Source organism: Spinacia oleracea, chromosome 3 (assembly GCF_020520425.1).
Source record: "Spinacia oleracea cultivar Varoflay chromosome 3, BTI_SOV_V1, whole genome shotgun sequence".
NCBI lineage: Eukaryota > Viridiplantae > Streptophyta > Magnoliopsida > Caryophyllales > Amaranthaceae > Spinacia > Spinacia oleracea.
In genome coordinates this window covers 129,361,491-129,433,579 of record NC_079489.1, presented here as the reverse complement: position 1 = coordinate 129,433,579, position 72,089 = coordinate 129,361,491, and the positions used below count along the sequence as shown (strand labels likewise).

At 37.2% G+C, this 72,089-nt stretch overlaps 4 protein-coding genes across 7 annotated transcripts; 2 read left to right on the top strand and 2 right to left on the bottom strand.

Annotated features, from left to right (window-relative positions):
* Nucleotides 1-31,606: 31,606 nt before the first annotated feature.
* LOC110779173 (protein ALP1-like) lies at nucleotides 31,607-32,941 on the top strand. The gene has a single exon (XM_021983707.2). It carries the CDS (start codon nucleotides 31,607-31,609, stop codon nucleotides 32,939-32,941), a length of 1,335 nt encoding a protein of 444 aa, XP_021839399.2.
* A 1,109-nt stretch (nucleotides 32,942-34,050) lies between these two features.
* Nucleotides 34,051-42,617, top strand: LOC110779171 (MLO-like protein 10). 2 transcript variants are annotated; one of them, XM_021983705.2, is made up of 15 exons: nucleotides 34,051-34,492; nucleotides 34,905-34,962; nucleotides 35,150-35,349; nucleotides 36,756-36,872; nucleotides 38,195-38,255; nucleotides 38,388-38,476; nucleotides 39,438-39,512; nucleotides 39,615-39,703; nucleotides 39,808-39,857; nucleotides 40,720-40,760; nucleotides 40,847-41,020; nucleotides 41,429-41,464; nucleotides 41,559-41,626; nucleotides 41,776-41,836; nucleotides 41,949-42,617. In XM_021983705.2, exons 1-15 carry the CDS (start codon nucleotides 34,334-34,336, stop codon nucleotides 42,324-42,326), a joined length of 1,656 nt encoding a protein of 551 aa, XP_021839397.1. In that variant the 5' UTR covers nucleotides 34,051-34,333; the 3' UTR covers nucleotides 42,327-42,617. The 2 variants fall into 2 exon arrangements, with proteins under 2 accessions (XP_021839397.1, XP_056696763.1); XM_056840785.1 differs by lacking the exon at nucleotides 34,905-34,962 and having other exon boundaries at nucleotides 34,352-34,492.
* Nucleotides 42,618-47,868: 5,251 nt separating this feature from the next.
* On the bottom strand, nucleotides 47,869-57,895 carry LOC110778666 (transcription factor BPE-like). 3 transcript variants are annotated; one of them, XR_008931017.1, is made up of 7 exons: nucleotides 56,611-57,895; nucleotides 56,134-56,199; nucleotides 55,694-55,869; nucleotides 54,891-54,971; nucleotides 54,685-54,735; nucleotides 51,309-51,367; nucleotides 47,869-48,203 (listed from the first exon to the last, which is right to left on the bottom strand). XR_008931017.1 is itself a non-coding variant. In XM_056840784.1 (5 exons), the coding sequence occupies exons 1-4, from the start codon at nucleotides 56,674-56,676 to the stop codon at nucleotides 54,939-54,941; spliced, it is 237 nt and encodes a 78-aa protein (XP_056696762.1). In that variant the 5' UTR covers nucleotides 56,677-57,895; the 3' UTR covers nucleotides 54,431-54,735; nucleotides 54,891-54,938. The 3 variants fall into 3 exon arrangements, 1 of the variants encoding a protein (XP_056696762.1); XR_008931016.1 differs by having other exon boundaries at nucleotides 55,694-55,863; XM_056840784.1 differs by lacking the exons at nucleotides 47,869-48,203; nucleotides 51,309-51,367 and having other exon boundaries at nucleotides 54,431-54,735; nucleotides 55,694-55,765.
* A 5,734-nt stretch (nucleotides 57,896-63,629) lies between these two features.
* LOC110778665 (splicing factor-like protein 1) lies at nucleotides 63,630-67,539 on the bottom strand. The gene is made up of 2 exons (XM_021983220.2): nucleotides 64,881-67,539; nucleotides 63,630-64,000 (listed from the first exon to the last, which is right to left on the bottom strand). Exon 1 carries the CDS (start codon nucleotides 67,203-67,205, stop codon nucleotides 64,914-64,916), a length of 2,292 nt encoding a protein of 763 aa, XP_021838912.1. The 5' UTR covers nucleotides 67,206-67,539; the 3' UTR covers nucleotides 63,630-64,000; nucleotides 64,881-64,913.
* Nucleotides 67,540-72,089: the final 4,550 nt, after the last annotated feature.

Genomic DNA, 72,089 nt, shown 5'->3' with positions numbered 1-72,089 from the left:
TCTTCGTCCTCATGGCGCCGCCTCGATCAAGGTCTGTAAACTTTTTGGGTCTAGATCTGTTGATTTTAATTGATTTAGCTATTTTTATGATCTGGGATTTGTTTGTTCTTCACTTTTGTTAAGTGGGTATTGGTTTTTTGGATCTGGGTTTGTTGTTATTGACCTGGTTTTGTTTTATTGTGTTTTTTGTTGGTAAAGTTTTGAACTTTTTGTGTTTTGAATGGTGGATTTTTATGGTGAATACTTTTGAATGGTGAATGAAAACCCTAGTGTTTTCTTTCAAGCTAAAAAGGGTCTTAGACATGGGGATCCCTTTTCTGTCTGCTCTTGGAATTGATTTTCTATCCAGATTCAAGATTGAAATGAGTGAGAATCCTGATTTTTTATTTTCATACTATGCGTGAAAAACTGCAGATTACTATTTTCAACCAGATTACTAATTTATTTGTTTATGGATAATCGGATAATTTTCTGTAGTGGTAATACTGTTTTCGTGATGAGGTAATTTTCAGCTTCATGAAGTTCTCTAAACTCTAAAGCATAAAAGGGACTTGAATTGGACGGACAAAAGCAGTATTTACATATGTGGCTTCTATAAACTGTAAGCCTACCATTAGATATGAGGGCCAGATCTTTCTACTCCTAAGGTGCTAAAAGTAGTTCAGAGATTTTGTCGGACTTGGCTCACTACTGATCAGTCCAAGAGAGCTTTGGTGGCTAGGGATCAACATTGTCTTCCTAAGTCTAAAGAAGTCCAGGAGGTTGGGATCTGTTAGATCTATCTGTTTGGAATGAAGCAGCTATAGGTTGTGGCAATTAAACAAGATAAGGTTTGGATAGGGTGACATCATTCTTATAATATCAGGTTTGATGACATTTGGACAATGCCAGTATGGCTGTACCAAATGGTTTGATTTGTTTTCCAAGGTTGTGTTCAGGACGACAAGTTCTCCATCAGGAAGCTATAAAAAAGTTGCATGTTCCTGTTACTTTTTTTCCATACAAAAAATGTTCTGTAATAAACTGGCTAGCCCAAAAGGAATTTTTGTCAAATCGATGACTATCCTGCACAACTTTTCTACCAAAGATAGAATGATGTAGTGGAGTATTCAAACTCATGGAGAATATAGAGGATATATTCCTTCGTTGTTCTTTTTCTGGCCTAATATTTTGCAGGTTCTTAAGCTTGTAAGAGATTACCTTCCTCATGATCTTGAAGTGCAGCAAGATGCCAAAGCTTATAGGAGAAAAGTAAAAAATAACGAGTGTAGAATGTGTTTGCATAGACTCTATAGTGGCTTGGGGATGTTTTCAGAATTATTATATTTAGACTCTATAGTGGCTTGTCGTACCTCTGAATTTACTTAAATGTTGTTACATTTCTGTAATTAGCTTTACTCACGAGGTTTCCTTTCTCTCAACCCTTCCTATAAGGTGGGATGTTAGGTTCAAGTTTTATGGTTCTAGTTAGTTGTTCTGGTGTTTTTGAATTTGCTTAATGTGTGTTCACTCTTTTCTAGATCAGTAATAATACGTCGAAGGTTCCCCACTGCTTCCCCTAGTGGGAATGTGGGATTCCGAGCTGTATCTCAGTCCCGGCGTAGCTGATCATCTGTATCAGGACCCTTAATTTACTTAAATGTGGGATTCCGAGCTGTATCTCAGTCCCGCAATTAGCTTAAGACCTGGTGGTGGTGGAAGCAATTAAGGCCCTCGATTTCTCGTACCCCGATTCGATTCTTCTTCTTCATCGACTTATGCTGTTGCTGTCTCTGACAATCTTCGTCCTCATGGCGCCGCCTCGGTCAAGGTCTGTAAAATTTTTGGGTCTAGATCTGTTGATTTTAATTGATTTAGTTGTTTTTATGATCTGGGATTTGTTTGTTCTTCACTTTTGTTAAGTGGGTATTTGTTTTTTAGATCTGGGTTTGTTGTTATTGATCTGGTTTTGTTTTATTGTGTTTTTTGTTGGTAAAGTTTTGAACTTTTTGTGTTTTGAATGGTGGATTTTTATGCCTTTTATTTTCATGTTAATGTCATAGTGTGTTCGTGTAGGGAAGAATTAAAAAATTTCGTTTAATAAGGTTGGTGTAGTGTATTGAGCTGGATTTTCTTGGCTGTAACTTGTATTTTGATAATGGAATTCTGAACTTGGTTAATTTTGGTAATGGAGAGATACATGATAAAGGGAATCCAATTCCAACCTGGGTTTGCTTCCTCAAACTCACACCTGCTTGCAGATTTAATAAATTCAATGTAGCACTAGCAACCATGGAAATTGGAATGAACAACTCAATTCTTGATTTTTCCGATTCCGGATTGTTTTCTGGAGGAGACAGAAAAGGTTCCCTGTTCTTCTTTCCAGTTCTAATCTTCTCTTCAAAATGTAAACTTGTTATCAAAATTAAATCTAATTAAGAAGCGCCTTTCTTCTAAATTCTAAATTTTTTGTTGCATGTCTGCTTTATAAGAAAAACAAAATGTATGATAAAATCACGCGTCTTTCAGTGTTTATTTGAACTCATATTTAGGTGAGCTATGAATGAGTCGTGTCTCACTCATAAAGAATCCTACAGGCATTTATGTATACTGTATTGCGCTCATAAGGGAACTTACAAGACATTAATGTTGTTATGTATGTCGAATTGGCTGAGAGAATAATTGGAGCTTTGTTGATTAACATTACACTGGTGTGCTATGCCGTGACTAGCTTAGCACATGTGTTAGGCACGTACACTCCCCTAATGAAGTGGGTTCGTTTCATTTTATTCTTTGGTTGGTGAATTGTTGAACTATTGTCTGTTCTTTTTGCTGCTGCTGTTGGTGAAGAGTCTTCTTGCTTCTTAATTTCAGTTAGCTCTCTCTTAATATCCTGTTGTTGCTGAGGTAGATTGTTTCTCATCTTGTTAGACAAGATTATGTTCAATCTAACCATGAATTGAGTTTCCTTATGCCAATCAGATTATGTTCTGTTCTGACATTATTAGCAAACATGAACTTTTTGGGAACATTATCCTTAAAAAACAATAAGGGGTTGTCTTGGTGAATCTTTCTGATGCTTAAATTCCTTGTTCTGTGTTTCCTTTGTTACAAGCCATGTTTAGAAAGGGTTTATTTTTTGTTATTTTCCACATTTGGAGGGGGTGGGGGGATAATGTTCTTGAGGTTGTGGCGATTGGCAAATTACTGTATATGGCTTTAGAGGATAGTTTATACATAATCAAAGTTGAAGGAAACAGATTTAAAAGGTTTCAGAAGTAGGAGTTTCTCTCAAATGTCTTTAAGTCATAGTCTCTATCCACAGGAAATACATCCTTCGAACTAGGCAAAGAGGAGAGAAGCCATGAGGAAGAATTTTCCCTACCAAGAGTTCTAGAGTACAGTTGTGATTTCTTCATTTTCTAAGAAGTTAACCAGGTAGAGAAATTGAATTTGGGGACTAGGCTGGGTAGATATCTTTCAAGTGTAAGATAAATTGGAATTAGTTAACACATCCTTGAGATCTTGACCAAATCCCTTCTTTGTAAAATTAGAATCACTAGTCTGCGAAGTTTGAACCCTCTTGTGCTATTTCAAGTTATTTGCAGACTTGGGGATATTAGATGCATTTAGAAACTAGAAATTGTGCATGAAAGGAAGCTTGTATTTAAAGTAGGGTAGAATTTATTTTGTTGCTTCCTTTATCATAGTTAACATTCAGAACATCCCACATTTCTATTCACTACACTTTTCTTTTTTGGTAAGCAAGTAATCATAATAAACAACCAAATACAAAGCAGATCAAACATACAAGATTTTACCTGATTTAAATTCAAGTTGGTAGCAGGACATCCTATCAGGAACAAGATGATGACAATTCTATCAATGGCTCATGGGTTAAAGCTTACGGTCTCTAGGTGTTCTTAGTTACATAACATCAGTAGTGACACAAGTGCATAGTTTAGTCTTTGGCCTGTTGTTTGCTTCATCGGCCATAGGCCATAGGCTATAGGTATTTTCTTTCTGCTTGCTAAGCCATTTATATCTGCTATTCCTGGAATTGAAAGTTATGTTTACTGGGATGCATGTTTTTGTTATAGTTCTAGTAACTACATAGTGATAACTAGGTCATTTATGTATTTTATATTTTTATACGGATGATCCTCTTTTACTTTCGCATTTCTTTCTATCAAGGAAATCTGAAACCACCCTTGCACTTTGCAGCTGAAAAAAGAAGGCAACTGGTAGCGGAAGAAATAACAACCAAGAGTGGGCAATTTACTTTCCTGAATTGATTCAATCTAAGCACAAGTACAGGAGCTGCCGTGTTAAGGAGAATGTGAAGCTCTATGCTAACAGCTTTTAATTTACTCAGTTAGCCAGGAGCCGAGATGCAACTCCATAGAGACCGTAAGCCAAATTAAAGTTGCAGGGAAGTAGGGAATTCATAGTAGTTGTTGAAGACTTTATATGTTTTCACAGCAGTTGAAGACCTTAGTTAAAGACCTTAGTTGAAGACCTTATCTGTTCTGTTTGAGCTCAGGCATTTTTTTTTACCATAGTTGACTATGGTTAACTTTGCTAAGAGTTGTATTACCTTTATGGCTTTCAAAGTGTTGTTCGCTAGGTGTTTGTTTGTTTTCGCTTGTACAAACGGCATTTTCTTTGAGTTTAATACAATGATTTTTTACAACAAAAAATAACTCATTGGGTTATATAGAGTAATATATATTGCAAATATTATTATCTTAACAATTCTTCGTCACCAATAAATTAAGAAAGTGGCTAATTTGCAATTGACTGTTTTAGTTGCCACATAGGAACTAATACATTTAGTACCAATTTAGCGACTAAAATCACTTAGTCACTAAACTACGACGGAATTATCCAGTACCAATAAGTACCAATTTAGCGACTGCTTAAATGTTTGTTGTTAATTTGTCACAATATGATACAGTTACTAAATTGTCACGATACCGTTGGTTGTTAATTTGTGACCACATGATACGGTCATTAAATTGCCGCGAAATTCGTGGTCGTTAATTTGTGACTGCGTAATACCGTCACTACATTGTCGCGAAATAACCATCACAAGTTAGGCACTAATAAAGTGTCGGTCGCTACATAGTAACTAGAAAATTCGGTCACAAAATAGTGATGATTACTAATCAGTCATCAAATAAACACAGACTTAGTGGTTACCATATGGTGACTGATAATATTTTCGGTCGCAAAATTGAGACAGTTAAAATTTTGCGACCAGGTCTTTAGCGACGGATCAAATCAGTCACAAATCCGTCGCTAAAGACGTTTTGCGACTGAATTTTGATGTTTAGCGACTGATTTTTCCGTCGCTAAATGGTTATTTTCTTGTAGTGCCATCAGCAGAACACAGCGTCGAATCAGAGAACAACGGAATACCCAACCGATAGCAAAGAACCGAACGATAAGTCTTACCATTCATAGTCTGGCCTAAACCGAGATGGGGACTGCCCGCAACCAAGCTGAGGAGTGATCCCCCTGCTGTGATTTCCATAGGGCAACAAGACGTGAAGATAAGGAGTAGGCGGATTCCGCATCAGCAGTAACCTTCGTGAAATATATGTCTGCCAATTTCTTCATGAGTGTGGGGGCAGCGATCTCACTAGGGCTACTCATAAGGTCGGTCTCCACGGTCCTATTGAAAAGACCAAGAGCATCATCAAAGCCCGGTCCCGGACCATCAACACCTGGAAGCCGAAGAAGCGAATCCTGCAAACCAGAAGACTGCAAACGGGATGCAAGAAAAGCATAATGCCGAACATCACCAGCCGAATAAACACCCAATTCTCCATAAGAATAAGGCAAGCTGGAAAGACGCCATTTCCAGTCACCGAACCCAGGTCCCGAAGCAGTCACGATACGCTCTAAAGAAGCCCGAAGAGCCACATCAAAAGATAATTGGGCTGCTTCGAAAAGATGAGGCGGACAAGTGTGCATAGCAAAGTAGAGTTTAGAAACCCCAGTACACGCACGAAGAAGCAATAACTCACACTGGGGATCATTAAGCTTAGCTACAGCATCCATCAACACAACAGTCTTCGACACACGCTGTGAAACCAACTCCTTACAAAAAGAGGAATCCGTACTGACTGGACCACCAAGCAACTTAACACCAAGCGCAGGACGAGCAATATCCGTAGGAAAGACACCCTCTAGACGACTGCGTGGGTCCTCCGAAGGCCAGAATACCTCTGTCTTCTCAACATTAACATGGAGACCTAAATGAGGACCCTCCTCCAAAATCAACTCCAAGACCTTTCCAACCACCAAAGTGTCACCAACGATAGTGCCATCGTCCAAGTACCAAGCCTGAAGAGATAGATCAAAAGAGTCTCTAATTCGACACACCAATGGATGTAGAACCAGAGAAAAAAGCAAAGAGCCGAGAGGATCCCGTTGCTGCACACCTTGACAAGACCACAAGGTATGCTCCCCATAATACAACCGCGCTGGAGAAGAGTAGCAGAATTCCACCCAACGCGAAAGAGCAGGACAATGTAGCCGAACCTCACGCAACAAAGCCGATCGATCAACTAAATTGAACGCATTCTGAAAATCAACCAATAACATAGAGAGGCCAACATCAGCCCCTCGAGCCTCAACCAAACGATTGACAACATGGAGAATGGCCTCACCACCTGCTGGAACCCCAACTCCAAACTGAAGCCCTCCTAAGTAGTTTCCTAAACGCGGACCAATCAAAGCAGCCCCGACCTTAGAAACAAGGTGAAGGAAATAATGCCCTTGGTCCAAGTATGCATTCTATGATAAGTCTAATAAATGCGGTTCAGTATTAATTAAACAAGTTAATAATTCAGTGAGATCAAGTGAGCTGAATGCCTAGCTAGAGGCCGCTTCAGTTCAAGTGGAATTAATGATATTAATCCACAGCTTACTCTTGACTGAACCCGTAGGGTCACACAAATAGTACGTAAACGGAACAAGTATTTAATGGCATTAAATACTCCATCTATGAATATTCGGAATCGACGGATCTTGGTTTCAGTGGGAGCTGAGATCGTCACAAGCAAGAAATGAATACTCCGGAAACGATGATATTGCCGGAAACGGAAATATGGATCGTATCGGAAATATGAATATTCTCCAAGTCGTAGATGTTGCCGGAAACGGAAACATGGTACGTATCGGAAAATATTATCGGAAATGGAAATATTGCCAGAATCGGAAATATTGCCGGAAACGGAAATATTGTCAGAATCGGAAATATTATCGGAATCGGAAAATAATTCCGGAAACGGAAATATTAAATATTTGTTCGAAACGGAAATTAATTCCGGAATCGGAAATGTTAAATATTGTTCGTATCGGAAATGAATTCCGGAATCGGAAATTTAATCGGAAGCGTATCGTACGAATAAGCATCGGACGAGGCCTGCCGGACGAGGGCCCAGCACGAAGCCAGGCCATCGCCCAGCAAGCCAAGCGCGCCACACGAACAGCCAAGGCCACGCCAGGCCCAGCGCAAGGCCAGGCCCAGCAGGCCGTGGCAGCGCGCACAGCGCGCGCAGGAGCTGCGTGGGCTTGTAGCTCGCGTAGGCCTCGCTGCGTGGGCTGCTGCTCGCACGCACGGGCATGGGCGGCCCATTGTGGCTGCCGTGTGTGTGTGCGTGAGTGTTTGTGTTCATGCACGATTCCTAGAACATGCAGAGTTCGGTTAATGATTAAATTCCTAATTCTATTTGATAAATTAATTAATTAGAGTTCTTGTAGGATTCTAGGTTTAATTAATTTGTATCTGAATAGGATTCCAATTCCCTTTCCATACCCCTATAAATATGTGGCTTGGGCTCACAATTTATAACGAGTTTCAAAGTATTCAAAGTGAGTTTTTGAGAGAAAAATTCAATCACACATCTTGCTCAAAAGTGCCGAAAATTCTAGTACCTTAAGGGCGATTCTAGTTGGTCAATCTTAAGGCGGATCCGGACGTGCTGTGGACTATCTACGGAGGGACGACACTTGGAGTCCTAAAGATTTGTTATTGTTCGGTTCGGGCGCAGCTAGGGAAGGCACGCAACAAAGAGTATGCATCTAAATTATGCTATATGATTATGTGTAAATAATATGTATTCCTGGGTTAATGGTTGTTTCCGCATGATTTATGTAATATCATATGTATCATAACCTAACAGTGGTATCACGAGCCCCTTATTATTTTCATAATCTAATTGCATGAACATGGTTAAATATTACAAATTTGCAAGAATTAAAAGGGGTGATTAATTTTCGTAATTGTTAATTAGTTGCAAATTGCGTTTATTTAATTATACGTACGCAGTTTTTCGGCAGTTTCTTCGTTACTCATCCAAATCGAGTGATTTTTGTGTCAATTCCGCATGTAAAAGGCATTCTAAAATTTTGACAAAAATAATTTTTTTCTGCCGAACCCAGAATTCTCAAATTCGAAGCCTAACTATGACTTTTCGAAGGTTTTAGTTTTTCGAATGCAAAATTTCGTAAATTTAAGATGTTAAATTAAATATTTGCGATTCTTGTTGATAAATCTTGAATTTTTGATTGACCTACTGTATATGTTTAACAAGTTTGAATGCCTAGCCTTGTTAATTATGCAATCTAATTTGTAATTATGATTAATTTGTTGAAAATTAGAATAATTTAGAATTAATTTAATTTTCATAATTAATTATAATTTAATTAGAAACCTATGATTAAAAACCACCATAAAATTTGTAAATTTATGATAAATTTTAAATTTTTATGACCTAGACTTGAATCCATGTAAATCGGAAATCAATTGAATAATAAATTTTCGATTTTTCGCCCTAAAATTATGAAATTAATATTATTTATTAATTTTTCATTAATTTTAAATATAAATTTTAAATTTTTATGCGATTCGTTCATATAACTTGCACGCACAAAGCAATGGACGCTTCGTGTTACCCTTAAGGTGAAGGAAATAATGCCCTTGGTCCAAGTATGCATTCTATGTTAAGTCTAATAAATGCAGTTCAGTATTAATTAACAAGTTAATAATTCAGTGAGATCAAGTGAGCTGAATGCCTAGCTAGAGGCCGCTTCAGTTCAAGTGGAATTAATGATATTAATCCACAGCTTACTCTTGACTGAACCCGTAGGGTCACACAAATAGTACGTAAACGGATCAAGTATTTAATGGCATTAAATACTCTATCTATGGATATTCGGAATCGACGGATCTTGTTTTCAGTGGGAGCTGAGATCGTCACAGGCAAGAAATGAATACTCCGGAAACGATGATATTACCGGAAACGGAAATATGGATCGTATCGGAAATATAAATATTATCCAAGTCGTAGATGTTGCCGGAAACGGAAACATGGTACGTATCGGAAAATATTATCGGAAATGGAAATATTACCAGAATCGGAAATATTGCCGGAAACGGAAATATTGTCAGAATCGGAAATATTACCGGAATCGGAAAATAATTCCGGAAACGGAAATATTAAATATTTGTTCGAAACGGAAATTAATTCCGGAATCGGAAATGTTAAATATTGTTCGTATCGGAAATGAATTCCGGAATCGGAAATTTAATCGGAAGCGTATCGTACGAATAAGCATCGGACGAAGCCTGCCGGACGAGGGCCCAGCACGAAGCCAGGCCATCGCCCAGCAAGCCAAGCGCGCCGCACAAAGCGCAAGGCCAGGCCCAGCAGGCCGTGGCAGCGCGCACAGCGCGCGCAGCGCGCGCGGGAGCTGCGTGGGCTTGCAGCTCGCGCAGGCCTCGCTGCGTGGGCTGCTGCTCGTGCGCACGCATGGGCGGCCCATCGTGGCTGCCGTGTGTGCGTGTGTAAGTGTTTGTGTTCGTGCACGTTTCCTAAAATGTGCAGAGTTCGGTTAATGATTAAATTCCTAATTCTATTTGATAAATTAATTAAATTAGAGTTCTTGTAGGATTCTAGGTTTAATCAATTTGTATCTGTATAGGATTCCGATTCCCTTTCCATACCCCTATAAATATGTGGCCTGGGTTCACAATTTATAACGAGTTTTCAAAGTATTCAAATTGAGTTTTTGAGAGAAAAATTCAGCCACACATCTTGCTCAAAAGTGCCGAAAATTCTAGTACCTTAAGGGCGATTCTAGTTGGTCAATCTTAAGGCGGATCCGGACGTGCTGTGGACTATCTATGGAGGGAGGACACTTGGAGTCCTAAAGACTTGTTCTTGTTCGGTTCGGGCGCAGCTAGGGAAGGCACGCAACAAAGAGTATGCATCTAAATTATGCTATATGATTATGTGTAAATAATATGTATTCCTGGCTTAATGGTTGTTTCCGCATGATTTATGTATTGTCATATGTATCATAACCTAACAGTGGTATCACGAGCCCCTTATTATAGTCATAATCTAAATTGCATAAACATGGTTAAATATTACAAATTTGCAAGAATTAAAAGGGGTGATTAATTTTCGTAATTGTTAATTAATTGCAAATTGCGTTTATTTAATTATACGTACGCAGTTTTTCGGCAGTTTCTTCGTTACTCATCCAAATCGAGTGATTTTTGTGTCAATTCCGCATGTAAAAGGCATTCTAAAATTTTGACAAAAATAGTAATTTTCTGCCGAACCCAGAATTCTCAAATTCGAAGCCTAACTATGACTTTTCGAAGGTTTTAGTTTTTCGAATGCAAAATTTCGTAAATTTAAGATGTTAAATTAAATATTTGCGATTCTTGTTGATAAATCTTGAATTTTTGATTGACCTACTGCATATGTTTAACAAGTTTGAATGCCTAGTCTTGTTAATTATGCAATCTAATTTGTAATTATGATTAATTTGTTGAAAATTAGAATAATTTAGAATTAATTTGATTTTCATAATTAATTGTAATTTAATTAGAAACCTATGATTAAAAACCACCATAAAAATTGTAAATTTATGATAAATTTTAAATTTTTATGACCTAGGCTTGAATCCATAACAATCGGAAATCAATTGGATAATAAATTTTCGATTTTTTCGCCCTAAAATTATGAAATTAATAATATTTATTAATTTGTCATTAATTTTATAAATTTTAAATTTTTTATGCGATTCGTTCATATAACTTGCACGCACAAAGCAATGGACGCTTCGTGTTACCCTTAAGGGGTGTTGTATAATGCGGGCATGCGACGACGAGCAAGGGAGCTCGTCGCCCGTGCGGCACAAATGCAATGAGCAAGGGCGTAGTGCACGAGCACAAGGCAGCAGCCCTGCCTTGTGTCGTGGGCCACGAGCAATGGATGAATGGGCATGGGCGAAGGGCGAGCCAAGGCAGTCGCGTGTGGGCAGCAAGCGAGCTGCGCCACAACGCGCACTGCCTCGCGCAAGAGCGCGCAGCCTCGCGCGCAGCGAGCGCAAGCTCGCGTGCCACGAGCGCTGCGCCCAGCGTTGCTCGCGCGCACAGCGAGCGATGTCGCGCGCCCAGCGAGCGATGTCGCGCGCCCAGCGAGCGATGTCGCGCGCCCAGCGAGCGATGTCGCGCGCCCAGCGAGCGATGTTGCGCGCACAGCGAGCGATGGCTCGCGTGCGACGAGCGCTGGCGCGCGCGCAGCAAGCACCACAGTGTGCGATGGCTTGCGAAGGAGATGCAGCAGCTATGCGACGAGCGCATGGGCTGCGCGCACATGGCCAGCGATGGCTGTGTGCGTGCGGCCCATGGGCGTGCAATGCGTAGGGTGTTTGCGTTACGATTAGATCGTTTTGAATGTTTAATTTGAAAATTTCAGTTCACGTAATTTTAATTAATTTTAAAATTAATAATTTAAATTATTTTCTTGGATTTTAATTTTGAATATTGTAATTATAATAAATGTTATTTATTCTAATTATTTTACTAAAATTAAAATCATGAATTAATTTAAATACGACTGAAATTAAATTAAACTTTTTGGATTCAATTATAAATTTATATGAGCTTTAAATTTTAATTAAATTTGTATGTTTCCGGTTAGACTAGAAATACATTTTTATGTTTAAAATTAGTAAAGCATATGAATTTATTGGTTTAAGTGGGAGCGCTTTTTAGTCATAAACTCTTGATTAGGTCTACAAATCCTTAAGGTTAAAACAACTTGATTAGAATTAATAAGGACTGAATAATTGGTAGATTATTGGTGCCCTTGATTAATTGCTGCAAATGTTTACGTGATGCATAATGTGTTTTACTAACCAGCTATGTGGGCCATTCATGATAATGAATGGGTGAATGGTATATATTGTATATGTACTGTTTTGCAGGTTATGAAGTGACTAGTATGGCCCAAATAGGATAGAAAATATGGTCTGCGTACCATTAATTTGAATGTAATTGGTCTAAAGTACCAAAGTTGTTTTTCAATTCAAATATGGTCTGCGTACCATCAAATAGTTGTAATTAGTTATAGCTTATCCTATTTGAAGAAAATGGTGCCTCCCACGGAGATTTTCAAGACGGACTTTGAAGTCAAAGCTTCAAGATGAAGTCGGGCCATACTAGATCACATTTATCTTATGCATGTTTTAAGTTATTTATTGCTTTAAATATGTCTTAATTATGCATGAGATTGTGGCTTGATTATGTTGCATGATTAAGGATTTTAGTTCACTTAAAATCTAACCAACATAGTAAGAGCCTTAAGTTCCAAACTTAAAAATTGAGTTAAAAGGTGCCATGCCAAAATATACACTTGCTTGGATATCCTTTACATCAATCTAGTAATAGTTTTCGCTCAGCGAGGTGTTACTTATTGGTCCTAAAGGGGCAAGGTACACAAATAATTGTGAGTACATGTTAGTTTTGGTGAAACTCAACGATATAAGTAAGGAGTCCTTTTATGTCGTGGCAAAATCGATAGGTTTACCTAATAAGTTCTTAGACGTACCTATCAACCAAGAATAGTTTCTAGACTATTAGCAAAAGGCTTTTGCTTACCTAAGATGTTTTAGGATTAAGTCGACAAACTGTGCTTAGTTCTTCAAAGATTTTAGGATCTTGGAATCATTTTATTCACACCTGCCGGAACAATAAATTCGAATAAAATGCTAATAACTTGTTTGAATTGCATGGTTGCTTTAATTTCAAGTTATTATTCATGATAAATGTTTAGACTTTGCATGCTTCAATGTATGTTTTAATTATTGTTTATAATTAAATATCTTGCACTGCAATAAATCCTTTTAGAAAGGTAACAGTAAATTTCCTCGATTGGTAGTGAATCCAAGAACGATTCACGGAATAGAGAGAAAGTGAGCAATTTAAAATGTACGTTTCTTATATCGACTTTTATGGTTGTTTTCGAATATCAAAATCGAATGGCAAACCAATTGGTGCTTGTGAATTCAAAATACACTGTAGTTTTGAGATCATAAAGCATTGAGCTTAAACGCTCAGCTTTACCAATGGTTAACAACCTAATATCTTTGTCCATTTAATTCTCGAATGAGTCTAGTCCCTAGACATTCGAATAGATCGATGCTTAGAGAACTTTAGAAGCTTCTGGTAATATCATCTAGTTGAAACTTAATATTCAACATAAATTAAATGTTAAGAACCTTGTTGGGGTGACATTGGACATGTCTAACAAAGTATAAAAGTCAACACTAAAGAATTCAATTCTTAAGACTATAAGAAAGGGTACAAGAAATAGGAAAACGAGGAACAAATGAAAGGAATTTACGATTCCGTTTCTACCTATAAGTTTATGTTTAAAGAGAAGTGACCTAGCAATCAAACTTCTTTGGTATCATATACCGCTTGAGATTCTTACTTCGGTAATAACTCAAACAATGGAAGCTAGGATACACTAATGACCTACAAGTGGGAAATGAAGCATGGCAATGCTACATTAGTTGTAGGGTCATCTAGTTTGTTTTAAGTCCTTTCAAAGGCTGGAACTAAATGGCTATTTTGTTCCATAATCAGCATACCTAAATTTCTGCTTCAAACACAGAAAGACTCACATTCAGAAAAAACAATGCTTGTTTGTTTGTTTATTTAAATGAAATGGTCAATTACAGGTTGAGTCAATATGCTTGATTAAAACAAACAACTCTTTAAAGAACTTTACTAGGTTCAAATCAAACCCTTGATTTGAGTTCCACTAATATTTGGCGTTGTTGCTTAGACCATATCAACAAGTTAACATTCATAAGCTCTATTTTGATGGACTTTTGAAAGTTGGTTGATTTCTAGATCAACTTAAGACAAGCTAGTCTTACTTGTTGAAAGTAACAAAGAATATGAACTATTGTTAGAACGCCTAGACGATAGAGTTCAAAGCTAAAGAAAGGTTTCATGACTTTATTATTTCACATGGATTTGAGTGAATATAGGTTTATTTACTCAAATGTGATATAAGGTAAATCTGTTTGGCTAGTTCAAAGATTCAGAAGTATAAAATCCACTTGGCAAGAAATCATAAAGATCTAGGTTAGATCATGTTGATGATTACTTGAGACCAAATATGATCATCAATGATTGGTGTTGTAATTTCACAATCTAGCTCCATAAGATATGGCATATCTTAGTTGGAATAATCGAAGTCAATTGGTACTTGATTCGATTAATGATGAATCATAAAAACTTTTCCTATAATTTCTAAAACAAAATGCTCAACTACCACCAAACTAAACCAAATTCGTCAAAGCTATTGAAAAGTAATTTCATGATATCTTTTCAATTATATATATCTAAAGAGTTGCTAAACTCAGTGGGAGCTTAGTGTTTGTTATTCAACAAACTAAGGCCCAAGTCTAGATATATGTTTCATTGTGATTTATTCAAATGAGACACAAGGGTATTATTTCTACCACGAATTTTTGAGAACATAATGTTTGTTTGCTCGGAATAATATCCTTTTGGAGATTCGTTTCCAAAATGACAAGTGGGAGAAAATAGACCTCGAAAGTCTTCGAGGCGAACAACAAACATAAACGGACATTCCGGAGGCTTTTCGAAGTGCTTCAGAAAATCCGAACTTATTCTTTAAGGACTTTAGAAGTGGCTTTAAAGAATAGACATCTCTTAGAAAACTTTACAAGTGCTTCAAAGAGAACAGAATATTCAAAGGACTTTCAAGTGGCTATTGATATTCTATTGTTTGATGTTCTATACCCTAGTAGGCATAGAGTTCAAATCACTGAAACTATGAGATTCTTCTATAGTGAAGAAACATGGAGTTCAGGTCACTGAAAACTATGCAATTCTTCTATTAGATAGTGAAGAAACCTACAACTTGCAGTCAAACTATTATCCTGTAGATTAATGAGTTTGTGACTTGTAAGAAAGCTATGACGAAACCTAGATTCCCTAAAATGGTTAGAGGCCATATATAGACTCAAATGTTTTAAATGGTTAGAGGCCATAAAACATACTCAATGTTTTGATGACAAAATTGAAATTTTGTTGATTTGCAAGAATAGGTTCACACCTATTGGTTGCAAGTTTGTTTTAAGGATAAAAACCATCAAACATGGAATTGTGTTCACACACAAAGCTAGATTAGTTGCTAAAGGTTACAAGCAAATTCATGGTGTGAATTGTGTTGAAACCTCATGCATAATCGTAATGCTCAAGTCTATAATTCAAGCAATGATTGCATATTGGTACATATAGCAATTGGATGACAAAACGTATTCCTCAATCAAATGTTGGAATAAACTATGTACATGGTATGTCATAGGATTTGTGGATCCAAATAAATGCTTGAAAAAGGAAAGCTAGCTTATGAAATCTAAGTCCAGATTTAAGCAAGCAATTGGGAATTAGAACTGTATTTTAGTGAAGCTAATAAGTATTTTAGTTTCATAAAATATACATGATTCTTATAGATATATAAGAAGTTTAGTGGGAGTACTTAAAACTTAATTGGTCCTATGTGTATTACACACATATCTCTCTATTGTGAAATAACATTCAAATGCTAATGACTTAGATTTGAAATTGTTCATCAATGATGGACCATGGCGAAACTTAGTACATACTGGGTATTAAGATCTATTTACAAAGATCTTATGATATTGTTTTGGATTAAGTAATGGCATTTACTAAATCAAACACGAAAGTCTCCATTGGAGATATTCGACCCATGTGAATAAATCTAAGTAAAGGATGTTTGAACTATGTATAAGCATTTACTAAGTTAAACATCAAAGGATCTAAATAAGATTCTTAACCTATATTATATGTCAAAGAATTTAGCTGAATTTAGTATCTACTGAAACTAGATAAGCTAAAGTTACATGAATAGAATTCAATTGGGAATTATTCTGCAAAAGAATTTATCATGTATGATATAATATGAGGATCGCCAAAAACGTATCGTATGACTTTAGGCATGACGAACATATACCAATCTCTATTGATCTAAGTGAAGATCAACTAGGTTGAGATCAAGAATACTTATGGTACTTGAAAAAGTACATAGGAATAGTTCTTGATTCAAGGAATTAAAGATATGCTAAATATTGATGCTACACGCATAAACACTGGCAAAGGATCAAGCAAGACCCTTTTGAGTTAACCATTGATAAGGACGAGCTATAGAGCATCGTGTTTTGAAATGGCAACATGGATTGGAGACCATGCGTTGTTGCGTGGGAAATTAAAATATTAATTTCTATGTTCTAAGATACAGCTGGAAAGTCTTCCACATATCTGTGAACTGCTTGGATAAGCAAATCCAAACAAAGCATCACTAGCAACCTAAACAGTTGAAGTAAAAGTAATTATTGCCTAAGAAGCAATAAAACAGGGTTGTTTAAAGTTCTTCACTGAACTTGGGTAGATCACCTATCTGCTGGCTTGATGGTTCTTCATTGAAAAATGCGTAGAACCACTCTTGAAGCAAGAAAAACGTCTGCTAACTTGATGGTTCTTCATTGCAAAATGAGTAAAACCACCATCGAAGTAAGAAAGACTAGATCACATAATAAACAAACTCAAAAAGATCTTATCATCATATCTCGAAGAACATTCGATGAAAAGGATATTAAGATTGGCAAAGCATGATAACTAAACCTATGCAACAAGTGAGAAGCAACACTCACGTTGTAGCACTGGAAATCAAGCATAGCTTTGAATTCCATGAATTGTTTTAGAAGATGGGTTTGAGGCCCATGGTTATAAAACATTGGGGTTGAACATTTATCATATATGAAATGTGTTTTCATATTCCATTTAATCTTGGTTTAGTATTAAATGATGAGTCCCTTCAATTTGACAATATATTCAAGATAGACTGTCAGGACCAGTCCTGTTACTAAGAAATGTCTATCAAGTGAACTTGAATGTCAAAAGTTGAAAATGGTCCCTAGTCGGAGTTTTCTATAAAATTGGACGCATAGAAAACGTTAGACGATTAGAATGCAAGATGACTAGTAGTTCTGTTTCTTGAACTATGTGGACATGGCAATGTCATAATCATTTGCATAGATACTTACTTTGGGAAGACTAGTATCGGACAAGACCTATGAAACTTTACTGTAAGAGATGAAAATCTGTCATAAGTAAATTTCATTAAATTATTAGACACTAAATCCTCAATACCTGAGTGATTTGAGATTACTTGTTTGAGAACTGGTTGCTTTGACGTTGACCAACCGTCGCACCGTAAAAGGAGGCTATAAAGGCAACGCTCAGGTAATCACCTATCAAACGAAGTCTAATCTCAAGATCGCAAGATTGGGATTGTCCTCCCATAAATCGGGATGAGATGCTTAAAAGTTGTACAAGGCCACTCGGAGAGCTAGAAACTGTGAAATGCATGGCCGTGCTCGGATGAATCATAGGCTATGATTATCTGTTTATTTGATCAGTTGAACTCTGAAACCGAGAAACACCTCTGGACATAATAAGGATGACAACTCTTACCTTATGTTCAAGAGCAAGCATCGAGCGACAAAGGAATTAGGAAATGCACACTTGTCCCTAAGGACAAGTGGGAGACTGAAGGAAATAATGCCCTTGGTCCAAGTATGCATTCTATGTTAAGTCTAATAAATGCGGTTCAGTATTAATTAACAAGTTAATAATTCAGTGAGATCAAGTGAGCTGAATGCCTAGCTAGAGGCCGCTTCAGTTCAAGTGGAATTAATGATATTAATCCACAGCTTACTCTTGACTGAACCCGTAGGGTCACACAAATAGTACGTAAACGGATCAAGTATTTAATGGCATTAAATACTCTATCTATGGATATTCGGAATCGACGGATCTTGTTTTCAGTGGGAGCTGAGATCGTCACAGGCAAGAAATGAATACTCCGGAAACGATGATATTACCGGAAACGGAAATATGGATCGTATCGGAAATATAAATATTATCCAAGTCGTAGATGTTGCCGGAAACGGAAACATGGTACGTATCGGAAAATATTATCGGAAATGGAAATATTACCAGAATCGGAAATATTGCCGGAAACGGAAATATTGTCAGAATCGGAAATATTACCGGAATCGGAAAATAATTCCGGAAACGGAAATATTAAATAATTGTTCGAAACGGAAATTAATTCCGGAATCGGAAATGTTAAATATTGTTCGTATCGGAAATGAATTCCGGAATCGGAAATTTAATCGGAAGCGTATCGTACGAATAAGCACCGGACGAAGCCTGCCGGACGAGGGCCCAGCACGAAGCCAGGCCATCGCCCAGCAAGCCAAGCGCGCCGCACAAACAGCCACGCCAGGCCCAACGCAAGGCCAGGCCCAGCAGGCCGTGGCAGCGCGCACAGCGCGCGCAGCGCGCGCGGGAGCTGCGTGGGCTTGCAGCTCGCGCAGGCCTCGCTGCATGGGCTGCTGCTCGTGCGCACGCATGGGCGGCCCATCGTGGCTGCCGTGTGTGCGTGTGTAAGTGTTTGTGTTCGTGCACGTTTCCTAAAACGTGCAGAGTTCGGTTAATGATTAAATTCCTAATTCTATTTGATAAATTAATTAAATTAGAGTTCTTGTAGGATTCTAGGTTTAATCAATTTGTATCTGAATAGGATTCCGATTCCCTTTCCATACCCCTATAAATATGTGGCCTGGGTTCACAATTTATAACGAGTTTTCAAAGTATTCAAAGTGAGTTTTTGAGAGAAAAATTCAGCCACACATCTTGCTCAAAAGTGCCGAAAATTCTAGTACCTTAAGGGCGATTCTAGTTGGTCAATCTTAAGGCGGATCCGGACGTGCTGTGGACTATCTACGGAGGGACGACACTTGGAGTCCTAAAGACTTGTTCTTGTTCAGTTCGGGCGCAGCTAGGGAAGGCACGCAACAAAGAGTATGCATCTAAATTATGCTATATGATTATGTGTAAATAATATGTATTCCTGGCTTAATGGTTGTTTCCGCATGATTTATGTATTGTCATATGTATCATAACCTAACATAAGGGGTGTTGTATAGTGCGGGCATGCGACGACGAGCAAGGGAGCTCGTCGCCCGTGCGGCACGAATGCAATGAGCAAGGGCGTAGTGCACGAGCACAAGGCAGTAGCCCTGCCTTGTGTCGTGTGCCACGAGCTATGAACAAATGGGCATGGGCGAAACGCAAGCCAAGGCAGTCGCGTGTGGGCAGCAAGCGAGCTGCGCCACAACGCGCACTGCCTCGCGCAAGAGCGCGCAGCCTCGCGCGCAGCGAGCGCAAGCTCGCGTGCCACGAGCGCTGCGCCCAGCGTGGCTCGCGCGCACAGCGAGCGATGTCGCGCGCCCAGCGAGCGATGTCGCGCGCCCAGCGAGCGATGTCGCGCGCCCAGCGAGCGATGGCCCGCGCGCACAGCGAGCGCTGGCGAGCGCGCACTGCGAGCGATGGCTCGCGTGCGATGAGCGCTGGCGCGCGCGCAGCGAGCACCACAGCATGCGATGGCTTGCGATTGGTAGAGCAGCAGCTATGCGACGAGCGCATGGGCTGCGCGCATATGGCCAGCAATGGCTGTATGCGTGCGGCCCATGGGCGTGCAATGCGTAGGGTGTTTGCGTTACGATTAGATCGTTTTGAATGTTTAATTTGAAAATTTCAGTTCACGTAATTTTAATTAATTTTAAAATTAATAATTTAAATTATTTTCTTGGATTTTAATTTTGAATATTGTAATTATAATAAATGTTATTTATTCTAATTATTTTACTAAAATTAAAATCATGAATTAATTTAAATAACGACTGAAATTAAATTAAACTTTTTGGATTCAATTATAAATTTATATGAGCTTTAAATTTTAATTAAAATTGTATGTTTCCGAATAGACTAGAAATACATTTTTATGTTTAAAATTAGTAAAGCATATGAATTTATTGGTTTAAGTGGGAGCGCTTTTTAGTCATAAACTCTTGATTAGGTCTACAAATCCTTAAGGTTAAAACAACTTGATTAGAATTAATAAGGACTGAATAATTGGTAGATTATTGGTGCCCTTGATTAATTGCTGCAAATATTTACGTGATGCATAATGTGTTTTACTAACCAGCTAAGTGGGCCATTCATGATAATGAATGGGTGAATGGTATATATTGTATATGTACTGTTTTGCAGGTTATGAAGTGACTAGTATGGCCCAAATAGGATAGAAAATATGGTCTGCGTACCATTAATTTGAATGTAATTGGTCTAAAGTACCAAAGTTATTTTTCAATTCAAATATGGTCTACGAACCATCAAATAGTTGTAATTAGTTATAGCTTATCCTATTTGAAGAAAATGGTGCCTCCCACGGAGATTTTCAAGACGGACTTTGAAGTCAAAGCTTCAAGATGAAGTCGGGCCATACTAGATCACATTTATCTTATGCATGTTTAAGTTATTTATTGCTTTTAAATATGTCTTAAAATGCATGAGATCAAAAGCTTGATTATGTTGCATGATTAAGGATTTTAGTTCACTTAAAATCTAACCAACATAGTAAGAGCCTTAAGTTCCAAACTTAAAAATTGAGTTAAAAGGTGCCATGCCAAAATATACACTTGCTTGGATATCCTTTACATCAATCTAGTAATAGTTTTCGCTCAGCGAGGTGTTACTTATTGGTCCTAAAGGGGCAAGGTACACAAATAATTGTGAGTACATGTTAGTTTTGGTGAAACTCAACGATATAAGTAAGGAGTCCTTTTATGTCGTGGCAAAATCGATAGGTTTACCTAATAAGTTCTTAGACGTACCTATCAACCAAGAGTAGTTTCTAGACTATTAGCAAAAGGCTTTTGCTTACCTAAGATGTTCTAGGATTAAGTCGACAAACTGTGCTTAGTTCTTCAATGATTTTAGGATCTTGGAATCATTTTATTCACACCTGCCGGAACACAAAACTTGAATAAAATGCTTAATAAACATTGAATTATGCATGTATGCTAGAATTTAAGTTTATTAAGAGAAACTGTGAATGGTTATTTATTTGTTTATTCTTTTCAATTGTAGTTTTTTAATATGGCAAACAACAATTCATTCAACATTCGATCAATTCTCGAAAAGGAGAAGTTGAACGGGAAAAACTTCCTTGACTGGCAAAGGAACTTGCAAATAGTTCTTATGCAGGAAGAAAAGGAGTATGTCCTAGATGAGGCGATGCCTGAAGCTGCAGGCGACGGGGTCACTCAGGCAGCCCTCAATCGTTGGATTGATGCCAACAAGGATGTGAAATGTCTAATGCTCGCCACCATGAGTGCGGATCTGCAGAAAACGTTCATCAACTCAGATGCTTTCACAATCATCAGTGAGTTGAAGAACATGTTCCAAGATCTGGCTCGAGTCGAAAGATTCGAGACTCATAGGCAAATTCTTGAGACCAAGCTTAAGAAAGGCGAGCCCGTAAGTCCACATGTTCTCAAAATGATTGGACTCATTGAGAATATGAGTCGGCTGGATCAGCAATTTTCTCAGGAAATGGCTATAGACACCATCCTCCATTCTCTTCATAGCGGGTATGATCAGTTCAAACTGAACTACAGTATGAATAGTCTGGACAAAACGCTCACTGAGCTTCACGGTATGCTGAAGACCGCTGAAAAGACGCTCAAAAGTGATAAGCAGGATGTGCTTATGGTGCGTGGGGGCAAGTTCAAGAAATCTGGAAAGAAGAGGAATGCTAAGAAAGGTGGCAACAAGGCCAGCCCAACTAAGCAAACTGGCGCCAAATCTGTAAAGAGGAAGGTCAGTCAACCCACTTCTGAATCCGAATGCTTCTACTGCAAGAAGAAGGGGCATTGGAAGAGAGATTGCTTGAAGCTAAAGGAAGATCAGAAGAACGGAACAGTCGTTCCATCTTCAGGTATTTTCGTTATAGACTGTATACTTGCTAATTCAACTTCTTGGGTATTAGATACAGGTTGTGGCTCACACTTATGTTCCAATCCACAGGGACTAAGAAGAAGTAGAAAGTTAAGCAAGGGTGAAGTCGACCTACGAGTGGGAAATGGAGCACGGATTGCTGCATTAGCTGTAGGAACTTACTATTTGTCGTTGCCCTCCGGGCTAGTTTTGGAACTGGAAGAATGTTTCCATGTTCCAAGTCTTACTAAAAACATCATTTCAGTTTCTTGCTTAGATGCTAAGGGATTTTCTTTTTTAATAAAAGACAATAGTTGTTCGTTTTATTTTAAAGAGATGTTTTATGGATTTGCTAGATTAGTCAATGGACTTTATTTATTAGATCACGACAAACAAGTATATAACATAAATACCAAAAAGGCCAAAAAGAATGATTCAGATCTCACCTATCTGTGGCATTGTCGATTAGGCCATATAAACTTGAAACGCTTAGAAAGACTTCAAAAGGAAGGAATTCTAGAACCATTTGACTTAGAGGATTATGGTAAATGCGAATCATGTTTACTTGGCAAAATGACAAAGCAACCTTTCTCTAAAGTTGGAGAAAGAGCAAATGAACTATTGGGTTTAATCCATACAGATGTATGTGGACCAATGAGTACAAATGCTAGAGGTGGTTTCAGCTACTTTATCACTTTCACTGATGACTTCAGTAGGTATGGTTATGTCTACCTAATGAAGCATAAGTCTGAATCCTTTGACAAATTCAAGGAATTTCAGAGTGAAGTAGAGAATCAATTAGGCAAGAAGATTAAGGCACTGCGGTCTGATAGAGGCGGTGAATATCTGAGCTATGAATTTGATGACCATCTGAAAGAATGTGGAATTCTATCAGAACTGACTCCTCCTGGAACACCACAATGGAACGGTGTGTCGGAACGGAGGAACAGAACCTTGCTAGACATGGTCAGGCCAATGATGGGTCAGGCCGAACTTCCATTAGAATTTTGGGGACATGCACTAAATACAGCTGCACTCACTATAAATAGAGCTCCGTCTAAAGCTGTCGAAAAGACTCCATACGAATTATGGTTTGGAAAGCCTCCAAATGTGGCTTTTCTTAAGATTTGGGGATGTGAAGTATACGTCAAACGATTAATTTCAGACAAACTTCATCCAAAATCTGACAAATGTATCCTTGTGGGCTATCCAAAGGAAACAAAGGGGTATTACTTCTACAATACATCTGAGAACAAGGTGTTTGTTGCTCGAGATGGTGTCTTTTTGGAGAAGAATCACATTTCCAAAATGACAAGTGGGAGAAAAGTAGACCTCGAAGAAATTCGAGTCGAACAACAAACTCTAGAGAATGCTCAAGATGACATTCAGGATGAAACTCAGAGATCTTTAGAAGAATCTGGTGAGAATCATGGTCAATCTAGAAATGTTACCCCGCGTAGATCGCAAAGATATAGATCTCAACCGGAAAGGTACTTAGGTATTTTGACGAACGAGAGCTATGACGTTCTATTACTTGAAAGTGATGAACCTGCGACTTACAAACAAGCTATGACGAGCCCTAGCTCCAAGCAATGGCAAGAAGCCATGCAATCTGAATTAGACTCCATGTCTGAAAACCAAGTATGGGATTTGGTCGATTTGCCAGATGGCTACCAAGCCATTGGAAGCAAATGGGTTTTCAAACTGAAAAAGGACAAGGATGGGAAACTTGAAGTTTTCAAAGCTAGATTGGTTGCAAAAGGTTACAGGAAAGTCCACGGTGTGGATTACGATGAAACCTTTTCACCAGTTGCAATGCTAAAGTCTATTCGGATAATGTTAGCAATCGCTGCATATTACGATTACGAAATATGGCAGATGGATGTCAAAACTGCTTTCTTAAACGGCGTTTTAACAGAAACTGTGTTTATGACACAGCCTGAAGGTTTTGAGGATCCAAAGAATGCTAAAAAGGTATGCAAGCTAAAGAAGTCAATCTATGGATTGAAGCAGGCATCCAGGAGCTGGAATATACGTTTTGATGAAGCAGTCAGTGACTTTGGTTTCATCAAGAACGCAGACGAATCTTGTGTATACAAGAAGGTCAGTGGGAGCAAAATTATTATATGTCGACGACATATTACTTATCGGAAATGACATTCCTATGTTGAACTCTGTCAAGATTTGGCTTGGGAAATGTTTTTCGATGAAGGATCTAGGAGAAGCATAGTACATATTGGGCATCAAGATTTACAGAGATAGATCTAAAAGGATGATTGGACTTAGTCAAAGCACTTATATCAATAAGGTGCTTGATAGGTTCAAGATGGCGGACTCCAAGCGAGGCTACCTACCCATGTCTCATGGAATGACTCTAAGCAAGACTCAGTGCCCAAAAACACTTGATGAGCGTAGACGAATGAATGGGATTCCATATGCATCATTGATTGGTTCAATAATGTATGCTATGATATGTACACGCCCGGATGTTGCGTACGCACTCAGTGCTACGAGCAGATACCAGTCAGACCCAGGAGAGGCACATTGGACTGCTGCTAAGAATATTCTGAAGTACCTGAAAAGGCACAAAGATGACTTCCTGGTCTATGGTGGAGATGATGAATTAATTGTTAAAGGCTATACGGACGCAAGTTTCCAAACCGACAAAGATGATTTCAGATCACAGTCTAGGTTTGTCTTCTGCCTCAACAGAGGAGCAGTAAGCTGGAAAAGTGCTAAGCAAAGCACCATTGCGGATTCTACAACTGAAGCGGAGCACATTGATGCACATGAAGCAGCAAAGGAAGCTATATGGCTAAGGAAGTTCATAGGTGAACTTGGTGTAGTCCCCTCCATTAAAGGACCAATAGCCCTGTATTGTGACAATAACGGAGCTATTGCACAGGCAAAAGAGCCTAGACACCACCAAAGAGTCAAGCATGTACTTCGTAGATTTCACCTTCTACGAGAGTTCGTTGAAAGAAAAGAAGTCGAGATAAGCAGGATTGGAACTGATGACAACATATCAGATCCATTAACTAAACCTCTGCCGCAAGCGAAGCACAACTCGCACACTGCAGCTATGGGAATCAAGCATATTGGAGAATGGCTTTGATGTCTCTGTTTAATGTTTTAAAGTTTTAGAATTTAAATCTTTGTAAAACATTATTGGTTAATCATTCACAATAAATGAAAAGAATTCATTTTTCCATTTAATTTGTGGTTTATTAAATGATGAGTCCCTTCAACTTGACGATATATTCAAGATAGACTGTCAGGACCAGTCCTGTGACTAAGAAATGTCTATCAAGTGAACTTGAATGTCAAAGGTTGAAAATGGTCCCTAATCGGAGTTTTCTATAAAGTTGGACGCATAGAAAACGTTAGACGATTAGAATGCAAGATGACTAGTAGTTCTGTTTCTTGAACTATGTGGACATGACAATGTCATAATCATTTGCATAGATACTTACTTTGGGAAGACTAGTATCGGACAAGACCTATGAAACTTTACTGTAAGAGATGAAAATCTGTCATAAGTAAATTTCATTAAATTATTAGACACTAAATCCTCAATACCTGAGTGATTTGAGATTACTTGTTTGAGAACTGGTTGCTTTGACGTTGACCAACCGTCGCACCGTAAAAGGAGGCTATAAAGGCAACGCTCAGGTAATCACCTATCAAACGAAGTCTAATCTCAAGATCGCAAGATTGGGATTGTCCTCTCATAAATCGGGATGAGATGCTTAAAAGTTGTACAAGGCCACTCGGAGAGCTAGAAACTGTGAAATGCATGGCCGTGCTCGGATGAATCATAGGCTATGATTATCTGTTTATTTGATCAGTTGAACTCTGAAACCGAGGAACACCTCTGGACATAATAAGGATGACAACTCTTACCTTATGTTCAAGAGCAAGCATCGAGCGACAAAGGAATTAGGAAATGCACACTTGTCCCTAAGGACAAGTGGGAGACTGAAGGAAATAATGCCCTTGGTCCAAGTATGCATTCTATGATAAGTCTAATAAATGCGGTTCAGTATTAATTAAACAAGTTAATAATTCAGTGAGATCAAGTGAGCTGAATGCCTAGCTAGAGGCCGCTTCAGTTCAAGTGGAATTAATGATATTAATCCACAGCTTACTCTTGACTGAACCCGTAGGGTCACACAAATAGTACGTAAACGGAACAAGTATTTAATGGCATTAAATACTCCATCTATGAATATTCGGAATCGACGGATCTTGGTTTCAGTGGGAGCTGAGATCGTCACAAGCAAGAAATGAATACTCCGGAAACGATGATATTGCCGGAAACGGAAATATGGATCGTATCGGAAATATGAATATTATCCAAGTCGTAGATGTTGCCGGAAACGGAAACATGGTACGTATCGGAAAATATTATCGGAAATGGAAATATTGCCAGAATCGGAAATATTGCCGGAAACGGAAATATTGTCAGAATCGGAAATATTATCGGAATCGGAAAATAATTCCGGAAACGGAAATATTAAATATTTGTTCGAAACGGAAATTAATTCCGGAATCGGAAATGTTAAATATTGTTCGTATCGGAAATGAATTCCGGAATCGGAAATTTAATCGGAAGCGTATCGTACGAATAAGCATCGGACGAGGCCTGCCGGACGAGGGCCCAGCACGAAGCCAGGCCATCGCCCAGCAAGCCAAGCGCGCCACACGAACAGCCAAGGCCACGCCAGGCCCAGCGCAAGGCCAGGCCCAGCAGGCCGTGGCAGCGCGCACAGCGCGCGCAGCGCGCGCAGGAGCTGCGTGGGCTTGTAGCTCGCGTAGGCCTCGCTGCGTGGGCTGCTGCTCGCACGCACGCGCATGAGCGGCCCATTGTGGCTGCCGTGTGTGTGTGCGTGAGTGTTTGTGTTCATGCACGATTCCTAGAACATGCAGAGTTCGGTTAATGATTAAATTCCTAATTCTATTTGATAAATTAATTAATTAGAGTTCTTGTAGGATTCTAGGTTTAATTCATTTGTATCTGAATAGGATTCCAATTCCCTTTCCATACCCCTATAAATATGTGGCTTGGGCTCACAATTTATAACGAGTTTCAAAGTATTCAAAGTGAGTTTTTGAGAGAAAAATTCAATCACACATCTTGCTCAAAAGTGCCGAAAATTCTAGTACCTTAAGGGCGATTCTAGTTGGTCAATCTTAAGGCGGATCCGGACGTGCTGTGGACTATCTACGGAGGGACGACACTTGGAGTCCTAAAGACTTGTTCTTGTTCGGTTCGGGCGCAGCTAGGGAAGGCACGCAACAAAGAGTATGCATCTAAATTATGCTATATGATTATGTGTAAATAATATGTATTCCTGGGTTAATGGTTGTTTCCGCATGATTTATGTAATATCATATGTATCATAACCTAACACAAGGCGCCTCCAAATAGTGCCCACAACAATAGGCCGAGTACCACCACCAAGCTTAACAAGTGGCGTAAGAGGAGCACTAGCAATATATCCTCCAAGCTCACGAGGACACTTTCCAGCAAGAAAGAGATTAACTACCTGAGTAATAGCATCCACCAACTCATCAGAAACAGCTACAGCAGCACCACCCAAGCAATCCAAAAGGTGTTGAGCACGCAAGCCATCTCTACCGCACGAAGTACCACGCGGAAAGCCCCTAATCTGCTCCAACACAACAGCGGAGGAAGCAGTAAGGTGATGATCAACAGGGATATCCGGTAAGGTAGGGACCGAAAAGGAAGGGTGTTTTGCTTGCAAAACTGCAAGAGTAGCATCACTGTAAGGGGTAAGACCTGAGGACGAAAGAACTATAACAGCAGCAGTGTAATGACCGTCAGAAATCTTTCTCTTGCATTGCTTAATATTACGCTCCGCCAAATCATGGTCTTCGTCAACATCCAATGGAGACACGCTAGCCAATGTGTCTATGACAAGTTGCTCAGAACCACCAGGCTCACCCCAAGAACGAATAGCAGAGGTGATACTCTCCTCCTGTCGTCGCCGCCTAACACCAGAGGAACACTCACGATTGCTTCGAAGAGAAAAAGTCTTGAGGACACAAAGAGGTAACACGAGCAACTGAACCCAACAAGTGATGTCATCTGGCCTACAAATCACCTTATCGAGCGCCCCTTTTAGAACTCGCGAAAAACCCAAACGACATTTGGGAGGGATGGATTTCACAGAATGCAACCGCTTAGACAATAAAGTGTCTAGAAGAGCAAAATCAAAAGAAAAAGGATGTTCTCGAGGCGCATCAGAAGTAAACAGCTCGGAAGTAGGAGCTTGTGGTTTTTGAATACCGTAGAGAATAAAACGAATAATACCATCCCCAGAATTAGGTGGGTCCACAAAAACAGTACTAGAACCACTGTCATGTCGACACCTAGTACGATGAGTATGTGTCTTGAAACAACCTCCACATAGCCAAATTCCCATACGACGAAAGGTCATTTAGCCGTAGAAAAAACCTGCAAATTGGTAGTAAGGGAATCACGGGTTACATCCCGCACACCAGTGCAACAATGACGATCCCGTAAGTGAGTGATCAGAGAACTCCTCACCAAACCACGCCCACCTCCATCCTGGCACCCGCTAAGACCCACAAAAGGGCAATGAAACTTCTCCACGGAAGCCGCCATATCAAAGCACTTCAACCAAAGAGTAACACCAACGTACCCACTACCAAGCACACTTACAAAGACACACAACACACCAACACCACACCAACGAACGTCGCCAGAAACTGATCGGAAACTGCTCAAGAAACACGACTGAAACCTTCCCGAAAATGACCCAAAACAGCCGTCCAACCCGCCGCCTGAACCACAATGAACACTCGCCGGAAAACCGAACAACAACTGCCAAGAAAAGCTAACCAAAAACTGAAACAATAACCCCACCGGGACAACACCACCACACCGAAACACCACTGAAACAACAACGACCACCCGCACCAACACAACAAACCTGCGGCACCAAACGAAATTGTTGAACCCACGCTGCACCACCGGAATAACCTAAACACCCACGTTGCACCCACGCTGCACCCACGCTGATTATAACGCTGCACCCATGTTGCATCCACGCTGATCGAAACACCACAACACAGCACCACCACCGAACAACACCTCCCTAATACTTGCCTGAACGACGCTGCACCTGACCGGAAACACAGCACCGCCGGAAAACCCGTCGAAACACAAAAGAACTTGATCGAAACAGAACTTGATCGAAATATGGTGCACCTGATCGGAAAATGCTACCAATATCGGCTGGCCTGAGTACCCTTTTGAACCCCCTTTAAAAAACCTAAGAACCGCACTGAAAACCGCACAGTAAACCGCCTAAAAGCCGCCGGAAACCGCCTGCAAAACGGGCCAAAACTGTGCCAAAACCTCGACCTGAAACTGCACCAAAACCTCAACCAAAAACACCGTGGAACCGCCCTGCAACTGCCTGAACCTCCATGAATCCCTGACCTAACGAACAGCCGCCGGAAAATCCCTGTATTCCGCTGGAAAATGGACGTGGAACGCCCTAAACCCCCATATTATTGTTACTGTCATTATTATTATTAGTGTGCTTGCGTATTTTTAAAAAATAAAATGGACCCTAATTACTATTCTCAAAATTTAGAAAACAACTTTGATGATTTTGATCTTAACTCTGACAACAATCAGCATCCCGGCTATGATTCTTATTCGTAGGGTAATTCTTCCTCTCAAAATTTCCAACAATCTTTTTATGCTAACACTATTGTTGACCGTGAAGCTATAGAGGAACGTGTTATGGAGACACAGGAACCGATCATGACACATCCATTGCCCGTCAACCCAAATCAACCAATTAAGGTTGCATCTCAGTCTCGAAGTTGGTCGATTCAGGAGGATGAAGCTCTGGTTGATTCCTACATTAAAGTTTGCTCCGATCAGATTATAGGCACCAACATAAGAAAAGCTGATATTTGGAGGCAAGCTGTTGCGCGCTATAGCCAAATTCAAGTAGGTAGACCGTACGAACTTGTTGTAAGAAATGAAAAATGTTTAGAGAGTCGTTGGGGAAGGATGTCTCCTGACATCATGTGTGGGCTGCTAGTTTTGAAAAGGCTGGTAGGTTATTTGCAAGTGGGAATAATGATGCGGACCAAGTTGCTACCGCTCACCAGTTATTTCGCACAGAAAACAAAAAGAACTTCACATTGATGCATGCTTGGAAGATGCTTACTAAAGAAAACCCAAAGTGGAGGGTGATGATGAGGTGGGGTATGTCAAAGACAGAGAGAGAAACATACGATGCCAGCCTACCAATTTCTACTGAAGAGAGTGATGGAAGTGGCAAGAGAACTAGAGTTGATGATGATGATGGTGACACCGTCTTGCCAAGTGGTGGGAGCTTCGTATCTGGAGGTATATCTCGACCAGATGGTGTAAAGAAAGCTAAGGCCAGAAGGAAAGGAAAAGGGGCAGAATAATCAGAGGCAGTTTCGTCTTTTGGAAGTCGTTTGCAAGCTAACACTGAAGTGAGGAATAATGAGCACAAACTAAATTTAAAGAGATTCGAGCAAGCAGCAGAAAAGACTATAATGAGGAGGCGACAGCTTGAGATAGAGGAACAGAGAATCCAATTGGATAAGCAAAAAATGAAACATGATTTCTTGCAAACATTGGTGTCTAAGGCTTGTCTAACTCTTGATGAGGAAAAAGTTAAGGCAAGATTGATGTTGGAGTTTTATGGTGGTGATAATTAGCAAAGTGTTTAATGTTTAGTTTATTTCATGTGTTTAAATTTTATGTCACAATCTAGTTTTAATAAGTTTTGAATAAGCTTGTATTAATTCGTGTTGTGCCTTTAAACTTGTATTAGTTTGTGTTATGTCTTTAACTTTGTATTGTTTTGTGTTATGTAATATATTATATTACTTTTTTATTGCAAAGTAGTATTTTACACATTGTTGTTATTATATTATAAGAAAGTACAATATAATCTTATCAAGAAATCCATAAAATCTTATCAACCAATAGAAAATCTAAGAAAATCTAAGAACATCCAATAACATCTTATCAAGAAAATCTTATCAACAAAATCTAAGAACATCCAATAACATCTTATCGAAAATCTAAGAAAATCTAAAAAAATCTTATCACGTATTCCATACAATCCTATCAACCAATCGAGAATCTTGGAAAATCTTAGAAAGTATAAGAAAATCCAATAAAATCTTATCACGTAATCCATATATTCTTATCCACATTACTCTTTAAATACACACACATTATCAAACTCATTTCTCACACTCACTTCTCGTTATCACACTCTACTATATCTCAAAAAAATGTTTTTTGAATACAGTTCAAGCTCAGAATCTGCTGATGAAAATCCATACGGAGAAGTTGATCGAATGGTTGACGATTTTGTCACTAATCACTTACCAAACACATTCTTTCCACGAGGTCCTAGAATTCAAAATGAGAATGATACCATTCCGATTCCAGCAGATAGAAACCGTGAAGAAGGGCATAACCGCTTGTTTAATGATTACTTTGCGGAAAATCCAGTATATTCATACAAGCAGTTTCGTCAAAGGTTTCGAATGAAAAGACCTTGGTTTTGCCGTATCATGAACAAAGTGGTTGAAAATGATGTTTTCTTGCAACAGAGAAGAAATGCTGCCGGAAAATTAGGGTTATCAGGATTGCAAAAATGCACTGCAGCTATCAGGATGTTAGCGTATGGTTTGGCTCTGGATGCAATTGATGAATATCTGCGAATGGGTGAAACAACTTCAAAAAAATCATTATTACATTTCACTCAAGGGGTAATCAAGCATTTTGAAGAGGATTACCTAAGAAGTCCTACTGATGAAGACTTAAGGAGGATCCTTTATCAAAATGAAATGCGCGGATTTCCAGGCATGATCTATAGTATTGATTGTATGCACTGGGAATGGAAGAACTGTCCTACTGCATGGAGAGGTCAATACCAAGGACGCAGCGGGAAAGCGTCCCTAATTCTTGAAGCTGTTGCAGATCAAGATCTATGGATTTGGCATTCATTTTTTGGTATTCCTGGTTCATCTAATGACCTTAATGTTCTGCACCGTTCTCCTATTTTTGATGATGTTTTGACAGGTAAGGTACCTCCTATAACTTTTCAGGTGAACGGACATGAATACAACATGGGGTACTACCTCACAGATGGTATTTATCCAAATTGGGCTACGTTCATTCAAGGATTTTCTCGTCCCCAACTTGAAACAGAAAGGTTGTTTGCTAACAGACAAGCGCATGTTCGTAAGGATGTTGAACGTGCGTTCGGTGTTTTGCAAGCAAGATTCGCCATTGTACGACAACCATCTCTGGCTTACGATGAAGATATATTAGGCGATATAATGAAGGCTTGTATCATCTTACACAACATGATAGTTGAGGATGAACCAGATATGTATGTCCGAGCTGATGTATTACGAAGGTACTATGAAGAAGACCTTTCGAGCTTAACCGCAACAGTGAATAATGGTGAACCCTTTGAGTTCCAGACTGGACAACCCTTCTCCATTAACGCATTATTGGGGAGAATAACATCTTTGAGTAGCAGTCAAATTCATCACTCTTTGAAAGAGGATTTAATTGAGCATAACTGGCAAAAATATGGAGGCAATAATCATTAAACTCATGCCTCGAAGAAGAGTTGTTATTTTAGTGGTTGCGTTTGATTTATCGTAATTTTTTTTAATCATATTTTGGCTTTATGATGTTTTAGTTTATGACATAGTGTGTTTAGTTGTTGTAATGTTTTAGTTATGCGAAACTTGTCTTGCTTTAGTCCATCTATTATGTATTTTATTCAATTATGTCCCTTTATTTTATTTAAATTTATGAAATATTTTCAATAAAATTTATAGTATTAAAAATAGATATAAAAATAACGTAAATAAGATAATTAACGTAAATTAAATAAGTAACGTAAATTTATCTTAAATTAAATAATTAAAGTAAATAATTAACGTAAAATAATTAACGTAAAATAATTAACGTAAATTTATCTTAACTAATTGTTAAAATTCATTTAAGTTATTAATATAATTGAATAAATACAAAATGGATGGAGTATGTGGGAAATAGAAAGTGTGGTGGGGTTTAGTGAATAGTAAAAGTAAAAGTGGTGAGGAGTTTTTTTTTTTTTGCTCATTGGTGGGATGAGTTTGTTGTAACAAAATTTGTATGTGAGGAAAGTGATGTGGAGGAGTAAGAAAGTGGTAGAGAGATAGTGGTGAGGAGTTTTTTTCCCCACTAGTGAGAGTGGTCTTACAAGAGAAAAAAAAAAAATTCAAGCTCATCCCTAGTTAGTCTTCTAGCTATAGGAGTTCCACCCACCTTCTTTAAATGGACAACCTTCACTAAATTGAGTAAATTCAAACCATCACATTCTAGCTCTATATGACGAAGCCAAGTCTTCTAGCCAAGTTTACTCCCAATTATAAATGAGATTCAATGTCAGACTTTAAACACAAATCTCTTAACACTTTACCAACTAAACTAGTTAACCTTCATAATATCTCCATTATCTCATTGTCCTCAATCTCTGATATGGAGTATATTGATTAATCTTATTCGTAAAATGATCTCGTTATATCACGGGACAAAAAGACCCTACAACTAAGGAGTGAATGGGGGTAGCGAAACCGACCCCACACTTTGTCATACTCATTTCATTTGTCAAATATTTTCAACACACAATTAATTTAAATAATTCAAAATCATGCACTAATTTCATTCCCTTTTTGCATATTCATTTCCATCCCTTTAACTTGTCTTATACGGAGTAGTCTACTGGTCTACTATGCACAGAAGTCCCTACTGTCAATCGTCAGTTGTCACCCCCCATTCCATCTCTCTCTCTTTTCCAATTTTGCAACCAAATCTCCCAATTACATTTTAATTTGGGACCCACAGACCAACCATTCAAACTCTTGAAAATTTGAGCAAAGAAAATCATCAAAGACATGTTCTTTCTTTGTTAGCTCTGCTAAAGTTTTGATCTTTTTGTTAATCAAGTGATAATGGAGGGAGAAAGCCATGGTAGTAGTAGTACTCCGAAACCAGAGGAAATTGGAGAGAGAATGCTTCATCAAACACCCACTTGGGCTGTTGCTGGAGTTTGTGCTGTTATAATTCTCATTTCCTTTGTTCTCGAAAAGGGTCTTCAAGGAATTGGAACGGTTTGTCCTTTTTCCTTTTTTTTTTGTTTTTTCAATTTCTAGCTTTTGTTTGGTAGTAAATTTGCAGTTTCCTTCTATTTTTTTAGTTTCTTTTTTCTGTATTTTTGAAATTTATTAATGGGTTTAAACAGTTTTTGTATCTTTTGTTGTACTAGATTATATTTTCTGTTGCCATTAGCTTAATTTTTAAGATTTGAAATGGTCTGGTGTTGTGAGTACCTTATGATTCAATTTGTTCTTTAAGGTCTTCTTTTTTACCAGTATATCATGTTTTAATTTTTAATTTTTTCTGTTTAATTTTTTTATTAACGTGGATGAGTGGGTTTCCCTCTCGTAGTTTTGTAAATTGATTGCCATTTGCTAGTAAAGAATAGTGGAATTGCTGAAATTGAGGTTGAATTTGCTTGTTCAGTGGTTAACAAAAAGACAGAAGAGGGCACTCTATGAGGCCTTGGGCAAGGTTAAAGAGGGTAAGAAGATTATGTTAATGTTTTCTTTTTACCAACTTTTCAATGGGAGTAACTTGTTAATGTCAAATTTGGCTAGAAACATATATTTGTGGTATACTATTAGTAGAATTTATGATAAATTTTGAAGTTCCTTTGTGATAAAGTTATTGGGTGATGTTTTTATTAAAGAGCTGTGTAATCTTTGTAGAGTTGATGGTTATGGGATTCATCTCACTCCTCTTGACATTCAGTCAAGGTTACATGGCCAAAATCTGTATCCCAACCAGCTTTGCAAACCACATGTTACCATGTGAACTTGAAGATCATGGCTTTGTTGAAGAAAATCGAAGGAGGCTTCTATGGAACAAGCGCCGTATTTTAGAAGGCTCCCATAATAGCTGTCCTGCGGTAAGAAACTAAGAATGTTCAGTCATGGGTATGTTAATACTTTTTCGAAGTTGATTGCTTAACTTTCTAAGGAAAGAGATTGATATCAGGGTTGTTTTAAAGGTGATTATGGTTTGCTTAGATGTATAGATTATAGTTATGGTGAATTGGGGATTATGGTAATTGGAGTGGCATGTTGCAACTGTGTAGGTTGCATTTGTTTAGATAACTATTTTTGTCGGTTAATATCCTAGGGAGTAGAGACTAAACAGCAATTTTTAATCTGGATTAAGGATTTAAGGTGTAGTTGACTAACCTTTTTTATACTGATTGATTTAATTATGATATCTTAATATCTTATAGAAGTATTATATTGGAGTGAATCAATTGAAAGGTTACAGTTTTTGAAAATCTGCTTTGCTGTTTGTTTGTATTGGTCGGATTCCACTTTCCAAGTACTTAATTTAAATAAGGTGCATAGTTTGTTCAATGTTTTATCGCTCAACGTAATTGTTACATTGTGCCTAATGTAATATTTAAAGGCACTTTATAGTAGTTGGATTATTCTCATACCCTACCCAGTATCCGACACTAAGTCTAAGTAGCGGTGCTAATTCCTCTCTTCATATACAAAAGAACATAAATTATTCTAGTGCTATTTGATTATTGTTTCTGGACCAAGGGAGTTTGGTGTAGAATTATCAAACGACAATCTAGGCCACAGCCAAATGCTGACCTAAGAAGGACATTTGCGGAGTAAATCTGTATTTTAAGATTTATAACTCTGGTACAGTTTCTTGATTGCCTTAATGACACTATGGATCCATGATACTGGCCAACTTGGTGGAATCTTAAATAGTGTTGGAAATTTTATAAATTACCTTGATTCTTGCAAACATGTGGGTATCTTTCGATGAGTGAGGCGCGATGGCATTGCTTGTTACCAATGTTGTAAGCCTTACATATTGCCGAACTTCTGACCATCATTGATGGTGATGCATCACTGCATCAGCCTACTGTGTCCCTTGATTGCTTATCATAATAATCACAAATATGTTCCTCGAATCGTGCCAGTCATTGACACCAGCAGATTGAAATATCAAATTTGAACCAACACTAAATAGGAGGAAGATTAAATAGAGAAATGCTAATTTAGAATACTATTATGAGTCTGAAGGTCAGAATAATCTAGAGCCACCCCAAGTTTTAATTCGGAATAGTATGGCGTGTTTTCACTTATCAGTACAAGCTTTTATCTGCAGCATCAGTCTCTTGACTCCTGAGTGCTGAATAATTTTCTGGGTGCACAATAACCAAGATTCAATGATCTCAAGTCAACTAGCATGTTATTTTAACTATATTTTGTATCCATCCCTTCCTATCATTTGGTAGTTCTGTAACACTACTGTTTTCTTCTCTGCTAACAGGATCATGTGCCACTCATTACAGTTGATGCTGCTCATCAGCTACACATTCTCATATTCTTTTTAGCAGTCTTTCATGTGCTATACAGTGCAGTAACAATGATGCTTGGAAAGCTGAAGGTAACATCAGAGTCTTTACTATTTTGTGGAAGTGGTTGGTCATATGTTAACTATAAAAGTACCTGTACAATTATTACATTTGAGGTCACATCCTAATCTGGAAAGCTCTGCATTAAGCTGTTGTTACTTTTGTTTTTAGGTGAGAATTAGGACTAAAAAAGTAGATTCAAGAACTTCAAATTGAGATGGCAATAATAAGCAAGCTATTATGTCATTAGCTTGCCTATTATTGCCCCAAAAATGGTGATACATTTATCCTAAGTCAATGCATGAACCATTTTCAACTGCAATCTTCAATCACGATTGTTACTACTAGATCACAACTGCTATCATAACCAATCAACCCAACATTACTTATGAATAGTCCCTTTATTTTTTGTTTGCGGTGAATTATGTAGGGTCTATCATGTAGAAATGGGGTGGCAACGTTTACTTGGATTCCTTACTAGCATGTTTGAAGTGTAGTTTGGGCCTTCATGTTAAGAGTATAATCCACATGTGTGAGTATGGACTAGTTATCCCACATTGAAAAAATAGAGAGAGATTGACTAACATATAAGATCGGTGAGTTACTCCACCTGTCACCAATTGCTTTTAAGATGGAAACCCGTCACCATCGGTGAATATCTTCTTTTGTATGGGAATGTGTATGGCGCGATGCATTTATCATGGCATCAGAGCCAACGGTCTTGTCCCATTGTTTGTCCCAAAAAGGGATGGCCCAACAATGTTGAAGGATTTGCAATATGGAAAAGTGTCAAAGATCTGTTTGGAGCAAGTAGCCTAACATAATTGAATTCCCCAAGTAGGGGCTTAACTCAAGTAATGCGAGGGGGAGTGTTAAGAGTATGGACTTGTGTATGACCCGATGAATTTATCATTCCTGGTAATAATTTTTTAAAATTTGGAGTGGTAATTGCAAAAGTACCTGTAGCTCCACCCGTGGCGAGTTCGCAATTTCAGTGTCCATTGTTGGATATAAGTGGTTACATTACATCTTACTGTGCCTTATTTGTAAGATGAATGAAAATATGCTTGATGCCAGGTGTCTACCTGATCGCCTGGAAACGGTTGTAATGGTTCATATGGCTCCTTTCATTAGCTAAATTCCGTTTTTTCAGAAGATTTCCCTTATCCCGTGTTACATTCCTGTGGTAAACCAAATATTGCTACGAATTCTCTGTTTGACTTTTAAAATGATTGTTTGTGAGGCAGTGACTGGCTTTTGATCTGTTGATTCCATTGGAAAAGAAAGGGTAGCTGCTAATGCTGAAATATGTGTTGCGTGATGATTCTCGCCACTTATATCTTCTTTTCTGCAGATTAAAGGTTGGAAGGAATGGGAGCTTGAAGCATCATCACTTAACTATGAGTTAAGAAATGGTAAATTGTTTCTTGCCTCATAGGGCTGCATTCATTGTTCCTGATTTTGACTTTTTATTGGGTCATTATTTCTCCATGATATGTCGATGACTACCATGATGACTATATTCTTTGATTATCAATATGTATCAGATCCTTCAAGATTCAGGCTCACACATCAGACAACTTTTGTGAGAGCGCACAACAGCTTTTGGACAAGGATCCCATTCTTCTTTTATGTGGTAAGAATTTGGTTAAAAGCCATTGTAGCATGTTTTAGTTTGACATTAAGAAGAACAGTCTTCTTTCCTTTGACCCTTTTCCTGTGTTTTTGTGTGTGTGTGTGTGTGAGACTTGCATACAGATTGTTGAAAGAGGGTTGATATCATTCGATGTTATCTTTCCAGTTTTGATTTATTTGTTCAAATAAGCATATATCACCAGAAAGAGTGTTTAATGGATCTGTACTTCTGAATGCAGTAGAGATTCAGGAGGGAGAATAAGTTGATAGAAAAAGGTGGGTAAAAGTAGAATGTTAACTTCGTTACACCAAGTTGGGACAACAGGAGTACTTTTCTTTGAACCTTTCTTCCAGTTTCAAACTCCCCTCGATTCTGTCAGTCACAACTCACAAGAATGTGTTTTAGCTTTTTCTGTTCCAACATCCGTCAGGTCATTTGTTGAGTTAGTCTACTGTAATGTGATAGTAATTAGTGGGGTATGTTTGTTAGTTTAATGAGAAAGTATATGTGAATAATGTTATTGGGTCTAAAGGAGTTGTAAGAAATAATATAATATTAGTGGTTTCTTTCCATCGAGGAAGTAACTACTCTGGGATGCACATAAATAAAAAATGTTGCAATCCTTCTGGAACAGAAGGAGTAATAAACAATCAAAAGCAAGAGGATGAAGAAGAGTGCAAAGAAAAGTTGGAAGTTTTTCTGGGACTCAGATGCTTTAATACTAGCCTTATGTTTTCTAGATTTTAGAGCATTGCGGTCTCAAACAAGGAAGTTAGATGTTTGAAAGAAAGATCAAAACTTTTGGTAGAAGGACCAATGATTTTAAAAAAATGGTTTTCTTGGCTGGAAGTCGAGGACCTATTATGATGAATGCTCTTACCATTTTGCTACTACATTTGTCAGGCATCTACCATGAGGTTTTCCTGCTAGCACTGTAATTAATTCTTACATAATCGTGCAGGGATGTTTTTTCCGCCAATTTTTCAGATCAGTTACTATGGCCGACTACCTGACGTTAAGAAACGGATTCATTAATGTGAGTGCCTCTCATAAATACTTCATTTATCGAAGTTGTTTTACCCTCATTCATGTAAGATCCTCCTTACATAACTTGAATTTCTGCTGGATATGGCTTTAGGCTCATATAGCTCAAGGAAGCCAATTCAACTTCCAAAAGTATATCAAAAGGTCACTAGAAGATGATTTTAAAGTGGTTGTGGGTGTCAGGTGAGGATTCGGATATGGAGTAGTTGATATGGTTTCGACAAATACAAACCATCATTTGTCATTCAAATTCAAATTTTAACTCTTTCCCATCTTTTTGTTTGCAGTCCAGTTCTATGGGCATCTTTTGTGATTTTCTTGCTTCTTAATGTAAAAGGTAAGCCACGATTCTATCAATTTCTCCATGTACCGCTCCTACACGTGTCTTGTACTATGAAAATTATAATTATTGAGCTATGACAGGAAATCATAATTTTAGTACATATTTTTGGTAGATTATATATTTCTTATTTCTACTAGCATATACTACCTCCGTTCCTAACAGTTCCTTACACTTTGGTATGTGTGTCCAAAGTATGAAAATTTTGACCGTAATTTTACATTATTATATACTCCCTCCGTCCTGGAATACTCGAAACGCTTTCCTTATAAGACCGTCCGGGATTACATGCAACGTTTTTAAAAATGGAAACTTTTATTAATATTATATCAATTTCTCACTTACCAAATGACCCACCTACTTCCCTACTCCCTAAAAATAAACATTAAAAAAATTCACACATCCCACTATCAATATTAAAAAAACACCCCACTACCAACTACCATCTAATTAAATAATAAGTCAATTACAATGCATAAACTCTATGCCGGTCAAACCGTTTCGAGGATTCCGGGACGGAGGGAGTACATAAAAACATTATAACGTGAGATCTTGTTAGATTCATCACGATACACATATTTAAAATATCAACTTTTAATAATTTTATATCATACGGAATTAGGTATATTAATGGTCAAATATTGCACTAGAGTCGTGCAAATAGTGAGTGTAAAGAACTTTCAGGATCGGAGGTAATACGAAGTAATAGTTAGATTAATGGTCAAAGTGGATATATTTTTTACCACAAAAACCATATATGGCCTAGTTTTTACGGGATGGAGGAAGTATCAACTTTCCCATTTGCTTACTGATTTCTGTAACTCGACATTCTTCCACACTGGTGGTGTTGCATTTGCAGGTTGGCACACACTTTTTTGGGCATCAATACTTCCGCTGATGGTAAGACACTGTTTCAGAAGAACATGGATTTATTGAACATCTCCACTTTGTATAGAAGGGACTTCTAACACTACAGTTTTCTTAAGGTTATTTTAGCTGTTGGAGCAAAGCTGCAAGCCATTTTGACCAGAATGGCTTTGGAAATCACAGAGAGGCATGCTGTGGTCCAAGGGATTCCTCTTGTGCAAGGTTCAGATGAATACTTTTGGTTCTCTAAGCCTCATTTAATTCTGCATCTCCTCCATTTTGCTCTATTTCAGGTATTAAACATTTAAACTACATCTCATCTTCTTTCACACACTCATTTTGGACGTATTTGCAACCTATGATGGTTTATGTGCAATTTAGCTAGTGGGTTGGAGGATCCGTGGTGGTCAATCTATTTTTTGGGTTTGACATGCATTTGTGAAATAACTTTTTATGGGCTTTGGTGAATTCAAGTAGTCCGTGAGTCGGGTTTCAGGACAACCAGTTTTTGACAGTTCTAGAAAAAACATGAGACTTGTGCATTTTTCTATAGTTGCTATAACTTTGTAGTGTCAACTGTCAAGTTATGGTGGATCATTTTCTTCGGCCTCAACTCTATATCTGTTTTAACATCTGAAATCTGATTTTCACATGGAAAACTATATATCTGACGGTGACGTATTCTGTTTTTGGTGATGCAGAATGCATTCCAGATAACATATTTCTTGTGGATACTGGTAATAAACTTTCTTTGAAATACTACTCTACACAAATACACCAAAACTCTAAAGATACTTACTGAAATACTGTTTGTTTGTTTGTTTGTTGTAGTATGAATTCGGTTTGCAGTCATGTTTTCATGATAGACACATCTTTGTGCTTGTCAAAATAGTTATCGGGTAAGATCTCAACAAATTCTCTTGTCGAACGAGTTCTGTAAACTATCTTATCTTATATAAGATGAAAAACATTAAATTGGCCATTATTTGTCATTGGTGTTGCATCATCTTCTCTCGTTGGATTAACGAAGTGTAATTTGGGATTACAGGATTTGCGCTATGGTTCTATGCAGTTATAGCACTCTTCCAGTTTATGCTCTTGTGACCCAGGTATTGCCATACTTTCTTTAGCTCTTAAGTCATCTAACTTAATTCTGTTGTAATATTTTCTGACAACTTTGATATTGAAACTTGGTGATGAAAACATACTTTCAATGTATAGATGGGATCGAACATGAAGAAGTCTATCTTTGATGAGCAAACATCAAAAGCCCTCATGAAATGGCACATGGAAGTTAAGAGGAAGCAAGAGAATACAGAGAAGTCTCCTTCTACCCGAACCTTAGGAGGAAGCTCGAAGAGATTAAGGAACTCTTCGAAGGGGTATTCATCTGGACCGACCTTACACCGTTTCATGACAACAGGTCATTCAACTAATTCATCATCCTATGTTGAGCTTCATGAGTCTGATGGTGAAGGTGAAGGTGATGAGATAATTAAGATTGATGATAATCTCGTCGAGAATGAAATGACTGTATTGTCTACTCTGAAAGAAACTAAGCAAGAAGATGTTCATTTAGGCAAGTCCGGGCCAAATTGACAGTATCGGAGAAGTTAACTAGTTTTGTACACAAGTATTTTTGGATTTATTTTTCTTAATTAGATAGTTTGCTTCTATTAATTAAGGCGGCATACAAATGTAATGCTTGAAGGTTTGGTTAGTATAGCTTAGAAAATAGGACGCCTTTACTCTTTATGCTCTTGGATACTGTAGTAGTAGTTTCCTGTACATCATTCATCATTATCATTACCCCATTGCCTCAAAGAGGCTCCCGCAAGAAGCGGGGTACGGGGTGTCGGACGTACGCAATCTTACCCCTACAATTGCAGAGAGGTTGTTTTCAATTGACCCAAAAGCAGTAACGGAACGACAATCAAACGACCATCTTCTACTTCATGGAAATGAAGCGAAGAAGTTTTAAGGGCCATTTTGATTTAGTCCATTTATCCCACAACCAAAAGAACAAAATGAATCTATGGCTCCATCGGAAAGAGACCTTAGTAGTTTCTTGTACATCTCAACATTACATTATCTATGAATATCAACCTCGTGAATCACCAATCCTGCAGGTCTAATAATATCTATGGATTATAGTAGCCTTGAAAGGAATAGTTTAGGAGATTATGTATAGTAAGGCAGAGGATCAAGTGAAGTTGATTAGCTTTTTGAAGGAATTATATCTTAATCGTTCTAAGCTTCTTGTCAAATTTTAGGATCCCTTTGACTATTATTTGTTTGTGCTCGTCTCTTTTGGCTTGAAAGTTGAAACTATATATATCCAAGAGTTTAGAGTGAAACCGTAGTAGTTCTAACTTTTTCAATTTCGTATCAACAATAGATTATGGAAATAATAGATACCATGTCATAATAATTTGATAAAAATGAATTTTGGATATTTTAGTCAAATCGGTATACTCTATATTCAATAATGGAAAATATTTATAGTCAATATTTTGGTCAAATTACCATATTATTAAGCATATAAAACATGTATAATAAGTGCTTAGTAGGACTAAAAATGCATAATGTATGATTAAAAATGTGTAATAACTTTTGCCGGAGAAATTTTCAATTAAATATTCTCTAATGCAAAGCATTGTTGTTAAGAAATTGTTGCTTCTTTCTCTTTTTTAACATATTGATATTTTGTTATTTTTTTAACATATTGATATTTTCTTCTCTTTTTTAACATATTGATATTTTTCTTCTAAAATTCTTGCACTTTCACTACAACAAATAAGATTTGTCGCCCTCTTTGGTTCAAATATCGCCCTCTTAGGCTATAAGGGCGACATAAAATCGCCCTCGTCACCATATCTCTTTATTCTTTGCATGCAGGTGTTATCAAAGAGATTGAGCAAGCTACAATTCAATATGGGTTCAAATTTGCACGTTCATCACCACCTATCTCTCATTTGTTTTTTTTTTTGTTTTTTTTTTGTTTTTGTTTTTTCAGATGACACTCTCTTCTGCTTTAAAGCAAAGTTGTCTTCTTGCCACATTATGAGAGATTGCATTGACTCCTTTTGTGGCATGTCATGAACAGGGCCGGTTCTGACATTTTAGGGGCTCATGATGAATCACGATAAAGGGGTTCCAAGGGTGTTCTTATATATGGTGCAAGGTCTTAAAATACCCACTGTATGTCCATATTATATATGGAGTGTCGAGTATATTTATTTCTCCTTTAAATATTTGAATCGTATTTCAAAACATATACGAATATACAATGTCATAAAACAATTAGTTATGCAAAATAAAATATACAAATAATACTTACTACGTATTTCTTAATGACACAATGTTTAAAAATGTACACATAAATATTTTGTTTAAAGAACCCATAAAAAAGAAGTCCATTTAAAGAAGACGTGGATTGATATCAAAAGAAACAGAGAAAATCAAAACTAAAATCTACTCTGCAAAATATCACAATTGCTTTTCAGTTGTATGTGGAAAAAATTCGGCTATGGGATTTCGAACCCCTATTGCCTGCCAAACATTAAATAGGATTCAACCAACTATTCACCAACATTTTATGGTTAATATCTGTGTTTATTATTTTGATCGATAAACTTTTAACCCAATTGTATATTTTGGGGACCCTTGCCCTCTGGGACCCTGGGAGGCCGCCCCTCAAAACATCCTCCAGGGTCGGGCCTGGTCATGAGAGATGATAAATTTTGACAAGTCTTGCGTGATCATTAGTCCTAACACACAATCTTTGTTCATAAGAATTCTCAGGAGGCCTTTGGGAGTGAAAAGTAATGCTCAATTGGGAACGTAGCTGAGGTGTCCAATGGATGTAGATGGAAGAACAACTTCAAAGCTATCTAAATCCACGATAAGCTGTTGTAGAAACTGAGCTCTTGAAAATTCATGCATCTGTCACAAGGAAGGAAGACTGTCTTTATTAATGGTATTCTCGTGGATCTCTTGGCCAATATCCTTTCTCTTTATCTCATTCCAATAGGTTTGGCTAAGAAAATAACTTCCACAATTATGCGGTACTGGTGGAGCTCTTCTATGGACAAGAGACCTATTTTCTGGAGAAAATGAAGTTTTGTTTAGGCATAGGTGTGATGGAGGGCTAGGGATTCGAAATATCGATGTTGTCAATGTGGGTATGTAATCTCCCGTAAATTTATAAAGTTATTAATATATTTTAACGATGAATTAATTATATTTAAATAAAATGTGTGAATTTTAGTAATAAATATATATTTAATGTATATTTATTTTATTTAAATAATGCTTTATAAATATTTTAATGATTTATTGAAATCAAACATTTTTAGAATCATAATTCGAAAACGATTTGAAACATAGAAACAATTCGGTTTTAGAAAGTAGTTCTAATCTGGTATGGATTAAACACTCTTAAAAGTTGAAAAGCAATCCTAATCCTAGCCCAAGTATATTCCTGAGCCCATCTATATAATATACTAAAAGAGAGAAAATCAATGTGGTGATGACAAGTGTCACTCATTGATTCGCCTCTCTTTTTAATTAAAAAAATTAATTAATTTTTTTAGGGAATTAGAATATTTTATTTAAGGAAGTGTATTATTTATTTTGATTACAAATCTAAAGATTCTGTTGATAGTATACATTCTAAAAATATTTTCCGGCAAACAAATCAATTATACGGAATATATATTTCAGTTCATTATCATATTACGAAATATGTTTTAGCTTATAGTTCAATATCATATTACGAAGTATGTTTTCAAAGTACAGTTTATGAAATTATTCTCTACAATTTAAAGAAACAATTCTGTAACTCTTCCCAATGTAAGACCACCACCCAAACCAATGCAAATCGATCTATAACATCAAAAACAAAAAAGTAATTCAATACCAACAATGTCAATAATCCATAAAAGAGCTCCATTGTTCAACATTAAACAACACGAGGAACAACCGAACAAGGTTGCAAGAAAAGTTGTTTATTTTTATTAATAGCGGCATAACGCCTGTTTAATAGAATCAAACAACTAAGACACTATTTATTTTTAATAGCGTTTGTTTAATAGAATCAAACAACAAAAAATATTGCATACTAATTATTTACGTTCAAATAAATTTGAACTATCTAAACTATTGTGCAAATAGTTTGTCGTATCTAAATAGATTAAACAACACGAGGAACAACCGAACACGGTTGAAAGAGAAGTTGGTTATTTTTATTAATAGCGGCATAGCGCCTGTTTAATAGAATCAAACAAGTAAGACACTTTCTTTTTTATAGAGCCTGTTTAATAGAATCAAACAACAAAAAGTATTGCATACTAATTGTTTACGTTCAAGTAAATTTGAATGAAATACTTATTATCTAAAATATTGCGCAAGTATTATGTCGTATCTAAATACATTATAACAAAATATCAATATTGCAAATATTGTGCGTAAGTATAAATTTATTTGTCGTATTTAAGGAAAAATAAGCATCTGAAATATATTGTTGGTTGTTATAAATCGTAAATATTCTTTTGATATTGAATATCTTAAAAATTTACATATAAATGTAATCATCAAGATTCCATTCTTAAAGTTCATATAATTATGTAAAAATAAATAAGTTTGTTATTTTCCTCAAACTAAAAATCTGACTACATGGTGCTGACAAGTATACCTTTCTCTTTTATTTGCTCATTTTATAATACAAAATATTACATTACACATAAATTAATTAACAGATTTATTGTCATATTAGATTGAATGCATTATATTTCATGGTAACAATGACTTATCAATATGGAAAAGTAATTTAAAAAAAATTCAATGTTTTACGTACGTAGGAAATTGACACCTAATATCTTAATTATATGGAGTACTATCTAATAGAATTGTATCTTATCATGTATATTTTTCTTAAATAATATATCATAAATATTTTACTATGGAATAAAATTTTATGTAATATCTTTATACACAATAATATCATTGACAACATTACTAACATATATACGTACTTATTTAATCCATTATGCAATTTTATTGTACATTCTCAAGTCTTTATAGAGTGGAACTGAATATCTATACATATTTTTAAAATAAGAATTATAAACAAGCATCATATTATTGTTACTAATAATATGTACTCCACATTGCATAATAATTTCTTAGAGGGAATAATTTATGTAAAAGTACACAAGATATGAATCTTAAACTTAAATTATTTTTATATTTGATAAAATGCACTACTATAGAAAAACAATTAAATTTTAATGAAAGTTTGCGATAAATTAAAATTAGTTTATCTTCCCTATATAATATAATCAATGAATGAAAATAATTTTTGTCTATCAAGGAACGAAAGAATTTTAGCATATACTACTCTTCGTTCTTTTGAGCGCTACTATGTTATTCATATTGACCAAAACCGTGGAATACTCAACAACCGATTTGACAATATAACAGTAAGCTGTTAGTAATAATTTGTTAATGGTTGTTTTAATTTTTATTATTAACCTTTTATGAAGTATACAATGGAAACATATCAATAAAATACGAACAATATATCCAAATAAAGTAACTAATATCTAAGATATTATGACTTTATGAGAAATATTATTCTCAATTGCATGACATTATTATCTACAATATCTACATATAAATATGTTAAATCATAATTAAAATAAAAAAATCGGTGGAACAGATTTAATGAACAATCCTCTATCTCCGCCCTGTTTAGACGGGAATAAGTAGTGGTTTGATAAGTGATGAACATTTATACAGATAAAATAATATTCTCCATGGTGACGTGGTGGGTTTGGTTTTGAGTTTTAGCCAATGTAGTTTCTTTCTTCATAAACACAATCCACGAAGTACAACCAATTTTTTAATTTTTATTTTGATCACATAAAAAACAAATGGAATAAAGAAAAATGGAGGTAGGGTGCATTCTTTTCACCTTACTAGTTGGTGGTCCGTGCGCTAGCGCGCACGACCCCCAAGATATAAAAAATTATTTTCCAAAATATTGTATAAATCACGAGTTTAATTACCCTATGAAAGTAGTTAAAAGCATGGACATAGTAAATGATAAGAAATGTAGTTATTTCCTAGGAGCATAAAACCTTAAGTGGTCTATGTTCATATGAAATACCCTGAATTCCTAGAGCACATAAGGTAATATAAATACTAAAATCATTCACCATAAACAATGGTTGCTTTCAAAAAGCGTATACTACTAAGATTTCACATATACACAATGTTGATTCTAAAAGACGAGTTATAACACACTGTGTCAAAAGTTTACTGCATTATAATTATTTTCACAAACAACAAGTGATTTGATTCATGACCAAATCTTGTCCTACTACATGTTGGCGGTTACAAAATAGTCCGGATTTTGTCGACAACTTGGGGAACGTATAAATGATTTTTCTCCCTTCATTTTTCACATCTCTCCTGTGTCATTGCAACACAAACAAAGAAACAAGTATTAGGCTTCTGGTAATGCATGCTTTATGACACAAAATCTTAGTCAAAGACTGTGTATTTGTATATGAATGATATCTTCCTAGTTCGAGTAGTTCTGCACCAGTTTGACAAAAAGATAACATGAAGCACCCGAGATGACTCTATTGACAAAGTGGATCAGCCAGCTAGCTTTAGTAGCCTAGTTCTTCCCAGACTACTGTATGTGTGTCTATGCCCGTGAATATACAGAGTGCCCCAAGACAATCAGGATATATTAAAAGATCCTACACCCAATGAAACTACTGTCTACATAGGTTAAAAAATAAGAGTATCTTACACTAAGTTTCACCCATCCTCTGGTTATAAGGGAAGCTAAAAGACCCAGGAAATTTAGTCAGTTTTAAGCTTTCTGGTTCCTCTAATGCCTTGGAACCTTTAGTTTATCCAGGAAAATAAGCACATTATCCCACCTATCACCTCAGCAAACACTATAAGATTTTCTTGAAATGAAAACAATGTCAAAAAAATCAGTTCATGCCAAATGCACAAAAAAAACCTTTATATAAGAGATTTAATGTAACAGACCATTTTCGTAATCTGGTGGGGGCATGGACAGTAGATTACAGCTCTTTTACACAAAAAAGACATAAATCATGCAAGAGAGTTAACCTTTAACATGAATCATGTGTTACAAAAGGAAAGTTCAGAAATGATATTGGGAATAAAGACCTCCTAAAGCAACGTCTGGAAGTTCTTTTAACACGAAGCTATGCTAACATCAAACTATAATACCCAAGTATGAATATTGAACACAAGAAATAACACACATACAAATAAATACATAGAATGAACTCATGCACTTGCAAAAGTCGCACAAGGAAGGATGATGAATAGATGACCCCTGCCAGGTTGCCATAAGCCATAAGTCCCTCAACATTAAATTAAACTCAAGATGGTTCCTAGCTATATTTACTTCATATTTTGTCCAACCAATTTTAAACGACGGCACCTAGCTACTGTGTAGCTGAATCTTTCGACCATCATAAAAACTGCATGAGAACAAGCAAGTTGTTGTCCACAAGAATCAACCAGGGAAGAAATTATAGTCTAGTTCAAGTCTCAAACCCTAGTTCTAACTATGGGTCAACACCAACCCCATTAACACCAATTTCTAAATATCATACATTAAAGATTATGATTTCAGGGTACAATCATTGGAAGAAAGCAAGCTAATGTCTACATAAATCCTTCGACCGTCATACAAAACAAGCAGGCTACTGGCTACAAGAATCATCCACGTAATTAAGTCTCCCTTGTAAGTTGTTACTCTTCTAAGCATAATCTATTTCAAATTTCAAACCCTAGCCAGAGTCTCTATAACTATGGGTTCAAAACCACCCCCAGTAGTACCAATTTATAAATATCATACGGCATCCATAATTTTAAAATTACGATTTCAAATCATAGAACGAAAGGAGCCCCTCCCCCCCTTCCCCATAAGTTAGAGAACGAAATCATAGAACGATTTCAGGTAGACTCCCACCAATGCAAAATTTTCAATCAATATTGGGAATGGAAAACGAGTGAAAGAACATAATTTTCCCCATAGCTTGGCACTCAAATAGACTTAAGAGCCCTAATCCAAATACAAGATAAATATATTATCAGATATTGTACTATATTTTCCCACACGACACTGATTTCTAAATTTTTATCCTTTGTTTGGGAGTTAGGATGGAGGGAGTAACTGAAATTAACAAATGCTACCAGTATACAATATTTAACGAAGTGACAATCAATAATCCCAAAAGCAAGGGATAATCACTACTGATAATTCGCCACCCACAAGACAACGCAAAGACAACCCAAAGCTTCTTAATTTTACGAAATACTTCACATGTTGTTATATGGGTGCTGTAATCTATTAATTCCACTCAACAAGTGTCAGCTAAAAGTTATGTATGGTGATAAACATATTGACAATGAGCTCGAATAAAGTAAACATCAATGTATCACGTTTCAGATGCCCACTTGACAGACAATCTTAGACCCTGACTATTAAAACCCTCCAGAAAAAGGAGAGTGAGAAGAGAATGTAATTGCCAAAACAAAATAAAGATTCAAGCAGGAAAAAAAATTGAATCATATCAAGAAAGATCATACAAATTTCAAGTAGAATTATCAAGGCACTTTTATTAAAGAATTTGAAACTCTCCGCCATATCAGAAAATTATATTTTCGAATCAATATAAAATACAAATAAAATCAACAGAAAAATCGATAGAAAATACAGAGTAGATAATTATCGAGAATTCGATATCCAAAGATAAACCAACTTCAACAGCTGGAAAAGGGATTATCAAATTTGATAGTTCATCTCCAACTGATTCCATAATTCACGACGAAGGGCCAAATTAGGAGTTAAAAGCCTATTTTACTCACGAATTAAGTTATTACTCAATAAAAAAAGTAAATTCTTCAAAATGTGTGACGTTTGGGAAGCATGAGCCCCGTCGGCAAAGAAAAATGAAGGGAAATAGCTTTACTTGGAAACAATCATATTTGTTCTAAAGATTAAAAAATATATGAAAAGTTTGTCTTCCAACAGAACCTACCAAGCTTTCCCACATCTATAGTTAGATGACGAACATGAAGTATGTAACTCAGCACTACATGATACTTCTAACCCAACTTATCAAGTTCGGCCATAACACAGTTAGTAAAGCATGGATTTCAATATATTAACATACATAACCTATTGTTCAAAACAATATACAAAATTTACACAAAGATCACAATAATCACTCACATTTCGCAAAGCAGTTAATCATTGCTTTCTCCAAATCCAACAACATAAAAAATATACAATAAAAAACCCACCAGGTGAAAATTTATCACAAGTCAACAAAACCTAATCGCTAAGAACCACTTTTATGCAATCAATAAGTTCAGCCAAGAAAAAAGCACATTTCCAACTAAAATAAATAATCAAACAGAAAGCAGTACTATATTTCTATATGAAAGAAACAAATAATTTGAGGTTCTCACTTTATTTTGGATGGAAAGGTTGATAAAGTTGGTATCAACAATTACCTGATAAGGCGGTCCCCAGGCGGTAATATACTTGAAAGCTGGGCAGATGAACATCCGGCCTAAGAACACACACACAACAAAAATAAACAACGAATTTTATCAAATTATGATCAACATGATCATATTATATGAAGTTGTTTAAAACAAACCAGAACTCTCTGGAAATAGTTTAAACTCACCTGTTAGTAAATCAGATACATCACAAGCCCAACAATCACAAACCTAAATCTAAGACTAAATGCTCTAGTCTTCTAGCTAGTGCTTCTAAGCTGGTGCTTCTAATTTCTAAAATATTCAACTCTGCAACCCATTGTTTCTGCTTTCAAAAACTACACTATGACATAATGGTATTAAGCTAGCAAAATGGCATCAATTGAGAAACAATTTCAAATTCACAATGCATACATTTACCAAAATCAAATAAATGATTAAAAAAAATTAAAAAACGCAAAAGCAAAAAAATTTATAGTGTAAAATAAAAATATAAAAATATTACTTCTTTTGTCTGCAACAGGTACTTCTTTTGAATGAAAATCTATTCAAGTTGTTTAAAAAATACAAGTATTACTTTTTTTGTCTGCAATAGGTACTTCATTTTTATTAAAGCAAAGCATGTTTACGCCAGCTGGCAGCTTGGAGTGGATAAACACTCAAGCAACTTCTTTTCTGGTATTCTGAGATGGGTCTGAGATAGATGCAAAGCAAGCAAGTTAAGAAAGGGCGTGTTCTACTCAGAGCTGCTAGCTACTGTGTGTAACATTTGGCTTGTAATAAATGATTCATACTGGAATCAGAAAGTTACATCTATAGAACATACTATAAAGAAAGTTAAAATTGAAGTCACGGGTGGAATACAGGGTATTTCTGTTACACCTAGAAGAATTAGAGTAAATAATAGAAGTTAGTGTGGGTCTTCAAATTGATGTATAGAGATGTATTTAGTTAATCCAGGCTCAGAGTCCCTAGATGGTGGTTGATGTTCCTATGGCTGTAAGGGTGTCCTTCCTAGAAGTTTATCCTTTCCTGTAGGATATGAGGTTGCACTTTGGTTTGGTTGCTCATATTTCATTACACTTGCTTGCCAAAGAAACAAAAAATCTTGTTGTACCACTGAGCATGCAAGCTAAGCATGAAAAAACAATGCAGAAGATACAATTACCACAAGGACAGTAGAAAGGACCAAGTCAAGAACCAAGCCAAGAAGCTCAGCACCAACAAAACCCTAATCTAACCTCACCAACATCGGTCATGAAGAGCAGATTGTATGATGAGCAAACACCATACATATCTACTGGCATTTCATTCAAAATTATAGTTCAAATATTTCACTGAAATTTTGGCACAATTATAGAAATTAGGTTTTCGATTCGATCCATATATTTCAATTACCTTAATCGTCGTTTTTGCTTGATTCAACTCATCAAAACTAACAATTAATTAAAAAAAATCAAGCAACCAAAATACCACAAATCAACTAACAATCAAACACTAAAATCTGAACTAAAACAGCAAAATCAAGAATAAAAACTACCAAAATTGAAAAGGCATCGACTAATTGAACTCTTCATGTGGCATGTTCAGACTCTCCAGAATTGAACTCAGAGTTTCTGCAAACCTAGTTTTCTGGCAAATATCAAACTCAACAAGATTAAGCCATAACAGATCACCCATTGAAACGCCTACTATAGGATCTACCTCTTTTGTGGGTCTGATTAAGGAACCAACCTTGAAATTTCTGGTCACAATTCATAGCATAATGCCCAATTAACCCGCAACGAAAACACTTAAACCTAGAATTCATACTTAATGGGAATTTCAAGGAAGAATGGCCGAATATTTTGCAGCTACTACACTTGCTCCCAAATGGGGCAACATCAATGTCTTCCGGAGAATGTTGGAGGTCAGAAACGTTGAATTTGATGCTGAATTTGACATGATCTCCGTCTTTGATGGAACTTGAGGAGAGAGAAAATGGGGGGACATATACTTCGGGAATGAGGTGGTTGTCGGGGAGTATGTAGCCGACACCCTGTGCATCGAGCCACTTCGTTGTTCCAATTTTCTTCTGCTTGCTTTCGTCTTGCTCACTATCGTATCACCCGCCATTGGTGAAGCTTTTTGACGCGTGAATTAGGATGAAGGAAGAGGGGAGGTTATGGGAGGTAAGATCGAAGAAGAGAAAGGTAGCCATAACAGATCTAGTTACTACCATGAGAGAAGGGGAGAGGGAGAACTGAAGAACAAAACAGCCCGAATTAGGGCACCAGATTGAAAGAAGAGGGGAGGGAGATCTGATGGGCAAGGGAACGTGGCAACAGATTGGGGCAAGGGCAGAATGTAAAACCAAGAAAAATAAGGGGTAATATAGGCATTACACTGTTCTAGGAATAGTAAAGGCAAGTTCATGCCTTTATAAGTGTAGAGATTGTCAAACCTCTCTTGATTTCAGACACATTAGATTGTGGTGGCGAGCCATACTCTAACACTGGTTAATTCAAGAAAAAAGTAAGAAACATGCACCGATAGGACCATTTAACATGCAAATCAATGAAAGAAAAAACGGGAATAAGTTGATAACTTCATATATAAATTCAACGCAAATGAAGCAAAAAAGATATTAAAGCTAGAGAGAGACACACACACAGAGGAGAGAGAGATAGAGAGGGAGAGGGGGGGGCATCATCATGATAGCCGTCCAATCAATCTTTTCAAAATCATACACAACCATCAACCACATCAGTGTATCAAAAGAGGATGCCTAAAGAAATTATTTTTACTCAAGTACTCCGTATATACTAATTTCACTGTAAGTTAAAGCACAACTTTTTAACTACACTATCAGTTCTTTAAAGTCATAATGATTCCATCAACACAAACAATTGAAACGTTTAAAGGACCAGCTTAGAAGTTGCTTAGTTTTTCGTATTTGTGTTTTCTCCCATTTCCTTATACCCAATATTAATGACAAAGCATACTAAGAAAACTGTAATTGCTTAACACTTTATCTGGCTTCCAAAATTTTACAAATCAGTAAAGACCATAAGCATTACATAACTTCCTATACACCAAGAATTGGATTGCCTTCTTACTGGAATGATATGCAACCCCGCCTAACACGCATATCTTGCATACCACACCTAAAATTCCTCTAGAATAACCTAACCTCCTTTATTGATCCCATATTACAAAGCATATCACTATACAAAGATCAGATTTTCATAGCATATCATTATAAAGTCCAGATCAGAACCCTAGACATATCTTGTGGTTTCTACGATTTGTCAAACAAAACCCAAACCATCAAGACCTCAAAAACAAACCCCAGGTCAAAAAGATGTAAACATAAACAAAGAGACGATAGCAAAACCTATAATACCTGAACAAAAGCATGAGCATGGGTAACATCCAATGGCCTTTCACTTCAAGACTGTATACATTCAAAGAAACAAAATGACAAAAACAAAAAACTGAATTAATCAAAATTAAAACGATAATCAAAAAAAAATCTCAGATTACCAATTCTAGAATTCGAAATATTGTCACAGTAAACTTTAAAATCGAAAAAAAAAAATTGAGTAGTACCTGAAGCAATACATGGAAAAGCCCTTGGTTCTGGAATTGCAAGATTGTTCATCTCCTACGCATCCACGGAAATATTTTGTGCTGGAAAATAGAGGAGAAAAAGTAATTTCATATACGGCAAGTAATCTTGAATCGCGGAAACGCTCAAGAAGGTCACATTTCGCGTTTCCAAAACTCAAAAACTAAAGTTACAAAAGACCTATTATATCCAAAAGTTTCTTTGAGTAAAAAAGCCTAACTATAATACACTATTTAATGTTTTTTATTTGAAGTTTAAGATTTTGCATTCCACATATCCTAATTGTATGAAATATTATATCTCCTCATTGCTCGGGTTATATTTCTCCCGTCTTTTTTACATGTAAGGTAGCATTTACGTACGAATCCAGCAAGAAATATAGTAATGTATAAGTCTGAAATCTCAAAAATTCCGGTCAAGTAAATAACTTGATTCGGTATGCTTCAAAAGCCAGATGCATCTTTGAAGAATCAATTATTTCCCCCGTAATTATTAAATTGGCAACTTGAGCTAGAAAACGCTTCAGAGGAGTCTCTGTGGTCAGAAACCAGGATATGCTAGAAAATGGGAAAATCCATTGTAAATTTCAGATTGGGAACACAATGATTGGAAGAGCTGATTGATCTTAAGCTAAGGCCATTAAAATTCTTGGTAGGTACTGCAAAACTTGATTTTGAATGTTACATGTATTATACGATTTCAAAAAGGCAGCAAGAAAGGACCCATTGACTAACAAATATCATGTCCCAGCTCATTCTTTATATAGGCAGTAGTTTGTACTTACATCTTTTGACGGAAATCCTTCAATACCAGGGCTGGTTCTCGTATTGACAGCTTCTAATTTCATTGAAAGAAACTGCAATAAGTTCAAGGTTCACTTTAAAGCTCAACTTGACGTTGTAATGATTGGATATAATTTATGATCTCGTCAAGTACCAGTGACTTGCCAATGACCTGAACCTAGAAGTTTGGTCAAGAAAATGAACATGAACATCTCAGAAAAAATCCAGGAAACTCAAGCACCACGAATCCCACAAATTCAATACTCCATAATAGGATTCACTGTGTAATTGGATAAGATGCTTTAAGAGAAAAGTGGACTGCCTAATTGAGAATACAGAACGACTAATGCCATTTCGAAATAAATATGACAGATCGATAGTTCATCAGCCTTCCAATGATAACAACAATAAGTGGAAAAAACTGTAAGGAAAGAAATCGGACCTTATTACACCCAGGGACAAGATCCTGTAATATTCTCATCCTCTCACTGATCTTTTCTCTTCTAGCCTGCCAACAAAAATATCTAAAATCTCATCAACTGTATCATATTCCTAGATGTCTGACAACATATGGCTTATTGAAAGGATGAAATATACAGGGATTTTTCCGATCTCCTTAAATGATCACGTAAAATTATTTGTTCCATGAGGTTAATATAACACTCTAGCTCAAGAATTTTTGCGAAAAGCCAGCTATAATCAAAAATAGAAAAAAGGCAACTGAAAATCAAAGATGAAGAAAATGGAACAAAAGTGGAATCAATTGAAATCAAAATGATCCGATTTAATCATAAAATTAACATATTTATGCAACAAAAACGCTAAATTAATTTGCCAATTCAATTAAAAACCCTAATTCAGCAATTACAAGCAAAAATAGAACCCTAATGTAACAAAACCAGAGAAGATAGAATTATACCAGGGAGAAAGAAGACGAAGTGAGAGTGTTGATTGCAAGCTGGAGGAGGAGAGAAAAATCCGGCATCGCAATCCATAGCACATTCTTTTTTTCAATTTCTGATCTTCACATCCGTAGAAAGACAAGATAATCTGGAAAGTAGGTGGAGATAAAAAAATGGAAGAAAATGAAGAGGAGAGAGTACCGATGTTCGACATTCACATAGGAAAGAGAAAGGGTGAAGAAAAAGGGAGGAACTCATCAGGAGTTCTGAGAAACCCGCAAAAGAACAAAGAGGAAGGGAAGCAGTGGAGGTGAAGAATGAAGAGGGAGAAGTGGCACAAGATCAACGGTGGATGAAGAAGCGACGTGGCAGAAGCTGGACAGAAGGGCAATGAGTAATAAAGATATATGAGTGGGGGTAAAAATGGTAGAACACTATTGTTGCAATAGTAACTCCAAGTTTACATGTTTTAAAGTGTTAGGATTTAAAATGAATTTAAATTTATCTAAACTTATTGGATTTGGACTTGATTAAATCTAATAGACCTAATGAAATTTATTGGATTTGATCAGTTCAAAAGAGTAAACTTGAAATAGAGCAAGTAACAAAATGAGGTGGGAAACAAAATGATACGAGTAACACAATAAAAAAAAAAGGCATAATATCTGAACGTATAACTTTTTTTTCAAGGATGAAGAAAACACATATGTAATATAAGTTATAATCATTTGTTCCGAATATTTCCATACTTTTTATAGTTATTAAAATATTATGTTAATAAAATAAGTTCAACATTCTCAAAAATGAGTAGATATACTGCACATTTTATATAGATTCATATTTAAATTTTAAAGTTACTATGTAAGGTAAAAGAAATTTCGGATAAGATGCATAACTTGAGATGGCCAACGTGGCGTGTTCGATGGCTCATGAGTGAGTTTGGCGGGTCATGGGGCGGGGATAATTAACACAAAAACCTCCATAGTTAAATCAGGGTGGGTTGAGTCGTGGGTTGTGTCGGAAAAAATGGACAAAGTACATGATGGGTCGGGGGTTACATGGGTCGTGGTGGTTTGTGCGTGTCGAGTGGGTCCGATGGGTTTGGTGGGTTACGACAGGTTTAAGTCAAATGTGACTCCGATGGGTCAGGTTTATTAGGTGGGTCTGGTGGGTTTAGACGAGTTTTAGGAACTGATGTGGGTTAGGTGGGTTTAGACGATTTTTTAAGCGTTAAAAAGTTACAAATTTTATATGAATTTAAATGAATTAATATATGTTATTCACATACTCACATAAATGTGATTAATGTATATTTAAACAATAAAATTAGAATTTGTTTAGCATTTTAAACATACAAAATAGTTTAAATTAGAAATGGTTCGGTGGGTTGAGTTCGTGTATTGGGTGGGTTGGGTTCGGGTGTTGGGTTGGATGGGTCGGGTGTGCCGTGGTGGGCTGTGTCGAGTTCGATGGGTCAGTCGAAATGGGTTGTGTTGAAAAAACTCGACCCACGACACATTGTGTCATGGATCGTAAGTGGGTCCGACCCACATAACCCACTATGGGTTATGTCAGGATGGGCTAGGTCAGACCCGACTCACTGTCCATCTCTAATAAAGACTAATGAGGCATGTAACCAAATGGGTACGGGTAACACGATAAAAAAAATGAGATAGTATAGGATGTTAATTGATTTTTATACCTAACATGAAATTATGAGTGACGGGTGTAAATGAGAATGAAAAATCCACTTTCTTTTGTTCTAAAGTAATTTAACTTCGCACTTAAAGTTAAAATTTGTAAACCATGCATCGCACGAGTCCTATACTAGTAACATATCTAAACCCCAATATTTTACCCACACAATTATTTTCTCTTTCCTCTCTTTTCTTCTTTCACGTGATTTTTTTCTCTTTTCTTTTTTTTTTCCTCTTTTCCTTCTACTCTCTTTCACGCACTTTTCCAAGTCTAATTAAGAGATTAATGGTTATAGTTGCCCATGATCTTGCCTCTAAGGTAGAGCTGTCAAAACAGGTCATCGGGTCGGGTTTGGGTCGGGTTATCTCGGGTCATGATCAGGTCGGGTCGTGTCGGGTCAATATTCCATTCGGGTTGAGTTCAGGTTCGGTCGGGTCGATTTCAGGTCGGGTCATATCGGGTTTTTTCCTATCCCGGGTTCAGGTCGGGTTCGGGTCGGGTCACATTTCGGTCAGGTTTGATTTCGGGTTCGGTTCTTATCGGGTCGGGTTTAAGTCGGTTTGTAGCAGATAATTTCGGGTTCGGGTCTTATCGAGTCGGGTTTAAGTCGGTTTGCAACACAGTTATTTTCGGGTTCGGGTTTTAGTTTGGATCGGATAATAGTCAGATCAAATAGAATTCAGGTCGGGTCACTCTCAGGGACGGGTCAAACTCGGGTCTGATCATTAACCTATGCATTTTAATTATTTTATATTCTAAAAAATTTTGTTTAATTTATTTTAGAGTTAAATTTTTCAATATCTAGCAATAAATATTAAAATAAATTTATCAATGAAATTAATATTTGGTCGTGTCATTAATAACTCGGGTAGCGGGTTGTCACAGGTCGGGTCAATAGCAGGTTTTATCGAGTTACAATCGGTTTCGGGTTGACATCGGGTCGGGTATCGAATCGGGTTCGGGTCATTGTTCGGTCGGGTCAGATCGGTTATCGGTCATTTTCGGGTCGGGTGTCGGGTTCGGGTTCGGGTGTTACAACATCGGGTTAAAATCGGTTATCGGTTTTTTCGGGTCGGGTACAGGTCAGGTTTCGGGTTACCTGTTTTACCGTAATTTCGGGTCATGGTCGGTTACGGGTTCGGTCGGTTCAGGTCGGGTTTTCAGGTCGGGTCAGTTTTTGACAGCTCTACTCTAAGGTAAGAAAGGGGCCATGTGTTAATTGTTTATTATATGGGTGTCAAAATAAGACTAAGGAGCACGGTTATAGTTAGTCTGGGCAAAAGTCTGGGTAAATATTTCATTTATTATTAAGATAAAACCTCACATTTAGATGGGTGACTAAGACAAAAGTCTTGGAATTTCAAAACTCTTTCTCATACATAAATTCCAACTCAATTAATTTATTGTTTTTTAATATTTTATTATTTTCTCAAATTTTAAATGAGTACAGGGGATGAAGTGAAAATTTTGAGTAAGTCTGAAAAGGGTTTTAACTAGGGGTGAGTAAAAAGTCAAGGTACCCTAAATCGGAACTAAAATCTGTTAAGAACATGCGGTTTCGAAACCGAAACTTGCACAACAGGTTCTGGATAACAAAATTGAGAACATATTGCAACAGGTTCCGGTTCACATTTTTTCGGAACGGGTACCCTGTTGGGTCCCCATTACACACCGATTCTAATATGAATTACCCAAAATAAGGGTTCGGGCCTTATAAAAATGTTTCCTATGCCTAAAATATAAAACAATCCAAGCTAGTTTTTGAAAAATATAAACTTAAAATTACAATTTAAGCCCAAGCTATTAAACAGTCAAAACTCAAACCATAATTGGTTCCATTTTCAGGAACATGTTGCAACATGTTCTGATTCCGATTCTTGAAATTTTGACAGCGTACCCTGTTGGCCTGTTGTACTTACCCCTAGTTTTGACAAGAATCTAAAAAATAAAAAAACTAATAAACATTAATAAAAAGCTTGTGAAAGGCTTACCTCAAACTAGCCAATGAAAAAACCAATTGCTATACATCGTTCTATTTTTTTTTTCTATCTTGTGCACAATGAAATTCAATTTATAATTGAGATTCATACATTTCACTGATATAGAAGCAATATTCGCGGTTACCCACATGTTCAATTCTTTTTTTGAAATTTTCAAAAAGGTCGGTATTAACCTTAAAGTTTAGGTTCGGGTTTTTCGAATTTTCGATTCGGTAGCCTAGTGTTGAGCAATTTGTAATAGACCTATAATCCATGGCATCCATTTTATTGTTTGGATGGGGTATTTAGTATGAAATCTCATACCTAATGTGTTCTTACTCCATCTCAAATCTCTAGAATCTCATACTCACCTCCCAATCTAGGTTTCACAATTCATTCCTCCACCCAAGTTACAAACTCTAACTTACAAAAGAGATGAAACAAAAGGGGCTGTCAAGTTGAACGTCACCCACTACCAAGTCCTACGAACAGTGGGGGGACCTCTCCGACGTACGTAGTTACTCGTATTACCTCAGTAACCACCTCCTACAATCTCAATACCGCCCAAGTTCTGATGAGACGATAATCAAGGAGGTTATGGTTTGGTTTCGTGTTACTCGTGTTTGACAAAATCTACATCAAAGCATCAAACCCACAAGATATGTAGTTCAAAAGCTCAAGGGAGGTGTGGCTAAATAAAAGATAGACATTCATTTTTGGATACAATCAAACATGTGGCACTCGAGATAATATTCCAACCCCATACTACCATGTTCCCATTCCTGATTCCAAATTCACACCGCTATACGAAGACCTCGTAAGAACTTGACTTTTCACTTGACATTATGAGCATAATCCATAATCATTTATCCATTTTTTTTACAAGGAGCAAATCCATATTACAAACGTAGATCCTTTTGTTTTCAACGGTAATGTAACGAATATTATGGTTGTTTATACTCTTTGTAGGGTTATTGATTTAATGGATTAAGATAGCAATAAAAGTCAAATTAAGAATGACCGAGACTAGTGGTGATGACAAGGGGAAGAAGTATTGGTAAACCACCACTTCCCCTCTTCTAACACCACCACCACTTCTCACCATAACACGAACACGAACACATCACCCTCCTTGCAACTACCTCCATTTTCCTTTATTAAGGTCGTTTGAATTTTGTTGGCCACTAATCCATTACCCTAAATCCAAACATACCCTTATAGTAACCACTACTATAATTAATACGCCGGCCGCCGAGGCAATCTTCTTTTGAAGAAGGGTGGGTTACTGAACATTGATGGTTAATCTTGTTCTTTATGTAATCTTGAACCCTGCAAAATCAATCATTTTATTAATCTCATACATAAACCTTCCCTGCTCTACACACAAGATAAACTAATCTCGTACTCCCATAACACAAAACTCCGTTGATGTAATATATACCTGAATGATGATAAGTAGAGATATTGGTAGTTAGCAAAGAGTACGAATTAGGGGTGTGTTTACATGATACAGACCCAACCAGAAGATCTCAGAAATACACTGAAAACAGATAACTAACAAGTAATGAAGCATGGCACCACAACACAGCAGAGGTTAAACAAGAAAGGCAGGCAAGGATGCATTCTCAAAAGTGAGATTAACTTCATTTCAAAAGCAATGTACAACGCAGTAATCTCTACATAAACAAAAAGGCCCTGAAACAAACCCAAAAAAGAACCTGGGAAGCAGCAACAAGATCATCAAGGAGAGTTTTTGTAGTAGTTGAACAATTAATTTATGGCACACAAGATACAAAATCAGAAAAGAGTTTGAAATAACTACCAACTTCTACTAAAATATGTACTCCGTATGTGTTTGTAAAATCCAGTGACTTCTGAGGAACAGTGAAAATCACAAAAAAATTCTGATAGAGGAAAGAGATAGGCAAAACCAATCAAAGATCAATACGGAGTACAAACATTTCATACCTACAATACTAGACAGAACAACCCATCATAAAACACACTAATATCAGTCGTTTTCACCAGGAAAAAAATAAAATAATATCAGTTGGTTTTACAATTGGATTTGGGTTCAACTAGATAATATGCAAGGAAGGTCACTAAGGGATTACAAAATGTACCAGTCCATCAGTTGTACCATTTTTTGTAAGAAAATAAGGCACCTCAGTGACATACACTTAGCCTTACATTTTGTCGATTCATGTCATCATGAGTTCATGACCTACCAGGCTACCATAACAATGAGATCACAATGGCAAGACACTAGAAACAGCACAATACATGCTATGACAGCAAGTACACTCATAAATCATAATACCCATCTGCAAATGAAAGCGCCATAAAGCCCCTAAGAAATATTCAATATTTACCAGATAACTATGTCAGAAATACAAGTAATAAAATCATACCTTAACTACAAACCTTAATGATACAATTCTTTCTGCATCCTAAATAACCCTTATTCCTCTTTTGGTCAATCACCAATGTGCCTCACCTATCTTCGCAATACCTCTCTGAATCTTTAGAAGTGAAATCATATTTCATCATTAATGACTATCTTCTCTAAGTACCACCAACACCTTTTGGCCCTTTCCCATACAAAAAACACCTTATAGCCCTACACGGCTATATGTCAATACTGCCAGAATTTGTCATAAACCACTAATTCTAGACAGACTGCGTTTTCCCGATTTCATTCAGAACAAAGACATGTCTAACAGACTGCTGTTTTAATGTGAGGTGCCAAATACCAATGACTTACCAGGATACGCGGACCTTCATACAGGTACTTAGAGAAGGTATGCCAAATACCAATTACTTATCAGGACACGCGGACCTTCATACAAACATCTACAAAGGTCCAAATTCAAACCTACGGGCATATACCTTCTGTAGATAGCTGTACTAAAACTAATGAAGCATATCAGTGCATTTTATAGCATAATCTGCAAGTTATCCTCGAACATCTAGAATGACATGGAATCAGACTAAGAACTGAACAGTCAGGAGTAGAAATTTATTAAAATAACACAATTCAAAGGACAATCCAAAAGGCATCAACATACTCCCTTGCAGATCCAAGCATACAACCACAAGGAATTGATTTGACCTGCCAATAACAGCTCAACAATTGAATTAGCATCGTTATGGCATATGAAAAAAATTAAGGCCTTTGGTTAATTTATAAATAATAAAGCAAATCAAAACCCCCCGTAAGAGCTTTCTCCATCTGCAGGAACAGTCTACTTGAGGGCATGAGAGGCTCAGAACATACCATCAATTAGAGCCAGGTGTGAGTGGACATCAACAAGAAAATTTCCACCACAGTGAGGAACGCATGGCAATCACTTGAAAAATGACGATAAGAAAAATGTATGACGATAAAATATTATAGTCGACAAAATTAAAATACAAAACAGGAGCAACAAGTCTTATCCAGGTAACATTTTGGTTGTCTTGACAGCACAAAATATATCAAACAAAAATAGAAGCGATCCATGAATGCCATGAAACCCCACTACAGAGAATATCCTGCATAAGAAAACGTAAAAAACAAATGAACTTCAGAGTTGCTATAATAGAGTCTGGAGGAGGACCCCTTGTATCCCACGTCTCTGCAAATGTCATAACAGTACAGCAAGGTTAAAGAGGTGAGTCCTAAACTTCCAACAAGTCATGGCAATAGGGTAAGAAATCAGGTTCACAAGAGCTCCAAGAAACATGATGCCTGTCAAGATATTACAAAAATAGCAATGAAGAGGGTTAGCAAATGAAAAATGAAAACGACAAGATAAATTACATGGACACATATTCTATGATTTTTCCTCCTCTTAAAATATGGAGTATGATACAATTAAAAAGAAGTGCTATAGATCTACCAGAAGAAGAAATGAACACCAACAGTCAGACAGCAGAAGCTGAGAACTGCACACCAAGCTTCATAAAGATCCGTAGTTAAAAGATGAAAAGGATAAGATGTTAAAAGAGAAACTCAAAAAATATTTATACAAACAAACATGCCGTCCACTCTTCAATACTTAACAATGTCATAACCCCCAAGTCAAAATTTCCTACTTTTCAGCTTAGTTCCTTCCACCTTACTCAACGTATTAAGCCCCTCCCCCCCTCTCAAGAGCCTCAACCCTACCATAGTACCATCTGCCTAGTCAATACACTTAAAGTTGCACCAATCTTTGTGAAGGTGTGAAGGCCTGTACTACAGCCCTCTCCGCAAACTTCTCTCTAGAGTATAAATGTAAAAAAAGAAACTGTATCCAACTGACATTGAAGAGTTTTAAATGACATTGTAAAACTTCAGCCTGATTTTATTTTCTCGCATGATAAATGTCAACGCATTATGGAACTTCCAAGATCCAACACTTAATATTCACAACATAAATGACAATGCTATGGGAAAATCTTATCTTATAAGCTATAAAACCGAAGTGTCTGAGATATTAAATCAACTAGAAAGCTACTGCATATAGGATGAGTGAAAGCAACACAATTTTAATAGTTGTCAGCCAATATAATAATTGGAAAGTCAGCAAAATATAATCAGATTTCAGCTGTAAAGAAACAAAAGAGATAAAGATAAGTATCAATACCTATTTGCAATGAAGCAGTATGCCAAACCAAAATCACTTCATCTCTGCCATGAACTTCTCGTACTCCATATCTACTCCCTGTGTTGTCTTTTCTGAAGCCGGTACAGGTGGTGGAGGATTTGACGCCCAAGGGACATTATGCATGCTCTGTAGATGATCGGTAGGAGGGGGAGGAGGAGGTGCTCCATAATAAGGTGAATAACCATAAGATGACGGCAAGTAGGTAGGTGGTGCAGGGGGTGCCATCGTAGCTGATGAACCATATCCACCAGAAGTGGGGGATTGAACAGAAGTGCCACTCTGAGATTGCACACCAGGCGGGAAATTTTGTTGCGAGTCACCAGGAGGCACAGTTTGGGTAGAGGTGCTATTTGGGCCAGATGGAGGAGGATACTGAATACCATAAGGGGGCAACGAGTGATTCTGAACAGAAGGATAATAAGTTGATCCAGGAGGTGGAGGGGGATAGGCAGCATAAGGAGGTGGAGGCACTGGTGGTCCCCAAGGGACAGGAGCACCATAGCTCCCCTGAGGCGTGCCACCAAGAGGCCCACCAGTTGCGTATTGCTGAGACGGATAGGCGCCAGGACCTTGATTTGCAGCTGGATATGGTGGCATTGCCGGAGCAGCAGGGGGTTGGGAAGCGGTGGGTTGAGGAGGTTTCCCAGCAACTCTAACTGCAATTGTTCGGCCATCTAAACGATAGCCATTCATGCTAGTAATAGCAGTATTGGCCTGCTCAATATTGGAATACTTCACAAAACCATAACCTTTGCTCAACTGAGTTACACGGTCTTTAATAACCTTAGCCATCGCAATTTCACCAAAAGGAGTAAATAGGCGTATCAAGCCATCGTCATCAAGATTAGGTGGCAAGTAGCCAATATACAAATTGGTATCATCATAGTCTTTAGGTTTACCAAGATTAGAACCTAATCCAGGATGTGAATTGCTGGGATTGCTGCTACTCTGCCAAGGCGGGTTGCTTCCAGCACCACCAGATCCAGCAGGGGAAGGGCAATCATCATTTTTGGCCAAAGAATCAGGGACTGTACCTCCTAACTCAGCCAAAAAGTTCCGGTACTCATCATCCATCTTCTTCCCAGTTGTCCCCTTTACAGGACAATCAATAGTTGGATGTCCACCATCACCACAAATCTTACAGAGCACATCACTCTTAAACGTTGTGGTCCTCGAAGGACAGGCGTATTGTCGATGCCCTGGCTCACCACAAAGCCTACAAAACTCCTCATCTCTAATAGTCCCATTCAAAGCAGCAAGCTCCCTAAGTTGCTGCCTCTTATGCTCATTAAGCACTTCATCCACCGGCTGCAGTAGCTTCTCCACCATAGCAGCAGCAGCCTCGAGTGAATCCGGTGTATCAGCCTCCACCAAAACATGTAAATCCTCATTCTCCGAAGGATCAGGTTTCAAATTTTGCTTTTGTTGCAACCTCCCTTCCTTAACAGAACCCTTACCCCGAATCACAATCTTTGCCCCAGTCTCCTTCTCCATTCGTTTCTGGGTATTCCCCCTTGGCCCAATAATCAACCCAATGAAATTATAACCTGGGAACTCCTTCTGAGGAATATAAAGCTTCTTGTGAAGCTTCGGGGGCCGGTAATCAGCCGGGGGCTTAAAGGCAGGGTTTTTCTTAATAATCTGTGATATAATCTCCTGTCTCTCTCTATTCAATTTCTCACGAGCACGATACTCCCTAGTATTAATCCTAATTCCCATGTTATCATAAACCGGTTCGGGGGAAGGTGATCTAGCACCTTCAGGTCTATCATCTAATGGCAATCCAGATTGCAATTTCCTACTGATTTCAAGAAGTCTACTATTAAGAGACTGAACTTCAGGGTCGAATTCAATACCTCCCATGAAATCAGGCAACTGAAACGCCGGTTTGGGCTCGTCGTCAGCCCACCGAGACTTCCTCTTTCTTCCGGTACCATCTCCGGTGGAGGCATCCTCCGATGAAGGCGGTGGGTCCCATCTGCTCCGACGTTTCTTACGGCTAGTGGTCTCCTCTTCACCGCCCGATTGATCTCTGTCGGCGGTAGTGGTCCCGCTTTGAGTTTTCGGCAATGATTCACTCAAACCATTCCCGTTCTCGTGATAGTTATTGTTCTGGAACTGCGAATCTAGGGTGTGTGGTTGCGCGAATGATTGAATTTGAGGCGGATCAATTGGCGGTGTCGGAGCTAGGGATTGGGGTGGTTGGTCGTGTTCTGGGTAAGAAACTAGGGTTTGGAGAGGTGGTTGAGAAGAGTAGGGATCTAAAGATTGAGGTAAAGTTTCAGAGAGGTTTTGGGCTTCCATTGTTGAACGGTGAGAAGAAGCAGAGAGTTCAGAATTCAGATAATCGAGAAAAACAAAGAGGAGAGAAGAGTTTGTTTGATTGATTGAAGTGAAAGTGTATGGAGTGAATTGATTTTAGGGTTGGATTTTTTACGAGTAACGTTAAGGCGGCATAAATAATCAACAACTTTTTGTAGGATCACAGGGCTTGTTTGGGCTATAGAAAATTAGAAATCGGAGACGTTGAAAATCAATAACTACTGTCTAGTGCGTTTTGAGGTAATAGAAAGAAATTGGGAGTTTTACTGATAGATAGGAAGCAAGGTTCAGATATATTACTCGTATGAGTTGTTGCTCGGTAAAACTTACAATCTGAATGTAAGTATTTATAGGGAAACTTAGTTACTATTATAATATGACAAATTTGACTATTTACTACAATGATATAATATGAATTGTCAAGTGATTTGTCAAATATGGGGAGCTACTATTGATTTGTAGGACATTCACCATACATGCATGCACCGTCCTATGCCATATTTGACACTCCCCCTTGAATGTCCATACCTAACGATGTACTAGTTTTGTGATTATATGCTTTTATATACTGCCTCATTAAAAACCTTGTCAGGAAAAACCTGATCGAAGGGAAAAAGAGTGCAGTGCATATAATACTCCTCCTCAATTTAATACAGCGCACGAAGACGACGCATTCCAATTTTGTGTACCAACTGCCCAAATCTCTTTGATGGAAGAGATTTGGTAAACAAATCTGCAAGATTGTTAGACAATTGAATATGTTGGACGTTTATCGTTCCTTCTTTCTGGAGATCGTGTGTGAAGAACAACTTTGGAGATATGTGTTTTGTTCGATCACCTTTGATGTACCCTTCAGTTATTTGTGCGATGCATGCATTATTGTCTTCGTAGATGATGGTAGGATTTTATGTTACTGATTTCATTCCACATCCTTCTTGGATATTACTGATCATTGACCTGAGCCATACACATTCTCGTCCAGCTTCATAAAGAGCAATCAATTCCGCATGGTTTGAAGATGTAGCGGTCAATGTTTGTTTAGTTGATTTTCATGATATCGCAGTACCTGCATAAGTGAACAAATATCCAGTTTGTGACTTGGCCTTCTGTGGATCCGATAAGTATCCAGCATCTGCATACCCAATGAGGGTGGCATCTTTTCTTGGCTGATAGAGTAGACCAAGATCTGGTTTTCCGTATAAATAATGGAATAAATGCCTTATTCCGTTCCAATGTCTCTTTGTCGGCGAATTGTTATGCCTGGCTAACAAGTTCACAGAAAAAGCAATATCGGTCCAGTAATGTTAGCTTACATTAAAGCGCCAATTGCACTTAGATATGGTACTTCAGGACCAAGAATTTCTTCATTTTCATCTCGAGGTCTGAATGGGTCATCTTTCATATTCAAAGATCGAACGACCATAGGGGAATTCATTGGATGTACTTTGTCCATGTAAAAATGTTTTAGAACCCTTTCTGTGTAATTTGATTGATGAACAAAAATTTCCTCTTTCAAGTGCTCAATTTGTAGTCCAAGACAAAATTTGGTTTTTCCAAGATCTTTCATCTCAAATTCTTTCATCAAGTATTTTGCAGTTTGTTCAAGTTATCTTGGAGTTCCAATGATATTTAAATCATCAACATATACTGCAATGATAGAAAATCATGATTGGGATCGCTTAATGAAAACACAAGGACTTATTTGGTTGTTTTTGAATCCTTCTTTCACAAGGTATTCACTAAGACGGTTATACCACATCCTTCCAGATTGTTTTAGTCCATAAAGTGACCTTTTCAACTTTATGGAAAGCATTTCTTTAGGCTTGTGGTTTTCTGGTAAATTTAGTCCTTCGGGGACTTTCATATAAATGTCTGCGTCAAGTGACCCATATAAATATGCGGTCACAACGTCCATTAATCACATTTGCAGTTCTTTCGAAACTGTCAAGCTTACCAGAAATCTCAGTGTAGTTGCATCAACCACTACAACATATAAGATCAAAAAGGGTGAGAAAAATCGCCCTCTTAGATCTAAATATCGCCCTGCTAAGCTATAAGGGCGACATAAAATCGCCCTCAAGGTCGCCCTGTTATTGCCGTTGTATTAGCTTTTCAGGGCATAAGTTAAAAGTCGCCCTCTTTGGTTGAGATCTAACAGGGCAACATTTTTCGCCCTCTTTGATTTATACAAGAAAGGCATCCACACTCGCCCTCTTTGGTATGAATCAAGGACGACATACAACACTTCGTCGCCTTCTTAAATCATGTCAAGAAGGGCAATCGTTTCGCCCTCTTTATTCAAAATCAAATACAACAGCTAATATCGCCCTCTTTGATAATTATTTTATTCTTAAAAAAATAATCTGATGGGTAGACAATAGACATAATTCAACCATAAACTATTACAAATCTTTGCAAATTGCTTTCGAAAGTTCTTTTACAGCCTCCAAAAAAATCACCTAAATTCATATTTCCTGACGCAAGCCAACAACGACTATTACAAAACCAACTTCTCATGCAACAAAAGATGGACTCCGAAAGAAGATGTACCGATCAGTAGTCTCATCAAGGCAAAAAAAAAACCATATTTCCTGTAAGCAGAATATAGAACAATTAGATTAGTTTCAGGCAGTACAATAGAGTTGAAAGCGTTAGCAAAGTTTGTTTATTTAAGGAAAACAGTAGAGGTAAGATATACTACACTACTCTAGAGATAATCATCCATCAATATAACAACATATCAGAGACAACAGAAATGAGCAAGCAGATAATGCAGCAACAAAAACTCTATGCTTTCTGATATGAAAAAACGATACGGCATTGTAAACACAATAAATCAGAAAGTTCACTCAATTCAACAGTTCCCTACGGGCCTACATACTACAAGAATTACTGCTCGGTTTAACCATAGAATCTAGTATCTAATGGAGCAATCACAGGGAATTGGCTAAGATCTCTATCACCATGGTTCTAGTGCAATAAGAGCAAAGTGCATTAAAAGAAACAAATTTTACTTTCAAAGCAACTTGTGTGTGTGTGTTAGAGTTGAGTTTGCAGCAAACTCATGGCTGATTAATTTGACCAAACTTATTCACAACCGTACTGGTATTTTAATCCAGCAATTCCCCATATACTTTTCCAATGAGACACTGCCATCCCCAATTCCCCATATACTTGTCCTATGTCTCGATTCTCATTATCAGCAACATAACTCTTCATAGCTACGTAAGGTTATTATGGTGACTAGTTCCAGTGTAGATGGCTAATGTTTACGAATACAAAAAAGTAAAGTCTCATTTAAGGCTGCTGTCATTGCAGAACTATGTATGCATTCCGTTAAACAAACATTATTCTCTTTTTAGAGTTGCAACCAGACTACCACATAGGCTACGCAGCCACAACCAGAAGTTCCATCTACTGAAAGAGTGAATATGTATATTCTATAAAAGTAAGCAGTCTTTTCTGGTTTATTGTAATCTTTGTTGATCCGCCTAAGGCTTTACGTTCCAGCCATGTTGACTCATGTATGAGTAATGTTTTACAGTCAGATGCTTTAATGCAGGGCATAATATGGGGTTCCATTTTCATAACAGTCAGCAGAAAAGAAAGAACAGCTACCTATGACTATGAGTAACGATATACAGTATGCAACATATTTTAACATCACAAACCACATATTTAATGAAAATACAAAAGCTAAACTTGGTGATAGCAGCAGAGACTAGAAAATGGATCATGGAAATATGTTTGTGATTGAGGTTTCATAATTTTAAGTTCATTTTTCATCAAATTCAAAATTCAGAAACATTTCAATTCAAATCCCAAAAATCTTAGAGCAAACGACAAAAAATGTCAACCAAAAATTTTGGCAGCATCTCCCCATAAAATGATTGCATTTACCCCCCCTTTCCCACAAGTTTGTATTCAAAATAATTACGCTTTAATATTAAACTTACCTTATTTCGTCATCATCATCTCCATCATCTCCATCACCTTCCACTGGTTTGCACACGCACCCACAAATTGGTTTGCATTCTCACCTTTCCTGGTTGAGTACTTCTCAGTTTTTTATATTTAAGTGCTCTACTTGGACCTCGAAAGGGGCCTAAACAAAAAAGAACACAAAGTAAATAAGTCATACACCTGCAAGAACTTCTGATTCTGATAATAGCACCACTGAATTTACCTTGTCTTTTTTTCTTAGGTTGTTGAGCGATAGAGTCTAGTTGCGATAATGATGATTGAGTATCTAGATTGATTGTTCTTTCTCCTGCAAAATCAGAAATCAAGATTATGCTGCAGCAGTTCCATGATTATCTTTTCTAGTACTACATTTTAGAATAAGTCTTCCTTCACCTCAGACTCTTAGTTGATGATCTGAGTACAAGGATTTTAGTAATACATTTTTAGACTATTTGTTGAACACTGGGACATGTAATCAAGGAGGTGCAGTTACTAATCTCAGGAGGGAGAGTACCAGAAATGTCATTGGAAATCAGCAGAAGTTTAGTAAGGTTTTTAATCTGAAACAACCTTGGTGGAATGCTACCAGTGAGAGAGTTACGAGACAAATCAAGAGACTCTAGGTTACTACAACTAGCTAAACTTGAAGGAATGCTCCCTTCAAGCTGGTTAGCGCAATCTGATTAGTATCCAACTGCAACTGAACCAAATTACTACAGTTTGACAAAACCGTAGGAATAGAACCAGTCACATTGTTATTACTAATCATAAACTCCTCAAGCTTAGACAAACCCCCAATTGACAAAGGAATCGAACCCGAAATCAAATTCAAAGCAACATCAACAGTTCTCAAACTAGTACAATTCCCAATTTCTTCTGGGATAGAACCTGCAATAGAATTCT

Excerpts from the sequence above, each read along its gene's own strand:
- LOC110779173 (XM_021983707.2), top strand. The coding sequence starts at position 31,607 with ATGTTTTTTGAATACAGTTCAAGCTCAGAATCTGCTGATGAAAATCCA.
- LOC110779171 (XM_021983705.2), top strand. The coding sequence starts at position 34,334 with ATGGAGGGAGAAAGCCATGGTAGTAGTAGTACTCCGAAACCAGAGGAA. Across the intron at positions 35,350-36,755 it reads CCCATAATAGCTGTCCTGCG|GATCATGTGCCACTCATTAC; the intron begins GTAAGAAACTAA and ends CTCTGCTAACAG. Across the intron at positions 41,021-41,428 it reads TCCATTTTGCTCTATTTCAG|AATGCATTCCAGATAACATA; the intron begins GTATTAAACATT and ends TTGGTGATGCAG.
- LOC110778666 (XM_056840784.1), bottom strand. The coding sequence starts at position 56,676 with ATGCCGGATTTTTCTCTCCTCCTCCAGCTTGCAATCAACACTCTCACT. Across the intron at positions 56,200-56,610 it reads CTTCGTCTTCTTTCTCCCTG|GCTAGAAGAGAAAAGATCAG; the intron begins GTATAATTCTAT and ends TTTTGTTGGCAG. Across the intron at positions 54,972-55,693 it reads AAGGATTTCCGTCAAAAGAT|CACAAAATATTTCCGTGGAT; the intron begins GTAAGTACAAAC and ends TCTATTTTCCAG.
- LOC110778665 (XM_021983220.2), bottom strand. The coding sequence starts at position 67,205 with ATGGAAGCCCAAAACCTCTCTGAAACTTTACCTCAATCTTTAGATCCC.